Source organism: Malania oleifera, chromosome 1 (assembly GCF_029873635.1).
Source record: "Malania oleifera isolate guangnan ecotype guangnan chromosome 1, ASM2987363v1, whole genome shotgun sequence".
NCBI lineage: Eukaryota > Viridiplantae > Streptophyta > Magnoliopsida > Santalales > Ximeniaceae > Malania > Malania oleifera.
In genome coordinates, this window is record NC_080417.1 from 56,448,772 (window position 1) to 56,520,860 (window position 72,089).

General features: G+C 35.9%; 2 pseudogenes; both read right to left on the minus strand.

Annotated features, from left to right (window-relative positions):
- Window positions 1-16,461: 16,461 nt before the first annotated feature.
- On the minus strand, window positions 16,462-20,245 carry LOC131161085 (beta-amyrin 16-alpha-hydroxylase CYP87D16-like; annotated as a pseudogene).
- A 41,041-nt stretch (window positions 20,246-61,286) lies between these two features.
- The window catches only part of LOC131164346 (beta-amyrin 16-alpha-hydroxylase CYP87D16-like), a 14,399-nt pseudogene continuing 3,596 nt past the window's right edge, over window positions 61,287-72,089 (minus strand).

Sequence of the window (72,089 nt, forward strand, 5' to 3'; positions counted from 1 at the left end):
TACATTTTATAGTTTCTTAGTTAGATGATTGTATTGACTGTGTTATGATCTTAGGATTCTAAGATTATTTTATGTCCTATCTTCAGGATGGATCCTAGCGATGGCAGTGCAAATGCTAGCAGAAGTAGCCACGTGGGGACTTCTAGGGTGGATGGCAGTGACTCAAATCCAGTGCTGCGTGGTGTAGCCCAACAGGTCATGACAGAGATTGCAAGGAACTTTAGGGGACAAAACTACCCACCAGCTGACCAGGGTTGCACCATCTAGTAATTTACCCGAATGAATCCACCAACATTTATGGGGGGAGCTCATCCAATCATTGCGGAGGACTGGATCCAAGAGATGGAAGAAATATTGGCAAGTCTTCACTACGCAGATGAGCAGAAGGTGTTGTATGATGTTTTTAAAATGGATGGGAAGGCCAAATTTTGGTGGATTTCCATGAAGTTACTCGAAGAACAAAGGCTAGAACTAGCAACCCTAACATGGAACTTTTTTAGGGAAATCTTCTATGGTTGATACTTCCCCAATTCCACTAGGGATGCTAAGGCGAAGGAGGTTTTGAACTTGACTCAGAGGTAGTTGACAGTCCAACAGTATGCATCCAAATTTGTCGAGTTGTCCTACTTCACCCCATATATGGTTCCAGATGAGTCTAAGAAGGTGCAGAGGTTTGAGAAAGGTCTGAGATGGGATATCTATGAGCAGGTAGTGGCATAACAAGTTCAGAACTTCTCAGAGTTGGTGGATAAATCCATGGTAGTAAAAATGATTCTGTACAAAAGTGCAGAGGTACAGAATCAGAGGAAGACGCCCACGCCTCCTGGTTTTCAAGCAGGTACAAGTCAGGGGGCCCATGGAGGAGAAATAGTAACAGTGGAAGCCAAAGGCAAGAAATGGGGGATCGAGTAGAACAGGGTAGTCCATCACGCCCTCCTTGTCCTAGGTGTTACAAGAGACATTTAAGGGAATGCCAGGTTAAATTGATTATCTGTTATAGATGTAGTAGAGCCGACCACATTACACGAGACTGACGTGGACCATCGAGCCATGCACCCACTCCTAGTCAATTTTGGGAAAATAACTAGACACCCCGAGGCAACCGGCGGAGAAACACTGTTCAGGAGCGGATTTATTCACTTACACCAAGAGATGCAGAGAATGTTGGTGGCATAATGATCGGTAATGTTTTTTTTTTTTGCAAATAAAGTCGTTGTATTGTTTGATTCAAGGGCAACACATTCATTCATATCTCTGGAATATGTAAAAAAGTGTGGGGTGGGAACTCAGCTATTGGATGTTGATTTATCTGTGGTCACATCGATGGGAACCGTGGTGGTTTGTAGAAAGGTTCTTAAAAACTATCCAATATGTATTCAGGGAGGACGCTACCCGCTAATTTGGTAGTGTTTGACATGCCCGAGTTTGATATGATTCTAGGAATAGACTGGCTAGCCTCCAATTATGCCAATATTGACTGTTACAAGAAAGAGTTAGTGTTCCGACCTCCCAGGGAGCAAAAGTGCAAGTTTGTAAGGCCGTGCATGTGTTCCTCGCCACAAATACTGTCAGCTATATAGATAAAAAAGGATACTCTTAGATGGATGTCAAAGGTACCTAGCTTGTGTGAAGGAAGCATTAGAGGGAGAATTAAAGTTTGAAGATATTCCAGTAGTGAAGGAATTCTATGATGTATTTCCAGAGGATTTAGTTGGGTTGCCTCCTGACCGTGAAATTGAGTTTGCCATTGACCTACTTCTAGGGACGGCACCGATCTCTAAGGTTCTATACAAAATGGCTCCAGCAAAGTTGAAAGAATTAAAAGAACAGTTGCAGGAATTACTAGACAAAGGATTCATTAGACTAAGTGTGTCACCTAGGGGAGCACCGATTCTATTTGTTAAAAAGAAAGATGGGTTGATGAGAATGTGCATTGATTACCGAAAAATAAACAAGGTGACAGTTAAGAACAAGTATCCACTTCCCTATATAGATGATTTGTTTGACCAACTCCAGGGAGCAAAAGTCTTCTCTAGAATTGATCTCCGATTTGAGTACCATCAGGTGAAGGTAAAGGCAAAGGATGTTCTAAAGACTACATGCTGAACTAGGTATGGTCATTATGAATTCTTAGTTATGCCATTCGGACTGACTAATGCTTTTACTACATTTATGGATCTTATAAATAGGGTTTTCCATGAATATCTAGATCGATTTGTGGTGGTGTTTATCGATGATATTTTGATTTATTCGAGGAGTCCTGAGGAGCATAAAACTCATTCAAGGTTGGTACTTTAGACGCTAAGAGAAAGGAAACTTTATGCTAAATTCAAAAAAAGTGAATTTTGGCTGGAAAAAGTTGCATTGTTAGGGCATGTGATTTCTAGAAGTCGTATTTCTATAGACCCTAGTAAGATAGAGGCGGTAGTGGATTGGGTAAGACTGAAGAATATTCACAAGGTCAAGAGTTTCTTAGGTCTAGCAGGGTATTATCGCTGGTACGTGGAAGGGTTTTCTAAACTATCGGGTCCTTTGACATGGTTGACGAGAAAAAATGTGAAGTATGAATGGACTGATAATTGTGAGTAGAGTTCTCAAGAATTGAAACAACAACTTGTCATTGCTATGGTTTTGACTATTCCATCATTAGATGGTGGTTTTGTGATTTATAGTGATGCATCTCAAAAAGGGTTTGGGTGTGTTTTGATGCAACAAGGGAAGGTCATGGCATATGCTTCTTGGTAACTCAAGGAGTATGAGACGAATTATCTGATACATGATTTGGAATTGGTAGCAGTTGTTTATACGTGTAAAATTCAAAGGCACTACCTATACGGTGGAAGGTGCGAGATCTTTATGAACCACAAAGGCCTTAAGTACTTCTTCACACCTTAATTACTTCTTCACATAGAAGGAATTGAATATGAGATAGAGGACATGGCTGGAACAGAAAAAGGATTATGACTGTACCATTAGTTACCGCCAAGGGAAAGCTAATGTGGTAGCTGATGCATTGAGTCAGAAGTCAGTAAGTGCGTCAATATCAACAGTGGTAACTCAACACCAGATCAAGATGGATTTAGAAAGATTTGGTGTGGAATTAGTGGAGGGAAATCATCAAGCGTTCATAGCTAATCTTGTAATTCAACCAACTTTACTGGAAAAGGTTAAGACTGCTCAGATAAAAGATACAAAGCTGGTGAAGATTATTGATAAAGTGTAGGGTGGACTAAGGGTAGATTTTAATATTTCAGATGATGGGGTTTTGAAGTTTCGCACCAAACTATGTATACCCGATGATGCTAAAATAAAAAGAACCATTCTGGAAGAGGCACATCACTCTCTTTATATAGTGCATCCATGAAGCACCAAAATGTATCGGGATGTGCAGGAATCTTTTTGGTGGAATAATATGAAGAGAGAAATTTCTTGATGCATGGAGCGGTGCCTTACATTCCATCAGATGAAGACTGAGCATCAAAGACTAGCAGGGCCATTGCAACCACTCCACATTCCTGAGTGGAAGTGGGGGCAAATTTTTATGAATTTTGTAATGGGATTGCCACCAGCACTGTATAGGCAAAATGCCATTTGGGTAGTAGTAGACCATTTGACAAAAACTACCCATTTTCTTCCAATCAAGGTTAACTACTCCATGAATAGATTGGCAAAGTTATATATTCATAAGATAGTTAGACTTCATGGCGTGCCAGTGTCCATCATATCAGATCGAAACCCACGATTCACATCCCTGTTCTGGAAGAGTTTACAAAAAGCCTTGGTATCTTAGCTGACTTTTAGTACAACGTTTCACCCCCATACTGATGGACAATTAGTGTAGAGACCCATAAAAAAATTATGATAATAATAATAAAAAGGAAAAATCAGTTTGGTGTAGGACCAAATCGTCGTCAATTTGGTGAGCTTAGGAAAAATTGTCAAGGATTTTGAATCACCGAGACTAGTTACAGTAAAAATGTGGTAAAAATGGTTTGGTTAAAGACCAAAGCCTAAAACAATCAATGATTTTGTCTAGGACAACAGCCTATAAATAGGACTTTAGTTCATTTTTTTTTAGAAAATTTCTCTCCCTCCCTCTCTAGGGTTCGGTCTCTCTATCTCTCTCTCTCTCCATTTCTAGGTTAGATTGAAAAACAAACACCACTTCAGGATTGTAGCTTCAATTCTCTGCATTTTAATCGGAGCGAATTTGTCGTTTGGGCATCCTAGGCATCACTCTAGGGATAAGGTAAGGAGAATTGATTACGTTAGTTATTTTTATAAATTTAACCAATTAAAAAGGAGTATGTGTGACGACCTGCTTAATTTCCACATTTTTTTTCATAATATAATACAATATCACAAAGCTCAGCAGATCATAATCCACCTGGACTCGTGGGTACCAGGGATACATCAGAAACACATCATGGAAGCCTATATAGCAGGAAACATAAATCATAAATACCTCATTATACCATACATCACAATACTAGAGTTACTACAACCACTGTATATATATATATGTACACAGTAAACAACCCAAAAATATCTTAGGGCCACCCCACAAAATACATCCGACCCTATGAAAACACTTACCCTTCTGGAAGGGCAGATCAATCGTACTAAATTAGTGGGGCTTTACTCGCTCTCCTATCAGGGGCTCCTGAAATGTTTATAAAACTCAGGATGAGACACCTCTCAGTAAGGAAAATAAACTAACACTAGTGTGTGGCAACATAAGCATTTCTTTGACATACATATAATCATAAACATAACCAGTAAAACTGTACATATATCATTTTTGGCAAAGGCATGTATAATCAAAACATGGCAGAACATAATGATTTACATAGCATATTTTATCTCATATAAATAGTACTACCAAAACAAACATCCCTGGAAGGTTAGTTGGTTGTTGTCATGTATTACCCCCACATGACTGGGTTGTGTGGCCCTAAGGCAGGACTTGACAATGGTTAGCCGACCACTGTCAAGTCAAAAGTACAATCTGTAAATATGATGGGTTTGCTAGACTTGGTCTGTACACCAGGACGCTTACACACTTCTTAAAAACCACATCGATCATCCAATCTCACACCACTCCATATAGCAACGTTAACACAAATATCATGATCATGATGACCATGGACACATAGCAATGGTATTGTGCAAGTGCTAGCCTAGACCAAGCCAACCAGGTTCTGATATCTTATAACATATACGGAAACTGTGATACATGGATATTTCATATCATTAATTATCGAATCAATCATATAATTTTGCATATATACGTATATCATGAAAATCATTGGCTCGTACACTGGTATTTCACATTTTTCCATAACTCGGCCAGTACGTTGGCAAAATACATCCATAGCTCGGCCCGTATGTTGGCAAATCATATACATAGCTCAACCCAAACGCTGGAAAATCAGATACATAGCACAGCCCGTACGCTGGAAAAACATATACATAGCACAGCCCGTATGCTGGTAAATCAAATACATAGCATAGCCCGTACACTGGAAAATCAAATACATAGCACAGCCCGTATGCTAGAAAATCATATATATAGCATGGCCCGTACACCAGCAAAACATATAAAAATATCGGCCCGTACGCCGGTTTTCCATTATAAAAATCCGTATCATTAACACAATCCCAGAAAACTGTTTTCCATTATAATTTCTACTCATGCCATACTAAATAGGTTTTTCGTATATTTAACATACCATCATTTTCAACAGTATTTTTCAAATATAAAGAATATATAAATATATTTATTTTCCTAAAGTCAAATGTATTACAATATACATACTTTTCATAAAATACTAGCTTAGTTTATCCCCTTACTTGATTCTTGAAAAAGTCCTTAAGAAAATTTGTCCTGCACCTGTAGGGTTCCCCGTTCAATACCTTGAAAACAACATTTCCCAGAACTAAAATTTAATATTTCTACATGTACAATACTTCCTACAACTGTCAAATAACCAAATACTGAGTAGAAAGCCTTACCCTGGATTTGGGATAGTTTCTAACTTAGTCCCACCGACGATCCGCTCTGGCGGACATGCAGAGAACTTTCCCAGGAGCATCGTGGTGACTTTAGATTGTCAAACCAGCAAAAATCCGGCCTAGAATCTTAGCGAGAAGGAGGAGAAACCAAAGGGTAAGAGAGAGAGAGAGAGAAGTTTTGCATAGGAAAATGAACTGAAAAATCACATTTAACCCTACTTATACTGCTTGTCGACGAGCCATGTCACCTCGTCGATGAGTCCTATAGAAAGTTCATCAACGAGCTTAAACCCTCATCGACGAATTTTAGGTTTCCACAAATCCTCTCTCGGTATCTTCTCATCGATGAATCCTATCCTCGTTGACGAGCTCCTCTTATACTTTCGTCAACGAGTCCCCTGTTTTCGTCAACAAGGAGCTGAAAAATTCCTCAGGATTATCCTATCCAAAATGCAAGGTCATCGACTGCCTCCTTCTGTTCCTGTTTCCATTTTCCTTTCTTTTTATTATTTAAATACCACTATTCTTTGGGTCATTACAATATGTGATTACATGAACATTTTATATAATTTTTCTGAATATTCAGGCATATGGATATGGTGATTTGGATTATCATATATGTATTTGGGAAAACCTAAAGTGCTAAGGGTAATCATCTCACTTTTTTTATTAAACATGTAGTTTGAGTTATATAAAATTATGGAGATGATCATACCTTTGTTTTCAGCGAAATATATTTTTCCTAGGCAGTTAATTACATTATAAATTATCACTCAAATTGTGTGGCATGAGGAATAATTATGATATGATAGTTTTATACTAAGATACGATATGACAATTATAATATGACGGTTTTATACCTATTATGATATGACAGTTTTAATCTAAGAAACGATATAACAGTTATGATATGACGATTTTATACCGATTATGAGATGACAATTTTATACTCGGATATGAAATGACAGTTATGACAGGATTTATACGAACTTGTGAATATGGCATGTTTTATACTGAATTGTGAAACGATATTATAACTAGTACGACATGGTATAAGAACCCTAATGGACCAATTATGTTTAGAGCACGGTACCGTAGCTAGTATGATATGTCAGTGCAACCACACTATTTTAAGAGTGTTGGTGGATGGATAGTCAATTAGACTGGAGAAGAGTAGAGTACCCCTAGGAGTTCAGAATAGCCTAGGTAGGCCAATCGTACTTACAGAAGATTATGTTTGACTTAACTTGGTGGTAGGCCAACCATGCTAAGTCCAGTCTTCCGATCACACAACCCGATCATGTGGGGTTATTACATGATGATATATGATTGTCCATTTAGGGAAATTCTTTTATGTATATATGATGATTTACGAACACAAAGAAATTTATTATGATAAAGCATGTCTTTGAAAAGAAAGTATGTATTTTCAAATGTATAGGTGTGAGTACAGTTTTACATGATTTCTCAGTTAAAGTTAATTATTTAATGGATAAGTTTTTACTACACTAAAGCATTTATTGACACACACTGATGATAATCTATTTCATCTTATTGAGAAGTGTCTCACTCTAATAATTTCAACATTTCAGGGAATACAAGGAACCAAGCCTAGATAGCTCTAGGGTGGGACTAGATAGTGTTGTCTAAAGCAAGTGCATGCAAGACATTGGCATGTATATATGTGTATATAGATATGTTTTTTTTATTTTGGATGTATTATGGATGCTTGGAGATATATGGGTAATTATGAGAAGGTTTAGTACTCTGGTATTGTTTTTGTTGTATGAAGTATTTTCGCTGCATGTTTTAAATGAATTATGGACAGGTGTACCCGGTACCCCACTTCGAGTTCGGGTCGTTATGGTTATGGTATCAGAGATTATGTGTATTATTGTTATTATGATATGAGAAATTTTTGGGGCTTCATAGTTGTGGCATCAGAGATTATCATAGGGATTTACGTATGGAAAAGTAGCACTCTGGGCCCTACCAGGATCGAGGGGCTACAGAGAGGACAATTCAGATAATGGAGGATATGTTATGGGCTTATGTGTTGGATTTTTGAGGTAGTTGGATTAAGTATTTGCCACTAGTTTAATTTGCCTACAATAATAGCTACCAGATCAGTATTGAATGGCTCCGTATGAAGCGTTATATGGTCGGAGGTGTCGATCTCCACTATATTGGGATGAAGTTAGTGAAAGGAAAATTTTGGGGCCGAAGATTATATGACAGACTTATGAGAAAATCAGACTCATCCAAAAAAGAATTAAAACTGCTCAAAGTCAACAAAATAGTTAGGTTGATACCCGCTGACGAGAGCTAGACTTTGGTGTAGGGGATAATGTATTTTTGAGAAATGCACCAATGAAGGGAGTTATGAGATTTGGGAACAAGGGTAAGCTAAGCCCTAGATGTATTCGTCCATTCGAGATATTGAAAAGAATTGGTCCAGTTGCCTACAGGATAGCGTCACCCCCGACATTATCTAAAATCAATGATGTGTTTCATGTGTCCATGTTGAAAAAGTATGTCCCAGATCCGTAACATGTGATAAGTTTTGAGTCACTGGAGCTTAGAGATACCTTATCATATGTAGAAGTGCCAGCTCAATTTGGGACAGGACCACTATGTGGGTGGTTGTCGGTTCTTCTGTAGTGTGGGGTTACCATTTCAAGGAATTCGAGAGTTGGGTTGAATATTGGTTAGCAAATTTCTAGGACGAAATTTATATAAGGAGGAGTGGATGTAGAGACTAGGTTAATAATAATAATAATAATAATAATAATAATAATAATAATAATAATAATAATAATAATAATAAAAAGGGGGAATTTGGTTTGGTGCAGATCGAACCATTTATGGTTTGGTGGAACTCAGGAAAATCGTTGATGGTTTTGAATTACCAAGGGCCATTAAATAAAAATGCAGTAAAAATGGTTTGGTTAAAGACCAAACCGTCGATGGTTTTGTCTAGGGAAATAGCCTATAAATCGAACTTAAGCTTATTTCTTTTGGAAAATTTTTTTTTTCTCTCTCTCCTCTCTAGGCTGCGATTTTTTCTCTCTCTCTCTCTTTCTCTCTATCTCTTCAATTTCTCTCCAATCCTTAGCCAAATTGAAGAACAAACACCTTTTATGGGTCCTAGCTCCGATCCTTAAACTTTTAACCGGAGTTGATTCGTTGTTTGGGCATCGTAGGCACCACTCTAGGGATAAGGTAAGGGGAATAAATTATGTCAATTATTTTTGGAGTTAACTAATTAAATGAAGCATGAGATTACAGGAATGTTATATATGATTTTCTGAATAATTGGGCATATGAAAATGATGATTTTGGGTTTATTATATATATATATATATGTGTGTGTGTGTGTGTGTGTGTGTGTGTGTGTGTGTGTGTGTGTGTGTGTGTGTGGGAAAACTAAAGTAAGGGTAATCATCTCCTTTTTCCTATAAAACCTATATTATGAGTTAAATAAAATTATGGAGATGATCATACCCCTATTTCAGCAAAGTATATTTTTCTTGAATAGCTTATTATATTATAAATTATCACTCAAATCGTGTGGCATGAGGATGATTATTATTGCATAACTAAACCTGTTGGTTTTTATGGTATGGTATAGTAAAAGTTATGGTTTTCTACTGACCTCAAAAAATGTTAAGAATAATGTGATTTCTGAAAAGACGGTTTTATACAGATATGTGAAATGATAATTATGAAATGACAGTTTGATATCAGGTTGAGAAAATGATATCATGTTATTGTTTTTATTATGTAAATTGCATTATATGTTATAAGAACCCTAATGGACCAAATATGTCGAGAGCACGGTACCGTAGCTAGTAAGTTATGTCAGTGCAACCACACTATTTTGAGAGTGTTTGTAATTGGATAATCGATTTGGCATAAGAAGAGCAGGATACCCTCCCGGGTCCAGACCAAGTTGAGGTAGGCAAATCGTACTTAAGAGCATGTTATGTTGACCTAGCAGTGGTTGGCCGGCCAAATTGCTAGGTTAATTTTTTGGACTGCACAACCCGATCATGTGGGGTTAATACATGATGTTATATGATTTTCCAGTCAGGGATTTTCTTTTATGCATATATATGTAAAATTATGTAAACTAAGAAGTTTATTGAGCCAAATCATGTTTTGAGAAGAAAGTATATATTTTCAAATTATATAGGTGTCAGTACAGTTTTAAATGCTTTATCATTTCAAGTTAATTAATGGATGAATTTTGTTATACTAAAAATCATTTGCCACACACTAATAATAATCTTTTCCATCTTACTGAGAAGTGTCTCACCCCATTTTAACATTTTAGGAAATACAGGGAGCCGAGCTTAACGAGCTTTGGGGTGGGGCTTAGATACTCTAGCTTAGAGCAAGTGCTTGTATGACACTGATATGTACATAGAGATGTTTTTGTATACCATTGGTTGTAATATTGTTTTTGGGAGATACCTATGTAAATGAGAATGTTTAGAACTCTGGTATGGTATTTGAGGTTTGATGTATTTCTGCTGCATGTTTTAAATTGAGTTATGGACAAGTGTACCCAGTACCACACTTCAGGTTCGGGTCGTTATAATGATGGTATTAGAGATATATGTAGGAATAATAGAATTTTGGGCCCCATCGGGTTCGGGGCATTACATCCACCTAGAACTGTATTACCCTACAATATATAGAGATTCCTTGCTATCCTCTATTTCTTCATCACCATCAATACGTCATCACTCACCATCATCGTCTCGTCTTTGGACTTGCAACTATACCTATTACAATCCAAAGCACCCAATGATATAACGTTCTTTTGTAGATCAGGTATATGCCTTACCCCACACAACGTCCTTACCACACCGTCATGCATCTTGATCCTAATATCCCCTATTATGATAACTTTGCAAACTGAACCGTTTCTCATCAGAATGGAACTAGGACTCACCAATCTTTATGTGGTGAACGAGGCTTTGTTTGGCATTCTGTGAAAATAACATTCTCTGTCTAGGGTCCAAGAACCCATTGGGCGTTCTAAACCTAAAGAAACAGTAAGCATCTCACCATTTGTGCTCCCTAAGTCCCCTTCTTCAACTACATTCATGGATTTTGACAAACTCCTTTGAGCTTTTGCCTTCCCCTTCTCCCACTCTGAACATTTCGATTTTATGTGCCATAATTTCCCGTGCTTAAAACAACGAACATCCTTCTTCCTCATGGACCAAGTTTTATTACCACTCGGTTCACTCACGGACTTACCTCTCCCACGAACCTAATTACCCTTTACCACGAGCCGTTTGACTCACTTTAAAAATGAGCAGCTCGAAAGTTATCTCAAGTATAGGAGTTTAGTTGTGTAATAATTAGTTTGAGAGCCAAATCGTCTCCTCAAGGAATGCAATTTAATTTCAAACTTTTTTTATTTCCAAAATGAGAAAAGAAAGGTAACTGAACATAGTTTAGATTCAGTTTTCGGGATTTTTGATATTTTTGCAATGAACTTACAACAACGTAAATCCTAACTGGAAATTTAACATGCATAAAAATAAGTAAATAAATCTCAGATTCAATGCCAGAATAATGAAAGAAACAAACTCTGCAATCATTCTATTAAATAAAAATACTAACTTTAAACATAAACCCAAACAGGAATAAATTCTAACTAAATAAAAACTTTAACTTTAATAATAAAAACACCCAAAGAAAATATCTAAATCCCTACAAAAACTTTAAATAAGGAAAAGGCAACTAAAATTAACAATAATAATGCTCAAACAAGAATTTAAATGCAAGAGAGAGATTAAAACAATGATATTAAAAAAAAAAGAATCAAACAAAACTAAATTTAATATGATAATCCAACAGAAATTAAAACACCCAATACTTTAAATGAAACACAACTGAAATTAATAATAATTTAAATAAGTGTTTATGTGCAAGAGAGAGAGAAAGAAGAGAGGAGAGAGAGAGAGAGAGAGAGAGAGAGAGAGAGAGAGAGAGAGAGAGAGAGAGAGAGAGAGAGAGAGAAGAGTAGTGTAGTCGTATGTAATGGAGAAAAAGCTGAGGAGGCCGAATGTGGAGCTATAGTGCAGCACTACGGCTTCCAAGAACCCCTTTCTACCTTGTTTTGTGTGGCAAACCCCCTCTATTGACAACTCTCCAAGTAAAAACCCTATCAAAAGCCCTAGCTACCCCTTAAAACCCTACATGCTACCTTCATTAAAGCTTCATTTTTTTTTTATTTCCCCACAAACCCTCCAGCCAGTTTCCTTTACTACCCTTAGCGCATACACTACTAGCGCACACACACAGCAAGGCCTTTTTGTTCTTTGCATGGCCGGGCAACATCAAGACCCGACCTCCTTTTTTTTCTTTCCTGTTCAGCATGTACACGGCCAAAGCCCACTTACTTCTTTTTCTTTTCTTATTTTCAATGCACTCATGCACGGCAGCCAGCCCACTCAGGCACACGCCAAGCCTGTTCGACCTAACAAACCTTTCTTTGCATACTACCCATTTGCTCTTTTTTTTATTTAATTCCCCCAAGGCTGCTTCATCCATTCCAATGCAAGCCTCCAAGCTCTCTTCATAGTATGGGCCTGCATCAACACAAGCCTTCTTGTGTATGAAGCCCATGGCTGCTTCCATGCACCCGACCCTCCTTGGATTCGCATGCAACCTATGGCCAACTTGCCCTCTTCATGCACATGGCCTCAAGTCCTCTGCATGGCTCCTTATGAATGGCCCATCTTCAACCATGACCTTACATGCATGCAACCCAAGACCCACTCAAATCTCACGTTGTCAAGTCACTCCCATACATAAAGCCCATGATTCTTCACTCGTTGCTCGGCTTCTTGTTGTACACGTGGCATTTCATCGTCGCACGCATGGCTCACGTACACAGTTTCTCTCACACATGACCCACGTACATCTTTAATATCCAAAAATTGTCATGCAATAATAGGACACGAATGGCCATAAATTTATGACAAAAATAGGCTCTTTATCTCGAGATTATCAAATGAGCTCAACATTAAAATATTAGACATAATTAGGCATTTAATTAAAATTATAATCATCAATGTATGAATTTAAATGCCTAATTACGCAACTTTGATGTGTAATCACCGTTTACCAAGTGAACCCTTATCGTTGACCTTATTCCTTTGATGGAACCCCAACAATGCACTTGTGATGTACTCCAAGACTAGGGTTTCTTTCCCCCGAGTTAGCATAATAACCAAATTATCGTACGTAGGTGATGTAGGTAGGGGATTCAGCAACATCAATGCTTTGTCCTCCTCTTCAAACTTCACATCAACTCACCCTAGATCGCTAATGATCTTATTAAATGTGTTGACGTGTTGACTCAAATCCAAACCCTCCGCCATCTTAAGCCAATAAAGCTTTTTCTTAAGATACAACTTGTTTGAAATTGACTTGGACACGTATCAGCGCTCCAGTTTCAGCCAAACCGCCGCCAGCGAGTCCTCATCCATGACGTGACACAACACATAATTGTCTAGATATAACCTAATCATGGAAACCACCATTGCTTCAAGCTCCTTCCAACTTGCGTCGTTCATGTCGTCCAGCTTCTTTCTGTATAGCGCCTTCACCATCCCTTGCTACACTAGCAAGTCCTTCACCCTTCATTGCCAAAGCCCGAAATTACTAGTTCCATTGAACTTATTCACATCGAACTTAATTGAAGAGACCCCAGATATTGTAGAACCAATAATACCACTTGTTGATGTTCATTCACCAGATACGTGTAGTGAAAGGACATAATCAAACACGAAACAATCAACAACCGCTAATGCAATCACTTCATGATGAGATATACTAAAGAAGCAATCAAACAATAATAAGAAAAATAAAATATAAAACTAGAATGCATAAGATTTACATGGTTCGACAATAGCCTACATCCATGGGAGAAGCAATTGGGTTTTCACTATGATAAATGAAACTTACATGCTTAATCCCTTATAGGGTTACATAATGATGATTATATAACAATCTAATGCATACAGAAGACCTATAGTTGATCTAAAACCCTTTTGTAACAATCCCTAGAGCAAATCCCTTCAATAAGCCCAATCTACATGTCCTCAATTTGAATTTATGTGATTTGTGCTGATGGAAACCGTCAACAGTTTGACTAAACCATTGACGGTTTGGAATAGGATAAAACACCTTGTAGCTACTGCCTAAAACTGTTGATGGTTAGGCCCTAAACCATCAATGGTTTGCCCTCCATGGTTGCACCTTACTTCTCCCGCTTTGTCCTTTGCGTCACGTAACTTTCTCCGATACATGTAATTTGCTCTGAATATAAGCCACATCCCCAACATATTCTCTTGCATATAGAAATGTTGGAGAAGTATGCCAGAGCGAATCATTTGTACATGCAAATGTCAAGCTCACGAATTTACTTTCTAGGAAATCTTTTCATTTTACCTAAAAAAAGTTTAATTTTAAGAACATGTTATCATACCTTTTATTTTCTATTTTGTAGTTATATAAAAGATAATTTATGTTTAACTAAATGTTTTGGAGTAGTTTTGCACCATATGAATGTCAGAAATCCACTTCGAACATAATTTTATCCTTGTTTTAACTATTATGAATACAAATTGGGAGGATATTTCTATCAATGAACTATGTGAAAATTGTGGCATATACAATTAACTTAATTTTAACAACAATTCTTAACATATTACAGGTTTGCAACAACTACAAATGCCAATTAATAAAACACTTTTGCAGCATATACTTGATGTTCAAATAGTATATGCTATTGTGTTTTTTACTTTTGCTAGTGGTTCAATAAGCAAACCAACTTTTTGTAAATCCATGGTGGCCGTTTTTCAACATATAGCGACAATTTATTGACTTTTGTTTGTGTTTTATTGAGAATCTAATTAGACTACCTTAGTCTAAACCAATGATTATATATATATATATATATATATATATATATATATGTTTACTAGAAAATTAACAATTTAAACCCATGGTTTTGATATCTTTAGGAGCCTATAATCATGGTTTTTTCTCTTTTTGCAACACTTTTCTTAAGAGTTTTTAATTATCATGATTAGGGATACACCAATAGCTTTTTCGAAATCACTAGTATAAAGGACTTGCTAAAGAGGCTTATAAATCCGCTAAGAAAATGTTTAGGTAGCAACACTATACCAATAATTTGTTATATTTGTCAGTTGTTACTAAGATCGATGATAGGACATAATAGTGGTTTTTTAAGCTTATATAGTAGTGGTTTAAACCAATAGGAAAGGAATTTTTTCTTCGAGTGAAGTTGGTGAAGACATCCTTGACTTTTTGCTCCAACTTAGTTGAAATCTTATTACATAGTTCCAATACTAGTAGCCAGCATCTAGCTTGGACATGGCATTGGGGGCTATTGACCACCAAACATCTATAAAAATCAATTTTCAAGTTTCATATGAAAAATCCTCTTAATTATTAGCAACACACTTCCCTCAATCAATTTCATCCATGAAGACATCAATTCCACCCATCCAAAAGCAACGAGAAGGTTTTCCTGGATGGATAATTAGGTGGCATGGCATGTATTGGCATCCCTATAATATTTGTATCATTTTCAATAATTTTTATTTCTGCCAGTTGTTACTATGATCGATGGTAGAACATACTATTGGTTTTTTTAAGCCTATATATTAGTGGTTTAAACCACTAGGAAAGAAAATATTTCTTCTACAAGGTTGGTGAAAACATCCCTAACTTTTTGCTCCAACTTAGTTGAAAGATTATTACATAGTTCCAACATTGCTAGCCTACCTCTAGCTTGGGCATGGAGTTAGGGGATATTGACCACCAAGCATATGTAAACATCAATTGTAGAGTTTCATATGACAAGTCCGCTTAATCACTCATAGTTGTTGATGGGAACATAATGAGAAGTTAATCATAATTATTAGTAATGGATGACCATAATGAATTAGCATAACAACAAATTAAATATACACAAATGTAATTCAACTAAATTCTTTTAGCTTGAGGTCTGATTATATCATATTGAAATTTATATACTTTCTATAATTATGTGAGTATTAACAAGTTGGAAGACTTGGACATCAAAAAAGGCCTCACGGGTCACCCAAGCCTCCCAAGCTAGTGCAGATTACGACATGGTGGCTAATTGCCTAATTGCTAGTAATCGAAGGATTGAGGTCTAAATGAGGTCAAATTTTTGTAGAATCACATATTTAAAAAGTACTTGGTAATTTATAGCATCCCAATAGTTACTCTAGTAGTGTAAACAACTGTACTACATAAAAACATTCATAGATAATCACTTGCTATTTCTAATATTTGAGTATTGCCAGATGCCATCTGTAGAGATTTGTCCATAATTGCATTGTGGCTAATATGTTGCAGTGTTCATTTGAGCTTTTCAAAAAGCTTAATAAAATAGCCATTTCCAAACCCTAAGACCGTGACCGAGCCACTTCTCCTCCTTTGACTTCATTCCACCTACATATCATTAGTAATTCCAAAATCCAAAGGTTAGTTCGCTCTTGCACACGTGCATCTGCAACCACTCGAGCGAACACAATATATTGAAGAATCAAATCAGTAACCTGTAATTGGTGACCAAGACATGTAGGAACACTGCCATTAATGCTCTACTGAACTCAGCTCCAGTGCATGCCCTTGATCCCCCACCAAATGGAATGAAATTTTTCGCTGTCAAGATTGCTCCCACATCCTATATATATATATATATATATATATATATATATATATATATTTTTATATTTAATATAAACAAAAATTGTAATTAAAATATCTAATTATAAAGGGTGAGAGAGAGAGAGAGAGAGAGAGAAAGAGAGAGAGAGAGAGAGAGAGAGAGAGAGAGAGATACCTTCCATCGCCAAGGATTGAATGTTAGTGGGTCTTCATAAGTGTCTAGGTTCAACTGAATGGCTGATGGAACTGCCATAATTGTCCACCCTTCCGGAATTGTATATCCTATTTTTAATTTTAAAATTAGTAGTAACTATTATTTTTAGTAATTAATAAATATTGAAACTTTAACAATTCATTATTGTATGTACATATAGTACTATTGCATTCTCCTACTACTAGTTGCATCCTACCTAGATGCCTATCTATGCCTAAATAAATATTTGCAGTACAATTACAACAATATTAGTTTTATATTTCTAGAGTTACATGTTGACTGATTTGAGTTTAAATACTAGGCATTAGGTTAGAGGGTGAGATAGTTTTCTCACCATACTACTATCTCTTGTTGTGTAGTTCACAAATAATTAGTCTTAAATAGATTTTACAAATATATATATATATATATATATATATATATATGTATATATGTATGTATGTATACATACACACAACACAACATAGCACAACACAAATATACTTACCATTTACATGGATATCTTTAATTACTTTCCTTAAAATCCCAGGAGCAACACTAGCCATTCTTAACACCTCGTTAATCACCTAGAAACAATTAATCCAGTTTAATCATGAACCCATTAAAAACTTGTCTCAAATTGTACGTTAATTAATAAGTAACTATAAAAATTAAAGGAACATTAATTAATTTATCTCTAAGTGTGTGTGTGTGTGTGTGTGAACATTAGGACTCACTTGGTGCGTAAAGGTCATTGATTTATACTCCTTCCATGTCAACCTTGTTTCCTTGCTACTTCCTCTCTTCTCAAGAATTTCCTCATTTTCCTTTTGTTATACATGTACATATGTACAAAGAAACATATAAATATATCATTGATAATACAAAGATCCAGGGTTGGGATTGATATGTCAATGCAAAAGTTCCAGTAATTCTAAATGGTATGAGGATGAGATTGATCTAAGTAGAGATCTAAGGGCATGGTACGTACGCACGTACCTCTAGCTGTTGCACCACAAAAGGGTGGTCCATGAGTAAGATGATGGCTAGAGTCAAGGTGGAAGAGATGGTCTCAAAGCTAGCAAGAAGCAAGCCAAACATCACCACGGTTACGAAGTCGTGCGTTAAGAATGCCTCTTTCTTCATGTCATCAAGCACTTGGTCCAACAAATCACCTCTTCGTTTTTCCGGCGATGCCTTTCTTTCCTTTATCATCTTTGTTATCATCTTCATTGCTTTCTTCTGGTTCTGATACATATACATATACATACATACATACATACATACATACATACATACCTACATACATACATACCTACATACATATATATATAATTTTCATCATCAAGCATGAGCACGAAAGGAAAACTAATTGGTTAATTGAAGTGTAAAAAGTGTAGTCTAGTGCACAAAGCTCCCATGCATGAGGAACATGTTAGGAATATACGAAAAAATTTCCGAAACCTGTGAGAAACAAATAAAGAAAGAATAACGCCAAAGAAAAATTCAATCACACACACAAGACAATATTTACGTGGTTTGGCAATTTTGCCTACGTCCACGGAGTTGCAGGGATTTCAATATTATCAGGAAGAAAGCACAGAGAGTGTGGCGATACAATTCACTCGCTCTCGCTCTCTCTCGCGGATACAACCACTCAAACCCTAATCACCCGAAAGCACCCTTTTTATATGTTGCGCCTAGGGTTCCGTTCCGAATGGGCTCCAAAAATTTTCCCTGGGGGCGTTGCCCCCGGACCTTCGCTCCATGGACTAAGCCTTAGGATAGAAATCTCTAATTAAACAGAGGTCAGGTCGTCATCCAAATTAAAACACAACTAGGCTCCACAAAAGCCCAACAGAACATTGGGAAGGGTTGGACCACAATAAGGTCTATAATATGCAGTTTTACCTTATATTTTTACAAGAAGTTGTTTCCACGATTCTTAGGTCTCATGGCAACAACTCTATAGTTGCAACTTGATTTCGTTAACTTGTGATTTTGTGTGTGTGTGTGTGTGTGTGTATGTATGTATGTGTGTGTGTGCGTGTGTGTAAGAAGTTTACTATATAGATAGATATGCATAAACATAGACAAACCTAAAGGCATCTATGGAAGGCTGTGCCAGGGATGTTAAGAGGGAAGGACTCAACCTTGTAAGAAGTTTGTGAAATTCACACCAAGGTTTTCCTTATGCTCTTTTGGTTCATACCCAAACATCTGTTTTACAGTAGCATCAAATATCATCTACAAAAGTTCAAATATCATCACAATGGAAGCTAAAAGTGCATGGTATGTATGTTGAAAAATGAAACATTACATATACATGCATACCTATATACATAGGTATGTACGTACATGTATAGATATGTTGGTAGATATGTACCACAAAAAAGGCATGTTTAATTTCAAATGGTTGGGGATCAGCTAGCCAGGTATGGAGGTTTTTAATGGAGATGCCTTGGAGTTGGGAGAGGAGGGTGTGTTTGAGGACATCATGACCGAATTGAGAGAGGACCAAGCTCCTAAGGTACCTATGGATGTGGCCGTGGGAATTGGTGGATCCTTCTTTCTTGGAACCCTTCTCGTGCCCAAGAAGCTTTGCAAAGGAGTCCAAGTACCATAACTCCATCGACCTCCCCTCTTGTTGTAGTATAAAATGATTGAACTCTGCATCCGATGATACCACCATTGCTCTCCCTACCAAGCTTGTTTTGAATATACGCCCATATCTACCATTTCCAAAAAATATACACACACATGTATATAAAAATTAATTAATTTTCCAAGACAAATATATTGAAAAAAAAAAACAAACAGCTGAATATGTTTGTGTATATGTTCATGCACGTTAAAACACATGGAAACATTTCCATAAAACCCAAGTGTAACCAAGTTTGTTGACTTCCTTTCTTGTGGACTTCTATGACGTTATGGAAAGTAAATTCATCTCATTTGTAACTTACTCAATGACCAAGTTGCCTAGAAAAATTATTCAATTTCACCTTATAAAAATAATGATATTAATAATAACAAGATCAATAAGTGTGTAGGGGAGTGATAAACTATTAATAATTACTTGTGGATTCTGGATTTGACGAAGTGGGGAATATCAATGGAGTTGCTGGGTGTGATGAAGTGAAAGCTCTCTCCACTGAGGGGAAGGCCCATGGAGCCTGGGGAGAGCCTCCCATTGCACCTGGGGTTTTTCCACTTGTAGGTCCAGTGGGTTATGACTATGACAATCAAGCCCAAAAGATATAAGCCTAAAGGCAACATCATTTTGGCAGCAAGATCCCACAATGCCCTTAACGAGCAAGCTAAAAATGAAGAAGAAGAAGAAGAAGAAGAAGAAGAAAAAGTGTTCATGCATGCAAGGATTGGCTCACCATCGTGAAGCAGCGCAACGACTTTTATACAACATTCATTCATATCTAAATGTCAAATTAAGTAGAGGTGGTAGCTAGGGCGACGTGTATTAATGTTGTTCCATAAATATTTCTGGTAGGAAGTGATTAATTAATTAATTTATGCTGATATTAGGTTTGCAGGTCAATGCTTTTATCTATAATTAGTAAATTCATTGTAAAATTATCCTTCTAAGTAATTTCAATGGATGTCATTGTTCAAAATGGGCAGCTTGTTTGTTACGTGTGAAGTTTGAAAAGGATTTGTATCTAGTCAATATATATTTGTTGGTGTGGCCAGTGGGAAACCCATATCCACCATTAGAGTCCTCATCGGCACCATCATTATTATTATTATTATTATTATTATTATTATTATTATTATTATTATTATTATTGTTATCTTAATGAGAGTTTGGACCTCCCAACCTTGCTTGTTAATGCGTAGGTTCTCTTTAGCACGTATTAGAAAATTGAAGTTTTTAATCCTGCAAGTCAACTAGCGTAACAAGCAATCACGTTTCAAAATTAAGATCGGGCTATGGTCTTGTTGGATCAGAGTTTGAGAAAATAGAAGGAAAGGAAGATGATAAAAAAAATTAAATTAAATTAAATTATACATAATTTTCTATTTATGTCAAATATTTTTAAACATGTTGTTTCTCTATAGTTTCATTCTAAAATAATGTATTTATTTCATTTAACTATAAATTGTTACAAAATGAACGAACCTAACATCGGGGGAGGGAAGGAGAGAGAAATAGACAATGAAGGATAGAATTCAAGTGTTCAAGAAGATTATATTGACAGGTGAGCATACTACTGTGCAGGATCCACCATTGTGGTAGTCATAGTAGATCTTCACACATTTCTCTTAACTTTCTTGATAATTTAATATTTTAATAATCAATTCATTTATGCAATTTTTTTTCTTTTTATTTAATTTTACAAATGATGTACATGTTTTTTCTTTAATATATGTCTGCAAGTTAAATTTGCATGTATTGAGAGATTTTGTGATTCACTTTATTTTTCACATTATTTGTTAATTTATGCTTAATGCATGCTGCTCAACTGCTTTATTTGTATTATGTAATTAATGCATGGCACCCTGAGCCATTCACATTTAACAGCCACATCATAGAAGGTCATAGCATACATTGTTTTATGAAAACAGACAAGATCGGCTGTGCTACCTATATCATTTGCAGGTTTGATAATTTTGTCATGGATATCAGGTTTAGATGCCATGTGTCTCCATGATGACTTGGTTGCACTTATGCCATTTTCGTATCTATCTTCAAAATTTTTGAGTTCATTAAGTAGTGTAAAATATTCTATGCAAGTTGCATTGTAAAAATTAAGCAGATGAAATCTCTCTCTCTCTCTAGTGAGGGGTTTGGATTGGATTTTTTATCAGCAATAAACATAACAAAACTGTGAGTTTTTTTCCTGTTTTATCCTTTTTTTTAATATATTAAATAATACCTTTTTCGGAAAAATATTTCCCAAAATAATCCTGACATAAGCTTGCTACTTGGAGTAGCAAGATTTGCCACGTGTCATGGTCATAAAAAAATATTATTTAATATATTTTTTTAAAAAATGATAAATCGGGCGAAGTGGATATTTTCGAGATAGGGGAATCGTATGCGTACGAATATAGACACGTGTAAAGGCTTGAGGACAGGTGTCACATGCACCGAGATAAAAGTTGTTGGCATGTTTTCAATTTCCTCAATTATTCGGAATCCACATGGGGGGCCCACCTCGGAAGACCCCCGCTGGCTCTCCGAACCACACGTTAGTAGAATTGACACGCGGGCCTATGCCTACGCGTGGCGTGTCCCACGCACTTGCCGACTCGAAAAACCCAAGCTTAAAGCTTAAGGGGAGGTGACTTTATGGGAACCGTGAGCTGCCATAGGGGCAGCTCAAAACTTCATTAGGTATAATATTATATATAGAAAATTTATAGGTGGTTTTAGGTTTTATCCTTAATACTATTTACTCAATAAGCATTATTTAAATTTATGAGAATTTAGATAAAATTTAATATAATTTTAAATTTAATTTTGTCAAAATTCATACAAATACAAACCAAATCTCATCTATGACTAAAAATATTTACTATTTTGACTTTTATGAATACCATTTAGTTTAATTTGCTCTCATAAAACTTATTCACAAAGGGAATCAAAAAGAAAAATGTATTAAAAAAACATATTATTTAATAAATTTTAATTGTACCTGAAATTAATATATATATATATATATATATATATTGACACAACAAAAAAAATTACTTTAATATTTATTCAATATAAGATTTTTTATCAATATCAATATCAATTAAGAAAAAAACTTATTATTAACACTGCAATGCTACAAGCAGTAATTTTAATATTTATTCAATATCATATTTTTTTGTGATAAACTGCTTCTTCACTGTACAAAAATGAATATAAAAAATAAAAATGATACCATAATTTAAATTCTAATTATTGAGATTAATTAGGCGGTTTGGCATCTCTTGAGATGTTCCAAAAGACCCATACATATTAAAATTATGAGTAATAAAAAATAAAAAAAATTAGGGACTATTGCTTGATTTCTCTCTAGTCAATATATATTTATTGGCGTGGCCAGTGGGAAACCCATATCCATCATTAGAGTCCTCATCGTCACCATCATTATTATTATTATGATGATGATGTTAATGAGAGTCTGGACCTCCCAACTTTGCTTGCTAATGCGTAGGTTCTCTTTAGCATGTATTAGAAAATTGAAGTTTTTAATCCTGCAAGTCAACTAGCGTAACAAGGAATCACGTCTCAAAATTAAGATCGGGCTATGGTTTTGTTGGATCAAGAGTTTGAGAAAATAGAAGAAAAGGAAGATGATAAAAAAATTAAATTAAATTAAATTATACATAATTTTCTATTTATGTCAAATATTTTTAAACATGTTGTTTCTCTTTAGTTTCATTCTGAAATAATGTATTTATTTCATTTAACTATAAATTGTTACAAAATGAACCTAACATTGGGGGAGGGAAGGAGAGAGAAATAGACAATGAAGATTATATTGACAGGCGAGCATACTACTATGCAGGATCTACCATTGTGGTAGTCATAACAGATCTTCCCACATACATTTCTCTTAACTTTCTTGATAATTTAATATTTTAATAATCAATTCATTTATGCAATTTCTTTTTCTTTTTATTTAATTTTACAAATGATGTGCATGTTTTTTCTTTAAATTTAAATTTGCATGTATTGAGAGATTTTGTGATTTACTTTCTTTTTCACATTATTTGTTAATTTAGATGCCATGCGTCTCCACGATGACTTGGTTGCACTGACGCCATTTTTGTATCTATCTTCAAAATTTTTGAGTTCATTAAGCAGTTTAAAATATTCTATGCAAGTTGCACTGTAAAAATTAAGTAGATGAAATCTCTCTCTCTCTCTCTCTCTCTCTCTAGTGAGGGGTTTGGACTGGATTTTTTATCAGCAATAAACATAACAAAACTGCGAGTTTTTTTTCCCATTTCATCCTCTCTTTTTATTAATATATTAAATAATACATTTTCTGGGAAAATATTTCGCGGAATAACTCTGACGTAATTTCGCTACTTGATTATTATTTCTCTCATATACATCGTGATTATTATTTTTATTTCTTAACAAGTGATACTTGCATGCAACACCTTGAAGCAACTTATTGAACATTTTTATTCATACCAAAAGCTCATATTCTTTTTAGTTATTGATCTAATTAATTAAACCTAGTTTAATTATATAAGTAGTTTATAATCATTTAATTGTTATAAAAATGTAGAAAAAAAAATAATCAAGTAACGAAATTTGTTTAAATCTCGCTACTCCAAGTAGCGAGATTACGTCAGGGTTATTCTAGGAAATATTTTCCCAAAAAAGGTATTATTTAATATATATATATATATTTTTTTTTTTTTAAAAAAGGACAAAATCTGAAAAAACTCACAAAACTGCACTAAAAACGTTCGATGGCTCTCTGATGCCTCTAAGTTTGTGATAACATCTTAGAAACGCTGAATACAAAGAGAGTCAAAATGATTATGTACATCTCCCCTAAATCTTGTTTTTCTTTTTGTTCGGATGTCAAGTACATCTTTGATAAATATCCTTGATTATAATTGTCGAATGTATTTGATCTAGTGTTTATTATTAGAATGATTTTTCTAATGAATGTTAAATTTTTATGTATTATATGTGTGTGATATTCATGATCACACAAGGTATGTGTCTATATATAAATAATTAATTAAGAATTAAGTTCAGATTCATTAATAGATAATAGTATATCATACCACATTTATTAATATGCAAGACACAATCGCCAAAGTCATGTTTCCTTGATGGCTAGTAAATAATCTTCCAAGATACGTTGGAATAATGGAGGTACATTGACCAAAGTCATAAATCATGTAATCAATGCATCATTTTGTTGTTTTTTTGTCCCACATTGGTAGAATTATTCCACAACAGTATAAAAGGTTGTTTTAAATTTTTTATATTATTTGTCCCACATTGGAGAAATTTGTTTTTTAGACTTGAGGTTGAAGTTATATAAAGAGCTCAACTCTTCATTTGTAAAACACACCTCAAAGTTGTACTTTGTTTAGAAGTAGTGGATTGATCATCGGCGCCCGTGGACGTAGGTAATTCTATACCGAACCTCGTAAATTTCTTGTCTTATTCTTTTTATTGCTTTATTATTAGTTTCTGCATTGCTTTAATTTTCTTATATATTTAATAGCAATAGTTGTAGTATTGGTGTTTGGCACAAGTGAGGTGCCCGACACAACAATTGGTATCAGAGTTAGGTTGAATAGTGTTGATACGAAGGTGTTCTTCTGTTAGGATCCTTAATTCCACGTTTGATGCCTAAGAAAGACCTTGTCTAAGCGAGTGCTCAGAGACCATTGCAGTTCAGTCGCTCCCTAGAGGTCGGCCTGGTCAAAGTGGAATTTCATAGGATAAAACAGAGTAAACACAGTTGGTACGTACTATTCATCCTAGGCCTGTTGCTTTGTTGGTTGTTATTGAATATATAGAAGATGGCAGAAACTAATACAGCAGCAGTAGAAACTTTGTCAACACGAACTCCAACCCCTTTGGCTTCGACATCATCATCGAAGACGATAGCTAATGCTCGGTTTGAGGTGGAGAAATTTGATGGTACCAATAATTTTGATATGTGGCAATGTGAGGTGATGGACATCCTGTATCAACAAGAACTAGATAATGCTTTGAATGATAAACTGGTAGATATGGGTGATAGAGATTGGTAAAAAGATCAATTGTCAGGCATGTGGTACGATTCGTCTTTGTCTCACCAAAAATCAGAAATATTGTGTTATGAGGGAGACATCTGCAAAGAAATTGTGGAAGACATTGGAAGATACATTTATGACCAAGAGTCTGGAAAATCGGCTCTATTTGAAAAAGAAATTGTTTCGCTTCCAGTATCAATCAGGTATTTCGATTAATGACCACATAAATGCTTTCAATAAAATTTTGGCCGATTTGTTAAATTTGGATGAAAAGGTGAAAGATGGGATAAAGCCATATTATTATTGAATTCTCTCCCTGATGAGTATGAATATTTGACCACCACTATATTGTATGGGAAAGATAAAGTTACTTATGATGCTATTTATACTGCATTGATTAGTACTGAATGCAGAAAGAAGGATCAGAGGGTTCACAAGGAAACAGTAGAAGCACTAACAATAAGGGGACGTTCTCAGAGTCGTATGCTTGGAAGGAAGAGTAAATCTTTTGGGAGAAGTAAATCTTGTGGGAGACCTGCTAAAGATGAATGTGCCTTTTGTCGTGAGAGAGGGCATTGGAAGAAAGACTGCCCTAAATTACAGCAAAAAATAAAGGCAAAGCACATTTAAATGCCAATATAGCCAATGATGATGGAAGTGAGTCAGATTTTTCTCTTGTTGGAACATCTTCGTCACATTATTTTGGTGAGTGGATTTTGGATTCTGGTTGTTCCTATCACATGTGTCCCAATAGGGAATAGTTTTCTAATTTTGAAGAATTAGATGGTGGGGTTGTTTTTATGGGAAATGATAATACTTGTAAAACAACTGGAATAGGATCAATACAGTTGAAATGTTAAGATGGAACTATTAAGACCTTAACTGATGTTAGGTATGTTCCAAGCCTAAAGAAGAATCTAATTTCATTGGGTGCCTTAGAGTCTAAAGGGTTCGCTATCACTTTAAAAGATGGAACCTTAAAGATTAAATTAGGTGCGCTGGTGGTGATGAAAGGAATAAGGAAAAATAACTTGTATTATTTACAAGGTAGTACAGTTATTGGCTTAGCAGCTGTTGTTTTTGTGAAAGATGCAGGTTCAGATACAACCAAGTTATGGCATATGCGGTTAGCACATGCAAGAGAAAAGTCTTTGCAACAATTAGCTAAACGAGGTTTCTTAAAAGGTGCAAAGGTGTGCAAACTTGAATTTTGTGGGCATTGCATTCTGGGAAAACAAACTCTAGACACCCCATTTTTCCCCAGGCCCAATATTATTATTATTATTATTATATTACTATTATTATTTTCATTTTTATTTTCATTATTATTACCTCTGTTATTTTTAAATATTATTATTATTATTATTATTTATTTATTTTTGTTATTACTATTATTATTATTTTGTTATCATTATTATTTTTAATATTTTTATTATCATTATTATTTTATTATTATTATTATTACTATTTTCATTATTATTATTATCATTATTATTTATTTTCAAATATTATTGTTATTATTATTCTACCACTATTATTATTATTATTATTATAATTATAATAATTATTATTATATTTAATTTATTATTATTATTGCACCATTATTTTTATTATCTATGATTATTATTTATTATTTTTATTATTATTATTATTATTATTATTATTATTGTATATATTGTTACCATAAAAGTATGAAGAGAATAAAAATGAGAAAGGAAAAGAAAAGAGGATTTTTTAGGGTTGAAAATTTATAAAAAGGCGGGGGGGGGGGGGGGGGGGGGGCGCTGCACACAAAGAAAAGGAGCCGGGGCACTGCACGCAGCCAAGCACAGGGGAAACACACAGCCTCACTCTCTCAATTCTCTCCATCTCCTTCAACTCCATCTCACCACCATTCCCACAGACCAGAATAGGCAAGCCTCCACCACTCCTCTGCTCTCGGCAACAGCACCAGCCGAGAGCCACCAACCGGCCTCGCCTGCAACTCCAGCCACGAGATTCTCCAGCCATCGTCCTCAGCCGTCACCCGCATAAACTATTGCTTCAGTTCAACCTCCGTTCACACAGCAGCAGCAGCGCCGCCGTTGCTCCTCGCAGATCCAGTCCAGCCCCTGCAACTCTCCACGACGACACCACCTGGGCCCCGAGCACTTCTCCAGTTGCTGGTCCTGCTGGAAGCCGAGAGAAGCTACCCAGCACCAGCAGCCGTCGCCGTTCCTCCATCGCCGCCACAGGCTCTCTGCCCCGCCGCCTTTCGCCGTCGCCGAGCCTAGCTCCGATTACCTTTCCTTGTTGTCGTCACCGCTCCCAGCCTCAACTCTCCGGCGGTACCCCCTGCTGTAAGTCCCTCTGCTGTTTCTGCTGCCCACTGTAATACACACACACCCACTCTCACTAAGCACGCACAATACACACGTGCACGTGTGTTTTATTTTTATTTTTTTTATTTATTATCTTTTTTTTTTCATTCATTTATTTATTTAATTTTCTGTTTCTTTTCTTATTTGGATTCGTTTTAATATTTAAAGCTTAGGGCTTCATTGTATAGGTATGTATATTAATATATTATTTGTCGTGATATGTAGTTAATATTCGCATGTAGTCTTTTTATTGTATATAAGTTAAATTTTAATATTGTGTTTACGATTTCATTTTACAGCTATGATATTTGTTTAGATTTTTTTGTGATAATTATTTTAAAATCTAATCGGTTTGTTTTCATTATTGTAGGATTTTGTTTTATTGCGGAGGTACAAGTTTTATTGTTTGATAGTTAAATGTAATAAGTTTTGATCGTTGGATATTTTTGAGTGTGCCATATTAATATTATATGTTTAATGTTTAAGTTTTTCTTATAGGACCCTATTTAGGGAGTATGATTAATATTTAGGGTTTTGGGTTGTGTCTTTATTCATATTCATTGTTGTGTGTATTTAGGTTTTTTGGTTATTATTGCACTCATTGTATGTTTAATATTTGTATATTTAGAGTTGTGTATTATGGTAACCATACTAAATAGGTGTATACTATTTTTAGAAATAATTTTTTTTCATAATTTCATTACTTTCTTGGCTTCTCAATGGTTTCCATATTATTAACCCGTAAGTTTGATTTGTTTCCTTAGTTAGTAATTTACCAATATATGTAGTGTGCATATCTTTAATTGCATGTTAGTATTAAGGGTAACTTTTGTATTGTCAAAATATGTATATTATTATTATTATTTTTTATTTGCGTTATTAATAATATTTGCTATTATTACTATTAATATTATTACTATAATTATTATTTATTATTATAATTTATCATTACTATTGTTGCATTTATCAATGTTACCATTATCGTTACTATTATTCTTATTTATTGTTATTATCACATTTGTCATTATTATTAAAATTATTGTTACTAATATTATCATCAGCACTATTATCATTATTACTATTATTAGTTATTATTATTATTCCTTTTTTAGGTATATGTAGATTCAATTGTGTTATTTTTAATACTTGTATTAATTTGTTATTGCTTTAGTATTATAACATTTTTATTAAATATTTTTGATATTTAATCCCTATGATTTTATTGCAGGAGTATGAGCCTTCGGGTATTACGTACCCTAAGCTCTGAGGGAATATATATATATATATATATATATATGTATATATATATTTATTTATTTATTTATTACATGTATTTATAAATTCATAAAAAAGAGTAATTTAAAGAATTATTAGATTAACTTAGGGATAATTTCAAATTAATTAGGTACCGTTCGTAAGAATGGGCGCGTAGGGGGTGCTCGTACCTTCCCCTCGCGTAATCGAACTCCCGGCCCCAACTCTGGTAATGTAGACCGATTCTACCCCTAACGGGGTAGTAATCATGTGTTCTGACCGCACTAAAGGTTAGTGGCAACTCTGATATTCCATGTTTTTCCATGAAAATATTAAAATGATTTTTGATTTCTCCGCCTAGGGCACACGCGCTCCCGGAACGTCGCGACAGATTGACGACTCCGCTGGGGACCTAGAGAGTCGAGCCATTAATTAATTAGAAATTATCCCATGTTCTAATTTAATAAATCTTTTAATTACTCTTTATTTTGTGAATATTGTAATTTGTAAGTAACTTTGATGAATTGTAGATATTTTACTTCCATAATTTGTAAATAACCTTAATTAATTAAAAATATTTTGTTTCCTAATTTTTTGAATATTAATTGTGGATATTTTGTTTCCAAATATTTTGAATAAGCATATTAATTGTAGATATTTTGAATAAGCATATTAATTATAGATATTTTGTATACCAATCGTAAATATTTCGTTTCCTTATTTTTTGTTTCCAAATTTTTTTTTTTTTGAATAAAAATATTATTTGCATATATTGTGTTTCCTTATCTTTTGAATATATATATTAATTGTAGATATCTTGTGTCCATATTCTTAATAGCATGTGAATAAATGTGGGGATAGCGGGATTAGGTTAAAATTTGAATTCACACACTCTCACTAGCCCTCTACCCGGGCTTCACCCTTTAGGATTAGAAAGGAGCACAGTACCGTTAGCCCTCATGGGACAAGGTCCTTGGGGGCGCGCGAACCACTCCGCTCAGTTTGAACTTTGTCCAAGCCCATTGGGTGAGGATAGGGTTTAGGCTGGGAACCTTTATATATAGGGATTAGAGCTTACCCACACATACTTGTATATAGTTTTCCTTAACTAGGATAGTGCCATGACAAACCCTGTATATACATACCTACCCTAGGTTGGGACATCCTTATCCCCATACCGTCTATTGTATATATGCTGTGAGATACCTTGTATTATACATGCATGCTGCATCCATTTTAGACTTACATACTACTTAGCCAGTATTCTAAAAAAGCCCAATAATGAGACCATGGCCCGTCCTTTCAAAAAAAAAAGGAAGCACTTGGCCCAAACATTTTAAAAATATGGGTCGGCCCAACCCTTTTCAAATAACTCAGGCCCAATTCTTTAAAAACAAATCTTGGGCCTGACCTTTTCCTAAGCAAAAACTCGGCCCATGCCTAAGTTTCAAAAAGGGGCAAACCCAGATTTCAAAAGAGGACTTCAACCCCATTGCCTAAAAATTTGGGCCAACATTTTTTCAAGTAATCCAAGCCCAATTCCTTTTCAACTAGGGCCTTAACCCATCATGAAATAGCTCGAAGCCCATATTTTAAAATACTTGAGGTCCAAGTGCACACTAAAGTCCCCAAGTCCACATTGAATGAATCCAATGGGTTGACTAGCCTGGGTCAACCCAAACCTCAGAACATAATTTGACCCTTTATAGAATCTGAGGTACATGGACCATCATCAAGGAAATGAATGGGTAAGGGAGAAATTGAATTGAAATCGTGACCCATCAATGGTCATGTTAATCTTGACCCGTTTCATTAGTGGGATTTTTCTAGAATTCTAACTAAGTAGTAATTTAGGACATCATATTCATGCATTTCATTTCATACATAGTCATGCACGATAGGCTGCATGCACGTTTATATCTTTGTTTGTATATGTAAGTGCACTAGTTGCATTCATGCATAAACACCTATTGCATACCCTAATCATGCATCAAAACGCTTTCACTCATGCAGTACATAATTGTGCATTCATGGTTCTAAAAAAGGAAATTTTTTGGTTTTCAGTTCCTAATCAAAGAGGTGGTTTGAGTAATATAAAGCAATAATTGAGACCACCACGCATCAGTACAATACCAAGCGAAGAGCGAGAGAAATGAGTGAACAATTGGAAAATAGAGTCCTGGGTCTAGAACAAGGACAAGAAGAGATAAATGACAAGATAAGTAAGGTTCTAGAGTTACTGATGAACAAGGGAAAGGCAGTGCATGTTGATCCCGAAGTAGATGTGGACCCCGCTCATCCCCCACTGTTCACCCCAGATCATGGACAAACATCAATTCCGCCACCTGGTGTCATGGGGGGTCCACCGCCAAATATGCCTCCTTTCATCCCTACTATGCCAGCACAGGGGTTCCGAGTAGTAGGAACTCCTCCATTAGTACCTTCTGATATGGGGATCAGCAAATCTGAGGCTGAGCGTCGTTGTGACGTATTAGAAGAGCGCTTAAAAGCAATGGAAGGTTCTAATACTTTCGATTCAGTTAATCCAAATAACCTTTGCTTGGTGCCTAAAGTCACCCTGCTGCCAAAGTTCAAAATGCCGGACTTTGAAAAGTTTGATGGGACCCGGTGCCCTTGAACACATTTAGTGATGTACTGCCAAGCAATGGCCGCATACTCAGATGATGAAAAACTAATGATGCATTGCTTTCAAAGCAGTTTGACCGAGTCTGCCATCCGTTGGTACATTCAGCAAGATAAGGCTCGGGTCCGCACTTGGAAGGACTTGGCCAACGCCTTTGTTACTCATTACCGCCATGTGACGGAAATGGCGCCTGATCGAATGACTCTACAAGAGATGGAGAAGAAGTCCACTGAAACATTTAGAGAATATGCTTATAGGTGGAGGGATATGTCGATCCAAGTGGACCCCCCGGTGAGTGACCGAGAGGCCATCTCCTTGTTCGTGAGCACATTAAAAGACCCCTACCGTACGCACCTTCGGGGAGCAACTCCCCATGATTTTATGGATATTGTGGCTGCGGGAGGAAGAATTGAAGGCGATATCAAGGTGGGCCTAGTCAAGGATAGTGGCTCGGAAAATGGTTTAGGCAAAAGGTGGACTAAGAGGAAGAAGGAAGAAGAGGCACAAATGATACAGGGGCAATTTAATTGGAAGAATCAGTACACCAGAGGTGGGAACCAATGGCCCAAGAGAAACTTTGGTTTTGAGCCCATGGTAAATCAAATGGCGCATACAGGCACAAGGCCCCAGATTGTTCACTCTGGTCCACCGAATCAGCAAACACAAGACAGGTTTGTGACCAGAAACTTCCGAAGGGTGGACCCCATTCCCATGACATATGCCGAATTATTTCCTCAGTTGTGGGAAAAGGGGATGGTATCTGCAATCCCTGGGACGCCCGTTGCGAACCCTCCTCCACAGTGGTATGATCCTGGGGTTCGTTGTGAGTACCATGCTAACTCTCCCGGCCATACTATTGACCGATGTTGGGCCTTCAAGCATAACGTGCAATCATTAAGAGATGCTGGATGGTTAGCATTCGACGACAAGCAACCGGGAATCCAGGGGAATCCTTTGCCCAAACACGAGGAAGGAAGTAGTTGACATATCCAGGAGGTTCCCAAATCAATGGTTTCAGTCATTATCCACCGAGGCTAAAGTGATGGAGTACTGAACTTTTGACTATCTAATCCTTTTCAGTTGATGTTCTTTTGTTTTCCATTGTTATTTGCTTTTCGTAATCCGTGGATGCCTGTGTCTCGGAATAGTTTCTATACTCAATAAAATGAATTATGCATTTCGTTATCTCACCTGCATCATGAGTCCCATTGCCAAATTATGTTTGCTTATGTTTCATGCCGGAATAGGGAAAGTAATATTGCCAGTGTTTATGAGCTAGAAAGAGATGTTAAAGGATGAAACAATCATTGAATTCAGACATTATGAAGAAGTTTTTTTTTACTTTCCAAGGAATTCAACGAGGTGGCTGCACTGTTTTGATAAATTAATCACTCATGTTTTGATCAAATGATGGATGACCCTCTTTGGCTGACCAGTTATCCCTAAAAGAACCCAAACAATGATTTATCATTTGTTAACCAAATTGAGCCTGAATGTTAAACCAACTTTTTCTTAAAAGTCAGATCACCAAGAATTCAACCTGGGTTTGGGTCCCTTAGCGTTTGGCAAATCATTTGAGACAATAGTCATTACCAAAAGGATGGCAGGCCATTATTCTGCTACCCAAAAGAAAGTCAAAGAAGAAATCTCTTGCAAGCCCTTTTGAGCCTGAAAAATTCATTTGTTGATTAGCCCGTCAAAGGATCACACCCCATACTGGGGTAGTTTAAAAGAAATCAGTCCCAAAGGATGTCCAAATAAAATGCTAAAAAAGTCCTTCACAAAAGGAAGAGCAAAAGTGCAGTAAAAAGAATGTGTAGGGAAGAGAAAGAAGAAGAAAAAAGAAGAGAAAGAAATATGGGACATATTACATATGTGATCTTTGACCAAATTACCCTTGATGAAATTGACAATTTTGAGCCTTATTTAACCTTTTTCTTCTTTAACCTATAACCCCCCAGCCTACATTACGGTCCAAATGAAACCCTGACCAGATTGGTATACATTGTTGTCTCAAATGATTTGTCAGACTCAATGACAAGTCTGAACTACGTAATGACCTAATCCTGAAAAGGTACGTAGGCAGCTTATTTAAATAACAAGTTCGGACAACATCTTGCAAAATATCTCAACTCGAACTGGGGGCGTAAAACATTATTTGGGGGGGGGGGTATTTTTGAGCCTTAGTTTCCCTTTTATTCTGAAAACTTGTATCCCTCAGCCTATGTTTCGTCCCGAGTCTTAAAGACCATCTTGAGATCAAAACATGAGTTGAACTTGACTAAACTAAAGGCAACGTTTAAATATGTGAAATTTCTAATGATTTCACAGCAGGATGAAACAAAAGAAAAGAGGTGGCCATCGATAAAGCTAGGACAGTCGAAGAAAAGATCAGCTATTCAGTTTGGTAAATTAACATCAATATTATATGGCTTTTGAATACTGGTATGAATTTTTCTTGTAATAGCATTGGAACATGGTAAAACATCTTTTTGGGTGGTTGACCTTTTGATTTCACGAGTTGATGTCATAATTGCATAATCATTCCCCATTTCAATGGGATGGATAATCAAATAGTTTCGGAACCACTAGTGTGCTTCTTATAGAGGAGGTCCCCATTGAGAAAATACGATGCACATAGAATCAGTCAATTTAACTGGGGCAAATGTCATGTCAGGCATTAAAGATCTGCTTATTCAAGAAGAATCTAACAACCAGGCCAAGATCAGTGGCAGATAAACTCATCTGGGGCAAGTTTCGATTTGAGTTTCAGTGGGACTTATTCAAGCACCTTCTTATCAGATTGGATGAATAGGAAAACAGGGCCAAGAGCTGTTATAAACCCATTCAACTGGGTAGATTCTGTGATGGAGTTTCATTTGAGCCAAGTTGACCACCTCCATTAAGAAAATTGGGCCAAAATCAGTTATGAATCCATTCAGTTGGGGCAAGTTTCGAGGGAACCAGGTCAGAGGCAACATAGTCAAGATTGGAGATTGATCGGTTGATTATAGGCACATTGGAAAAAGAAAGTTCATGCATCGTCATGCATTTCATGCATTACACAGAAAAGTGCATACATATTATATCATGTAACATGCTTGCATATCCCCATGATCTAGTGTCATATCAAACACCTTGCATGCATGCATCCCCACATAGCATCACTCATTCACACCTGTCCTAACATCCTTGTATAAGCAATCTATGTTTCATCTAAAAAAAAAAAAAAAAAGAGGAAGAAGAAGAAAAGGGGTTGGGGCAACTGGCCTAGGCACCAATTGATCCATCTACCCTGAGACTGGGGCAACTGGCCTAGGTTGTATTCAAGTCTTTTGCTTCCAAACTGGGGCAATAGACCCTAGTCCAAATTTTAGCATTCATTTTGAATCTGTGGCATCTGCCTTCAGGACCAAATTAGGTCGCATGACTCTTGGGATCCTATACCCGAGATCATCAATTCAAAATTTCATCTGGCTCTCAGTATCCTACACCTGAGTATTCATCATCAATTCAACAACTCATCGGGCTCTCGGGATCCTATACCCGAGTATTCATCATCAGTTCAAAATTTCATCTTACTCTCGGGATCCTATACCTGAGCATTCATCATCAAATTGACAATTCCTCCGGCTCTCGGTATCCTATACCCAAATATTCATCATCAATTCAAAATTTCATTTTGCTCTCTGGTTCCTACACCCGGTGCGAGTCTCTTTCCGTGAACTATAGCTCGGGTTCCTACACCCGGTGCAAGTCACCTTTCGTGCACTATAGCTCGGGTTCCTACACCCTGTGCAAGTCACCTTCCGTGCACTATAGCTCGGGTTCCTACACCTGATGCAAGTCACCCCTCATGAACTATAGCTCAGGTTCCTACACCCGGTGCAAGTCACCCTTCGTGAACTATAGCTTGAGTTCCTACACCCGGTGCAAGTCACCCCTCATGAACTATAGCTCGGGTTCCTACACCCGGTGCAAGTCATCCTCCATGAACTATAACTCGAATTCCTACACCCGGTGCAAGTCACCCTTCGTGAACTATAGCTCGACTTCCTACACCCGGTGCAAGTCACCCCTCGTGAACTATAGCTCAGCTTCCTACACCCGGTGCAAGCCATCCCTCATGAACTATAGCTCGGGTTCCTACACCCGGTGCAAGTCATCCTCCATGAACTATAGCTCGGGTTCCTACACCCGGTGCAAGTGACCCCTCGTGAACTATAGCTCGGGTTCCTACACCTGGTGCAAGTCACCTTCCGTGAACTATGGCTCGGGTTCCTACACCCGGTGCAAGTCACCCTTCGTGAACTATAGCTTGGGTTCCTACACCCGGTGCAAGTCACCTTCCGTGAACTATAGCTCGGGTTCCTACACCCGGTGCAAGTCACCCTTCCGTGAACTATAGCTCGGGTTCCTACACCCGGTGCAAGTCACTGTCCGTGAACTTTAGCTCGGATTCCTACACCCGATGCAAGTCACCCCTCATGAACTATAGCTCGGGTTCATACACCCTGTGCAAGTCATCCTCCGTGAACTATAGCTCGGGTTCCTACACCCGATGCAAGTCACCCCTCGTGAACTATAGCTCGGGTTCCTACACCCGGTGCAAGTCACCCCTCGTGAACTATAGCTCGGGTTCCTAAACCCGGTGCAAGTCACCTTCTGTGAACTATAGCTCGGGTTCCTACACACGGTGCAAGTCACCCTTCGTGAACTTTAGCTTGGGTTCCTACACCCGGTGCAAGTCACCTTCCGTGAACTATAGCTCGGGTTCCTACACCCGGTGCAAGTCACCCTTTCGTGAACTATAGCTCGGGTTCCTACACCCGGTGCAAGTCACCCTTCGGGAACTATAGCTCGGGTTCCTACACCCGGTGCAAGTCACCCCTCGTGAACTATAGCTCGGGTTCCTACACCCGGTGCAAGTCATCCTCCGTGAACTATAGCTCGGGTTCCTACACCCGGTGTAAGTCACCCTTCCGTGAACTATAGCTCAGGTTCCTACACCCAGTGCAAGTCACCCCTCGTGAACTATAGCTCGGGTTCCTACACCCGGTGCAAGTCACCCCTTGTGAACTATAGCTCGGGTTCCTACACCCGATGTAAGTCACCCCTCGTGAACTTTAGCTCGGGTTACTACACCCGGTGCAAGTCACCCTTCGTGAACTATAGCTCGGGTTCCTACACCCGGTGCAAGTCACCCCTCGTGAACTATAGCTCGGGTTCCTACACCCGGTGCAAGTCACCCTTCGTGAACTATAGCTCAGGTTCCTACACTCGACACAAGTCATTCTCATGTGCTCTCAATCATACATGCAAAACGGTTTTCACAAATCATTTTGGTCTCTTTTATTACATTGGGCCCGGTCCAAAATCAGCGTCTTTTATCTTTGCAGGCTTGTTGGTACAAGTAACGTAGGAGAATTCCTACTTTTACGTTGGAGCGACGAAACCTACAAAGAGGGACAGCTGTAGACACCCCATTTTTACCCAGGCCCAATATTATTATTATTATTATATTACTATTATTATTTTCATTTTTATTTTCATTATTATTACCTCTGTTATTTTTAAATATTATTATTATTATTATTATTATTATTATTATTATTATTCTTATTATTATTTATTTATTTTTGTTATTACTATTACTATTATTTTGTTATCATTATTATTTTTAATATTTTTATTATCATTATTATTTTATTATTATTATTATTATTATTACTATTTTCATTATTATTATCATTATTATTTATTTTCAAATATTATTGTTATTATTATTCTACCACTATTATTATTATTATTATTATTATTATATTTAATTTATTATTATTATTGCACCATTATTTTTATTATATATGATTATTATTATTATTATTACTATTATTATTATTATTATTATTATTATTATTATTATTATTATTGTATATATTGTTACCATAAAAGTATGAAGAGAATAAAAATGAGAAAGGAAAAGAAAAGAGGATTTTTTAGGGTTGAAAATTTATAAAAAGGGGGGGGGGGGGGCGCTGCAAACAAAGAAAATGAACCGGGGCGCTACGCGCAGCCAAGCACAGGGGAAACACACAGCCTCACTCTCTCAATTCTCTCCATCTCCTTCAACTCCATCTCACCACCATGCCCACAGACCAGAATAGGCAAGCCTCCACCACTCCTCTGCTCTCGGCAACAGCACCAGCCGAGAGCCACCAACCGACCTCGCCTGCAACTCCAGCCATGAGATTCTCCAACCATCGTCCTCAGCCGTCACCCGCATAAACTATTGCTTCAGTTCAACCTCCGTTCACACAGCAGCAGAAACGCCACCGTTGCTCCCCGCAGATCCAGTCCAGCCCCTGCAACTCTCCACGACGACACCACCTGGGCCCCGAGCACTTCTTCAGTCGCTGGTCCTGCTGGAAGCCGAGAGAAGCTACCCAGCACCAGCAGCCGTCGCCGTTCCACCATCGCTGCCACAGGCTCTCTGCCCCGCCGCCTTTCGCCGTCGCCAAGCCTAGCTCCGATCACCTTTCCTTGCTGTCGTCACCGCTCCCAGCCTCAACTCTCCGGCGGTACCCCCCGCTGTAAGTTCCTCTGCTGTTTCTGCTGCCCACTGTAATACACACACACTCGCTCTCACTAAGCACGCACAATACACACGTGCACGTATGTTTTATTTTTATTTTTCTTATTTATTATCTTTTTTTTTTCATTCATTTATTTATTTAATTTTCTGTTTCTTTTCTTATTTGGATTCGTTTTAATATTTAAAGCTTAGGGCTTCATTGTATAGGTATGTATATTAATATATTATTTGTCGTGATATGTAGTTAATATTCGCATGTAGTCTTTTTATTGTATATAAGTTAAATTTTAATATTGTGTTTACGATTTCATTTTACAGCTATGATATTTGTTTAGATTTTTTTGTGATAATTATTTTAAATACTAATCGGTTTGTTTTCATTATTGTAGGATTTTGTTTTATTGCGGAGGTACGAGTTTTATTGTTTGATAGTTAAATGTAATAAGTTTTGATCGTTGGATATTTTTGAGTGTGCCATATTAATATTATATGTTTAATGTTTAAGTTTTTCTTATAGGACCCTATTTAGGCAGTATGATTAATATTTAGGGTTTTGGGTTGTGTCTTTATTCATATTCATTGTTGTGTGTATTTAGGCTTTTTGGTTATTATTGCACTCACTGTATGTTTAATATTTGTATATTTAGAGTTGTGTATTATGGTAACCATACTAAATAGGTGTATACTATTTTTAGAAATAATTTTTTTTCATAATTTCATTACTTTCTTGGCTTCTCAATGGTTTCCATATTATTAACCCGTAAGTTTGATTTCTTTCCTTAGTTAGTAATTTACCAATATATGTAGTGTGCATATCTTTAATTGCATGTTAGTATTAAGGATAACTTTTATATTGTCAAGATATGTATATTATTATTATTTTTTATTAGCGTTATTAATAATATTTGCTATTATTACTATTAATATTATTACTATAATTATTATTTATTATTATAATTTATCATTACTATTGTTGCATTTATCAATGTTACCATTATCGTTATTTTTATTCTTATTTATTGTTATTATCACATTTTTCATTATTATTAAAATTATTGTTACTAATATTATCATCAGCACTATTATCATTATTACTATTATTACTATTATTAGTTATTATTATTATTCCTTTTTTAGGTATATGTAGATTCAATTGTGTTATTTTTAATACTTGTATTAATTTGTTATTACTTTAGTATTATAACATTTTTATTAAATATTTTTGATATTTAATCCCTATGATTTTATTGCAGGGGTATGAGCCTTCGGGCATTACGTACCCTAAGCTCTGAGGGAATATATATATATATATATATATATATGTATATATTTATTTATTTATTTATTTTTTACATGTATTTATAAATTCATAAAAAAGAGTAATTTAAAGAATTATTAGATTAACTTAGGGATAATTTCAAATTAATTAGGTACCGTTCGTAAGAAAAGACGCATAGGGGGTGCTCGTACCTTCCCCTCGCGTAACCGAACTCTCGGCCCCAACTCTGGTAATGTAGACCGATTCTACCCCTAACGGGGTAGTAATCATGTGTTCTAACCACACTAAAGGTTAGTGGCGACTACGATATTCCATGTTTTTCCATGAAAATATTAAAATGATTTTTGATTTCGCCGCCTGGGGCACACGCGCTCTCGGGACGTCGCGACACAAACTAGAGTGAAATTTGGCACAACAATCCACCATGCTGAAGGTATTTTAGACTACATCCATACAGATGTATGGGGCCCCACAAAAACGGCTTCGTTGGGTGGTATGCATTATTTTGTCACTTTTGTTGATGATTTTTCTAGAAGAGTTTGGGTGTATTCTATAAAGCATAAAAATGAAGTGTGTGATATTTTCCTTAAGTGGAAAAAATTAGTTGAAACTCAAACTGGCAAAAAGATTAAACGGCTCAGATTAGATAATGGTGGTGAATACACGAGTGACCCGTTTATGAAGGTATGTCAGGATGAAGGTATTGCTCGACACTTCACAATTCGAAATACACCACAGCAGAATGGGGTGGTAGAGCGCATGAATCGGACTTTGCTGGAGAAAGTTCGATACACGTTGTCTAATGCTAGGTTAGACAAAAGGTTTTGGGCTTAGGCTATTAGATATGTATGTCATCTCATCAATCATCTACCATCATCTGCAATAGGGGGAAAAACACCCTATGAGGTATGGTCTGGAAAGCCTGCTAGTGATTATGATTCTTTACATGTATTTGGTACTATGGCTTATTATCATGTTAAAGAATCTAAGTTGGATCCAAGAGCCAAGAAAGCAATATTCTTGGGGATAAGTGCAGGAGTCAAAGGATACCATCTTTGGTGTCTAAAGACGAAAAAAATGATTTTAAGTAGAGATGTAACTTTTGATGAACTTGCGATGATGAAGAAAACAATACGCAAGGAGTCACGAGTTGAAGAGAAGACCAGTGGTACTCAACAACAGGTGGAGGTTGAGACAATTTTGGGAAATCCAGTGAGAAATGAGACTACACAAGGTAACTCTCCAGTTACGGTGGGGAATAGTGTACAAGAAGAGGAGATTACAATTCGAGAATCTTCACAGCAACAAGAATCAATTCTTTCTCAAAGGCCAAGGCGAGAAATTTGAAAACCTGCTCGATATACTGATATGGTGGCCTATGCACTTCCAGTTGTGGATGATAATGTTCCTTAGACTTTCAAAGAAGCAATGAGGAACTCTGAATCAGACAAGTGGAAAAAAGCAATGAATGAAGAAATGCAGTCTCTTCATCAGAATCAGACTTGGGAGCTAGCCCAACTATCCAAGGGTAGAAAGCAATTGGTTGCAAATGGGTTTATGTAAAGAAAGAAGGATTTCCAGATAGATTGGTAGCCCAAATAATGTTCGCTTCAAAGCTAGATTGGTAGCTAAGGGCTATGCACAGAAGGAAGGCATTGATTATAATGAGGCATTTTCTCCAGTTGTTAAACATTCTTCCATTCGAATTTTGTTGGCTTCGGTAGCACAATTTGATCTTGAACTAGTTCAACTCGATGTAAAAACTGCATTTTTACATGGTGATTTGGAAGAGGAAATCTATATGATTCAGCCAGATGGATTTCAGGTTGCTGGAAAAGAAAATTGGGTATGTAAATTGGGTAAATCGTTGGATGGTTTAAAACAGTCTCCAAGACAGTGGTACAAACGATTTCATCAGTTTATGATGGGTTAGAAGTACATCAGAAATAAACATGATCATTGTGTTTATTTTCGCAAACTATAAAATGGATTTTTTATATATTTACTCTTGTATGTTGATGATATGTTGATAGCTTCAAAGAATAGGTAAGAAATTAACAAGTTGAAAGCTCAGTTAAATCAAGAGTTTGAGATGAAAGATCTTGGTGAAGCAAAGAAGATACTTGGCATGGATATTCGCAGAGACAGAATGAGAGGAAGAGTTAGTTTGTCTCAAAAACAGTATTTGAAGAAAGTAGTACAGAGTTTTGGCACGTCTGAGCGGTCAAAACCAGTAAGCACTCCTCTTGCTCCTCATTTCAAACTTAGTGCGGATTTATCTCCTAAATCAGATGAGGAACGTAAGTATATGTCACAGGTTCCTTATGCAAGTGCTGTTGGTAGTCTGATGTATGTAATGGTTTGTACTAGACCTGATATTTCACAAGCTGTTAGTATGGTGAGCAGCTATATGCATGAGCTGGGTAAAGGACATTGGCAAGCTGTAAAATGGATTTTGAGATATATTATGAATACGATTGATATTGGTATAGTATTTGAGAAAAATAATACTATTGATCAACGTGTTGTTGGATATGTGGATTCGGATTTTGCAGGTGATTTGGATAAACGTCGATCAACTACTGGATATATTTTTACATTTACTAATGGTCCAGTGAGTTGGAGGTCTACCTTACAGTCTACCATTGCCTTGTCTACAACAGAAGCAGAGTACATGGCAGCTTTAGAGGCTGTTAAGGAAGCTATTTGATTGCAGGGTTTACTTAAAAATTTGGGGGTTGTTCAGAAGAGCATTGTTGTGTTTTGTGATAGTCAGAGTGCTATTCACTTGGCAAAGAACCAAGTCTACCATGCACGAATGAAGCATATCGACGTTCGGTTTCATTTTATGCGGGATATTATTGATGGAGGGAAGATACTTCTTCAGAAGATTGCTACAATTGAAAATCCCGCAGATATGTTGACCAAGATTGTGACAATAATCAAGTTCAAACATTGTTTGGACTTGATCAATATCCTACAAGTATGAATAATTTTGGAAGGCGCTGATGATGTGGAACTTCAGAAAATGTTGGTGATTGAAAAATTTGTTGAATTTATCGTCAAGGTGGAGATTTGTTGTTTTTTTGTCCCACATTGGTAGAATTATTCCACAATAGTATAAAAGGTTGTTTTGAATTTTTTTATATTATTTGTCCCACATTGGAGAAATGTGTTTTTTAGACTTGAGGTTGAAGCTATATAAAGAGCTCAACTCTTCATTTGTAAAACACACCTCAAAGTTGTACTTTGTCAAGAAATAGTGGATTGATCATCGGCGCCCGAGGACGTAGGTAATTCTATACCGAACCTTGTAAATTTCTTGTCTTGTTTTTTTATTGCTTTATTATTAGTTTCTGCATTGCTTTAATTTTCTTATATATTCAATAGTAATAGTTGTAGTATTGGTGTTTGGCACAAGTGGGGTGTCCGGCACAACACATTTAAGGAATGTACCACATTAAATTAAAGAAATTAAAGACATGTTCTCCATGGATGGAGCCTAGAGGGAAGTAAGACCACATATACATTTATACTTTTTGATGGATTGAATCACTTATTAAATTCTATATAAAAGGCATTTGGTCCTTCTCACCACTCAACCAAGTTTGGTAAAATTTCTCTTATTAAGCCAAACATAAGAAGGAGTAAGGAGAGAGAAAATCAAGTAGTTTCTACATTGATGCTTTGACAAAAGGAATAAAAGGAAAGAAAAGGCACTTACATCAATGTATGACTATCTTCGTGGAAATGGTGCAAAGTATACCATGATCCATTTAATTTATTAAAAAAAAAAAGTGACCAATACAATTTTATAACAGCGGAAGGAAAAATCTTGTATATTGTGGGGAATTTTTGAAAGGAAGGCAACATTTTAGCTCTCTTTTCCCAACATTAAAAGAAAAAAGAAAAAAAAAAAAAGAGAGAGAGCAAGACAAGACTCGTAAAGGACACAAATTCATGTTCAAGAAAGATGGGTGAGTTACACTCAATATTGGAGAAAATAGTACACGTTCAATGGAGAGAGAGAGAGAGAGAGAGAGAGAGAGAGAGAGAGAGAGTTATGTTTAACAAAAAGGAGAGGAAGAGGAAGGCAAGAAGAATCATTATTCTCTGTATTTTAGAATTCTTTTGATATTATTAATAGGATATATTAGAACAAGGTACGTATATTATATTCTTTGTTCTCTTTTTTTGTATATTCTTCCATGATAACATGACAAACATGCATGAATTTTAGATGTTCATGGTTGTTTATTCTAGTTTGCTCTTGATTGCATCATTTATTCATCTAAAAATATATTAATTTATGATTTCCCTTGTTCCTTTATTGCTATGTATTCTTTTTTAGGTTATTGCTCTAGGTAAGGGAAGTAGAAAAAGGGAGGGGGGGGGGGGTGAAAATCTAGATAACTAGATCCAAGGATAGAGTAAAGGAGGGCACTAGTTTACTGTTTGGTGATGTTTATAGGTGTCCCATCAATATTAGATGGCTAGTGATAGGCAAACTTAATTAGTAATACCATCAGAGGTGATTGGGGGGGGGGGGGAACTATGATGTATAAAAGCACAAATATAAGGTTGTTCACTTTCCCGCAAAAAATTCATTATCAAGGGTTGCCGAAGGATGTTAAGCATGATGGCATGCTAATAGATGGCTAGGTAGGCCTAGCAACATGATGGAAGTGACATTGTAACAATTAGGGCAACCTTTGCAATCACTTCTCTTAGTTATGATTTCTCTTGGTTACAGTAATCTTAGTTACTTTCCTCGTTCTTGCTTGATGGATGGCGCGTTTGTATTAATCCCTTGTGTTTGTGTTATAATGTGTTTGACTATAGCATTGATTCTAAAATTGGTGTCTATGTAAATGTGGATAAATTGATTAAATTAAATAAATAAATCCGATGATGGATTCAATAGAGGGATGCACTAGCATACTCTATTGGTTTTCTTGATACAAAGGAACCCTTGCATTCCATAAATAGGACACCTTGTTACAATATTGTGAGTAATTAGGCATTTAATTAAAAATATAAGCCCTAATGCGCGAATTAAAATGCCTAATTATGTAGTTTGAGTGTGTAACCAATAACGTTGTATAATCATAGTTTTGTAAGACACTGTATAATCATGGTTCTGTAAAACACTGCATATATATTCATAATTCTATAAAATACTGCATATTCATGGTTCTGTAATATGAATTGCATGATTTTGTTTAACAAAACACAAGTTGTATATCATAATTTTGTAAAAAAAATATATAATCATAGTTCTGTAAATATGTATAAAATTTTGTAATATTCTAGTACTTCTCATGCCACACAGTTAAGTAAAACTCATTAAATATAATCTATAATACTGTATAATTTTCATGCTCTGATTTATTCAAAAATCATACTTTATAACTCATAATCAAATACTATGCTTTACTGGTAAAATTTTTAATTTAACTGGGATAACATATTTCCCCTACCTGGTTAGCTGTACTCGTTTACTGACTTCTAACTCATGCCTATGGTGTTCATGATTCCAAAACACTGAAATCACAACACCCTAATTTAATCAACTCAAGTTTCAACATATTTTCATCTAATACAGGATCTGGGTTCAAAAAAGCCTGATAATCATGAAAACCTTAAAATCACCTACTTACCCTGATTTTGGGATGGTGCTTGAACTTTTCAAACCAAAATTCTGCTCCAGCTAAGTTATAGAGAATTTGCCCAAGATCATCGTGGTAACTTCTGATCATCGAATTGGGGAAAAACAGAGTTGAAATCTTAGAGAGAAGGTGGAGAGACCGAATTTTTAGAGAGAGAAAGTGAAGAAAGCTGATTTTCTCACCAAATTTTGATTTTCCACATGTTTATAGATAGCTGGCCATGTGGCTTCGTCGATGAGACACGTGGACTCGTCGACAAACCGAAGAAGGGAGTTCATCGACGAGGATGATGAGTTCGTCGATGAACCAAAGGGTCTGAATATCCCCCTATCGGTACCTCTTCATTGACAAGGCACTGAAGCTCGTCCACAAACCTTATGTGGGCATTCGTCAATGAAACTAGGGGGTTTGTCGATGAACCGTGATTTTATTCGTTTTGAATTTTCCTTTTATTTCCCGGGTCTTTACATTCTCCTCTTCTTATAAAATTTCGTTCTCGAAATTTGCTATTGTGCTATACACCATCCTCTGAGAAAAATTTGCTACTTATTTTATTAATTACCCTCACTTATGGCGGAGGAATACCGTGGTTACAATTAGGGTTCTAGGATATTAGGAGTATGTACATAAAAGAAAATTCTCCCAAAACCAAAAACACTACTTATCCTATAATCTAAAATACAACTTATACATACATTATCTTGCTCTGCATATAATAAAACCAAACTATATTTACTTTACCTAAATTATCACCATTCCGTTTCTGTCTAATGTTAGTCCCCACTAAATATATGTGGGTATTTCTATCATATCTCCTCCTCTAACTCCCATGTGGCCTCCTCTACTACATGATTCCTCCATAAGACCTTTACTAGTGGAATTTTCTTGATGTGCAACTCCTATTCTTTTCTATCTAGAATCTGTACTGGTGTTTCCTCATATGGTAGAGTATCTCTAAGCTCTATCTCCTCGTAGCTGATCACGTGGGACGGATCTAGGACATATTTCCTCAATATGAAAACATGGAATACATCATGAATCCTGAATAGAGCTGGTGGTAAAGCTAGCCTGTAGGTGACTGAAGCCACTCTCTCAAGTATCTCGAATGGGCCAATAAACTTAGGGCTCAGTTTACCCTTCTTCCTAAATCTCATGGTTCCTCTTAGCGGTGCTACTCTAAAAAATACTTGATCTTCTACATTAAATTATAGCTTCCAACGATGAGTAACTGCGTAGCATTTCTACCAACTTTGAGCTACACTGATTCGGTCTTTAATAGGCTGAACTTTATCGTATGCCTGCTGCACTAACTCTGGTTCCAAAACTCGTCTTTCACCTATTTCATCCTAGTATAGTGGAGAAGGACACGTCGAACCATATAATGCCTCGTAAGGCGCCATCTCAATGCTGGCCTGGTAGCTGTTGTTATACGCAAACTCAACCAGCGGCATATACTTGGTCCAACTACCCTCGAAATCCAGAACACATGCTCGTAGCATATTCTCAAGTATCTACATCATCCTCTTTTTATGCCCATCAGTCTGGGGATGAAAGGCTATGCTAAATGATAATTGAGACCCCAAAGCCTCTTGCAAACTCTTCCAAAATCGTGATGTAAATCGTGGGTCTTAGCCTGAAACTATGGATACTAGCACACCATAAGACCGAACTATCTCTTGTATGTATAACTCTGCTAGTCTATTCATAGAGTAGTTAACTTTAATAGGGAGAAAATGAACAATCTTCATTAATCGATCAACGACCACCCAAATAGCATTTTGTTCATGCAACATTAGTGCTTCTTGGATGTACTATGTAAAAGGATCTTTGTGCCTCCTCTAGAATAGCTCTCCTAATCTCAACATCTGCAGGTATGCATAGCCTAATACGAAACCTCAGAGCTCCATCATCTGAAATAATGAACTCCTCCTCCTATCCGTCTTGCACTTTATCTATCAGCTCTACTAATTTTGCATCATTCCTCTAAACAACTTTAATCTTCTCCTGCAAGGTAGGCTATAATACTAGGTTGGCAATAAATTTCTTGTGATCATTTTCTACTAACTCCACACCGAACCTTTCCAAGTCCATCCGAATCGGATGCTAAATCTCCACTGCTAACAATGCTGCTCCCACTGATTTTTAGCTCAAAGCATCAGTCACCACATTTTCTTTCCCTGGGTGGTAGCTGATAGTGCAATCATAATCTTTAATGAGCTATAGTTATATTCTCTGCCTCATATTCAATTCTTTCTAGGTGAAGAAATATTTCAAACTCTTATGGTCAGTGAAGATCTCACATCTCCCACCATAAAGATAATGCCTCCAAATCTTTAGAGCACACACAACTGCAACTAAATCTAAATCATGTGCCAAGTAGTTCTTTTCATACTCCTTAAGCTGCCAGGAACTGTAAGTAATAACCCTCCCATGCTGCATCAACACACATCCATGCCCCTTCTAAGACATGTCACTGTATATAAGAAATCCATCCTCTCCTAATGGAATAGATAATACTAGTGTAGTGACCAGCCGCTGCTTCAACTCCTGGAAGCTCTACCTTGTCAGACCTATGAAACTCCTGACCTCATAAACGTTCCCCAATCTCACCGAATTTACCACTAGTTTTATGTTGCTCAGGTCTACTGATATGTCATCCCCAGAGATCACATGCTCGAGGAAAGTGACTTGCTTCAGCCAGAATTCACATTTCTTGAATTTAGCGTATAGCTTCTTTTCCCTTAACACCTACAATACCAACCTCAGATGATCCTCATGGTCCTCAAAACTCTTCGAGTAGACCAGTATATCATCAATAAATATCACAACAAACTGGTCCAAGAACTTATGGAACACCCGATTCATTAGGTCCATAAATACTACCGATGCATTAGTCAATCCAAATAGCATTACCAAGAACTTGTAGTGCCCATACCTAGTTTGGAAAGCTGTTTTTGAAACATCTTCTGCTTTAACTTTTACTTGGTTATATCTCGATCGCAAGTCAATCTTGGAGTAGGCGTGGGTCCCATGGAGTTTATCAAATAAATCATCAATTCTAAAAAAAGGATATCTATTCTTAACTGTCACTTTATTTATCTCTCTATAATCAATGCACATCCTCACAGTCTCATCTTTCTTTTTCACAAACTGAACTAGTGCTCCCCAAGGCAACACATTAGGCCTGATAAATCCTTTATCTAACAACTCCTACAACTGGTCTTTCATTTCTTTCAGTTCAGTTGGAGTCATTCTATAGGGTAATTTAAATATCAGTGCTGACCCTAGTAGTAAATCAATGGAAAATTCTATCTCTCGATCAGGTAGTAACCTAAGTAATTCTTCCAAAAAAACATCTAGAAATTATCTGATTATCGGAATATCAACTTGTTTCAATTCCTCCTTTGGCATCTCTTTTATATAAGTAGCATACCCCTGGCAACCACCCTGAGGCAACCTCCTCACCTGAATAGTCAACAAAAACTATGGTGAGGCACCTACATGTGACCCCACAAAGCTAAATTCTTGCTCACCTGGGGGTCTGAAGATCACTTCCTTTTTATGGCAATCAATGCTGGCGTAATTAGCTGCCAGCTAGTCCATGCCCAATATCACATCAAACCCCGGCATGTCTAGGACGAAATTTATATAAGGAGGGGAGGATGTAGAGACCAGGTTAATAATAATAATAATAATAATAATAATAATAATAATAATAATAATAATAATAATAATAATAATAAAGGGGGAATTTGGTTTGGTGCAAATCGAACTGTTGATGGTTTGGTGGAACTCAGGAAAACCATTGATGGTTTTGAATTACCGAGGGTTGTTAAATAAAAATGCAGTAAAAATGGTTTAGTTAAAGACCAAACCGTCAATGGTTTTTTCTAGGGAAATAGCCTATAAATCGAAGTTCAGCTTATTTCTTTTGGAAAATTTTCTCTCTCTCTCTCTCTCTCTCTCTCTCTCTCTCTCTCTCTCTCTATCTCTCTCTCTAGGCTGCGGTTTTTTTTTTCTCTTTTTTTTTTCTCTTTTTTTTTCTCTCTCTTCAATTTCTCTCCAATCCTTAGCCAAATTGAAGAACAAACACCTTTTATGGGTCCTAGCTCTGATCCTTAAACTTTTAGCCTGAGTTCATTCATTGTTTGGGCATCATAGGCACAACTCCAAGGATAAGGTAAGGGGAATAGATTATGTCAATTATTTTTGGAGTTAACTAATTAAATGAAGCATGAGATTACAGGAATGTTATATACGATTTTTTGAATAATTGGGCATATGAAAATGATGATTTTGTGTCTATTATATATATATATATATATATATATATATATTTGTGTGTGTGTGTGTGTGTGTTTGGGAAAACTAAAGTAAGGGTAATCTTCTCCTTTTTCCTATAAACCTATATTATGAGTTAAATAAAATTATGAAGATGATTATGCCCCTGTTTTCAGCAAAGTATATTTTTGCTGAACAGTTTATTATATTATGAATTATCACTCAAATCGTGTGGCATGAGGATGATTATTATTGCATAACTAAACCTGTTGGTTTTTATGGTATGGTATAGTAAAAGTTATGGTTTTATACTGACCTCGAAAAATGTTGAGAATAATGTGATTTATGAAAAGACGGTTTTATACCGATATGTGAAATGACAGTTTGATATCAGGTTGAGAAAATGATATCATGTTATTGTTTTTATTATATAAATTGCATTATATGTTATAAGAACCCTAATGGACCAAATATGTCGAGAGCACGGTACTGTAGCTAGTAAGTTATGTCAGTGCAACCACACTATTTTGAGAGTGTTTGTAATTGGATAATCGATTTGGCATAAGAAGAGCAGGATACCCTCTTGGGTTCGGACCAAGTTGAGGTAGGCAAATCGTACTTCAGAGCATGTTATGTTGACCTAGCAGTGGTCGGCCGGCCAAATTGCTAGGTCAATTTTTTGGACTGCACAACCCGATTATGTGGGGTTAATACATGATGTTATATGATTTTCCAGTCAGCGATTTTATTTTATGCATATATATAAGTAAAATTATGTAAACTAAGAAGTTTATTGAGCCAAACCATGTTTTGAGAAGAAAGTATATATTTTCAAATTATATAGGTGTAAGTACAATTTTAAATGCTTTTTCATTTCAAGTTAATTAGTAGATGAATTTTGTTATACTAAAACTCATTTATCACACACCCACAATAATATATTCCATCTTACTGAGAAGTGTCTCACCCCATTTTAACATTTTAGGAAATACAGGGAGTCGAGCTTAACGAGCTTTGGGGCGGGGCTTAGATACTCTAGCTTAGAGCAAGTGCTTGTGTGACACTGAAATGTATATAGAGACGTTTTTGTATACCATGAGTTGTAATATTGCTTTTGGGAGATACCTATGTAAATGAGAAGGTTTAGAACTCTGGTATGGTATTTATGGTTTGATGTATTTCTTCTGCATGTTTTAAATTGAGTTATGGACAAGTGTACCCAGTACCTCACTTCGGGTTCGGGTCGTTATAATGATGGTATCAAAGATATATGTATAAATAATAGAACTTCGGGACCCACCAGGTTCGGGGCATTACATCCACCTAGAACTATATTACCCTACAATATATAGAGATTCCTTGCTATACTGTATCTCTTCATCACCATCAATACGTCATCACTCACCATCATTGTCCCGCTTTTCGTCTTGCAACTATACCTATTACAATCCAAATCACCCAATGATAGAACGTTCTTTCGTAGATCGGGTATATGCCTTACCTTGCACAACGTCCTTACCACACCGTCATGCATCTTGATCCTAATATCCCCCATTATGATAACTTTGCAAATTGAGCTGTTTCTCATCAGAATAGAACCAGGACTCATCAATCTTTATGTGGTGAACGAGGTTTTTTTTGGCATTCTGTGAAAATAACATCCTCTGTCTAGGATCCAAGAACCCATTGGGCATTCTAAACCTAATCAAACAGTAAGCATCTCACCATCTGTGCTCCGTAAGTCCCCTTCTTCAACTACATTCATGGATTTTGACAAACTCCTTTGAGCTTTTGCCTTCCCCTTCTCCCACTCCGGACATTTCGATTTTATGTGCCATAATTTCCCATGCTTAAAACAACGAACATCCTTCTTCCTCATGGACCAAGTTTTACTTCCACGATCCTAATTACCCTTTACCACAAGTCGTTTGACTCACTCTAAAAATGAGCAGCTCGAAAATTATCTCAAGTATAGGAGTTTAGTCATGTAATAATTAGCCCATGGGCCAAATCGTCTCCTTAAGAAATGCAATTTAATTCCAAACCTTTTTTATTTCCAAAAGAAAATAAGAAAAGAAAAGTTTACTGAACATAGTTCAGATTCAGTTTTTGGGATTTTTGAGATTTTTGCAACGAAACTTACAACAACGTAAATCCTAACTGGAAATTTAACATGCATAAAAATAAGTAAATAAATGTCAGATTCAATGCTGGAAGAAAGAAACAAACTCGTCAATCATTCTATTAAATAAAAATACTAACTTTAAACATAAACCCAAACAGGAATAAATTCTAACTATATAAAAAACTTTAACTTCAATAATAAAAACACCCAAAGAAAATATCTAAATCCCTACAAAAACTTTAAATAAGGAAAAGGCAACTAAAATTAAAAATAATAATGCTCAAACAAGAATTTAAATGCAAGAGAGAGAGATTAAAACAATGATATTAAAAAAAAAGAATCGAACAAAACTAAATTTAATACGATAGTCCAACAGAAATTAAAACACCCAATACTTTAAATGAAACACAACTGAAATTAATAATAATTTAAATAAGTGTTTATGTGCAAGAGAGAGAGAGAGAGAGAGAGAGAGAGAGAGAGAGAGAGAGAGAGAAGAGTAGTGTCGCCGTATGTAATGGAGAAGGAGCTGAGGAGGCCAAATGTGGAGCTGTAGTGCAGCACTGCTGCTTCCAAGAACCCCTTGCTACCTTGTCTTGTGCGACAAACCCCCTCTCCTGACAACTCTCCAAGTAAAAACCCTACCGAAAGCCCTAGATACCCCTTAAAACCCTACACGCTACCTTCATTGAAGCTTCACTTTTTTTTTCCCCACAAACCCTCCAGCCAGTTCCCTTTACTGCCCTTAGCGCCCACACTGCTAGCGCACACACACAGCAAGGCCTTTTTGTTCTTTGCATGGCCGGGTCACATCAAGACCCGACCTCCTTTTTTTTCTTTCTTGTTCAACATGTACACGGCCAAAGCCAACTCACTTTTTTTCTTTTCTTATTTTCAATGCACTTATGCACAGCAGCCACCCCACTCATACACACGCCAAGCCTGCTCGGCCTAACAAACCTCTCTTTACTTGCAGCCCATTTGCTCTTTTTTTTCTTTAATTCCCCCAAGGCTAGTTCATCCATGCCAATGCAAGCCTCTAAGCTCTCTTCACAGTTTGGGCTTGCATCAACACAAGGCTTCTTGTGTATGAAGCCCATGGCTGCTTCCATGCACCCGACCCTCCTTGGATTCACATGCAACCCATGGCTAGCTTGCCCTCTTCATGCACATGGCCTCAAGTCCTTTGCATGGCTCCTCATGAATGGTCCATCTTCAACCACGACCTTACAACATGCAACCCAGGCCCCTCTCAAAATCTCACGTTGTCAAGTAACTCCCATACATGAAGCCCATGGTTATTCACTCGATGTTCGACTTCTTGTTGTACACATGGCGTCTCCTTGTCACACGCATGGCTCACGTACACGGTTTCTCTCACGCATGACCCACGAACATCTTTAATATCCAAAAATTGTCCTACAATAATAGGACACAAATGACCATAAATTTATGACAAAAATAAGCTATTTATCTCAATATTATCAAATGAGTTCAACGTTAAAATATTAGACATATTTAGGCATTTAATTAAAATTATAATCATCAATGTATGAATTTAAACGCCTAATTACGCAACTTTAATGCGTAATCACCATTTACCAAGTGAACCCTCATTGTTGACCTTCTTCCTTTGATGGAACCCCAACAATGCACTTGTGATGTACTCCAACACCAAGGTTTCTTTCCCCCAAGTTAGCATCATAACCAAATTCTCGTACGTAGGTGACGTAGTTAGGGGATTCAACAACATCAATGCTTTGTCCTCCTCTTCAAACTTCACATCAACTCACCCTAGATCACTAATGATCCGATTAAATGTGTTGATGTGTTGACTCAAATCCAAACCCTCCGCCATCTTAATCCAATAAAGCTTTTTCTTAAGATACAACTTGTTCGAAATTGACTTGGACATGCATCAGCGCTCCAGTTTTAGCAAAACCGCTGCCGGTGAGTCCTTGTCCATGATGTGACACAACACATAATTGTCTAGACATAACCTAATCATGGAAACCACCTTTGCTTCAAGCTCCTTCCAACTTGCGTCGTTCATGTCATCCAGCTTCTTTCTGTATAACGCCTTCACCATCCCTTGCTACACTAGCAAGTCCTTCACCCTTCATTGCCAAAGCCCGAAATTACTAGTTCCATTGAACTTATTCACATCGAACTTAATTGAAGAGACCCCAGATATTGTAGAACCAATAGCTCTAATACCACTTGTTGATGTTCGTTCACTAGATACGTGTAGCGAAAGGACATAATCAAACATGAAACAATCAACAACCGCTAATGCAATCACTTGATGATGAGATATACTAAAGAAGCAATCAAACAATAATAAGAAAAATAAAATACAAAACTAGAATACATAAGATTTACATGGTTCGGCAATAGCCTACATCCATGGGAGAAGCAATTGCGTTTTCACTATGATCAATGAAACTTACATGCTTAATCCCTTATAGGCTTGCATAATGATGATTATATAACAACCTAATGCATATAAAAGACTTATAGTTGATCTAAAACCCTTTTGTAACAATCCCTAGAGGAAATCCCTTCAATAAGCCCAATCTACAAGTCCCCGATTTGAATTTATGTGATTTGCACTGATGGAAACCGTTGAAAGTTTGACTAAACCGTTGACGGTTTGGAATAGGATAAAACACCTTGCAGCTACTGCCTAAAACTATTGATGGTGAGGCCCCAAACCATCAATGGTTTGCCCTCCATGGTTGCACCTTACTTCTTCCCCTTTGTCCCTCGCGCCACGTAACTTTCTCCGATACATGTGATCCGCTCTGAATATAAGCCACATCCCCAACATATTCTCTTGCATATAGAAATGTTGGAGAAGTATGCTAGAGCGAAGCATTTGTACATGCAATGTCAAGCTCACGAATTTACTTTCTAGGGAATCTTTTCAATTTACCTAAAAAAAGTTTAATTTTAAGAACATGTTATCATACCTTTTATTTTCTATTTTGTAGTTTTGTGAAAGATAATTTATGTTTAACTAAATGTTTTGTAGTAGTTTTGCACCATATGATGCTAGAAATCCACTTCGAACATAATTTTATCCTTGTTTTAACTATTATGAATACAAATTGGGAGGATGTTTCTATTAATGAACTATGTGAAAATTGTGGCATATACAATTAACTTAATTTAAGCAAAAATTCTTAAAATATTACAATTTTGCAACAATTACAAATGCCAACTAATAAAGCACTTTAGCAACATATACTTGAAGTTCAAATAGTATACGCTATTATGTTTTTTAATTTTGCTAGTGGCTCAATAAGCAAACCAACTTTTTTGTAAATCCATGGTGGCCGTTTTTCAACATATAGCGACAATTTATTGACTTTTGTTGGTGGTTTATTGGGAATCTAATTAGACTACCTTAGTCAAAACCAATGATTTTTGTATATATATTTACTAGAAAATTAACAATTTAAACCCATGGTTTTGATATCTTTAGGCCCCTTATTTAGGAGCCTATACTCATGGTTTATTCTCTTTTTGCAACATTTTTCTTAAGAGTTTTTAATTATCATCGTTAGGGATACACCAATAGCTTTTAGAAATCACTAGTATAAATGACTTGCTAAAGAGGCTTATAAAACCTCTAGGAAAATGTTTAGGTAGCAACACTATACCAATAATTTTTTATTTGCGTTAGTTGTTACTAAGATCATTGACTGGACATACTAGTGGTTTTTTAAGCTTATATATTAGTGGTTTAAACCAATTGGAAAGGAATTTTTTCTTCTAGCGAGGTTGGTGAAGACATCCTTAACTTTTTGCTCCAACTTAGTTGAAATTCTATTACATAGTTCCAATACCGATAGCCAACATCTAGCTTGAACATGGAATTGGGGCCTATTGATCACCACACATCTATAAACATCATTTTTCGAGTTTCATATGATAAATCCTCTTAAATATTTGCAACACATTTCCTCAATCAATTCCATCCATGAAGACATCAATTCCACCCATGAAGAAGCTTTAGCAAATCATGAAGAAATCAATTCCACTTATGAAGACACTTCAATTCCACCCACATGAAGTAGTCAATTCCACCCACATGAAGTAGTCAATTGCACCCATGAAGACACTTCAATTCCATCCATGAAGACTGTTGACTTTGGTACAATCCCAAGAGTGGAGGTGAATTGGATATTTAAAAATTCTTTCCTAGGTCAAATAGTATTACGCAATCTAGGGTCTGTCTATGCAGTTATAAGTCCAATCATTCACAATAAAGCATGCACGTGCGGTAAATAAATTGCGAGAAAATAAATTACACACCCGATATGTTATCGAGATTCAGCCAAAATGCCTATGTCCCCGCATTGGCTTACTAGTACAAGGATTCCACTATAAAACTCACTTAACAGGTAGAGCGGCACCTAATAAAACTAGGTCAATTCACGGGGCTAACCTCAACCTTCAACCGCACCTTACCAGGATGGTGCACCTACCTTTCCTTACCGGGTCTAGGTCAATCCAGGACTATTCAATAAGGCTAGTCTCCCTCTTTAGGCCCACACCTAGAATACAACAAATGTAATTTTTGTGTTTGGGCAATGAGAGTTTAAGCAAGAAGAACCACTCAACGATACTTTTAGGAAGTTGGATTTATTAAAGGAATGACGAACAAAGAGTGTATGGGCTTGGTATACGAAAAATATGCACTTGAAAATTGAGAGGATTTTTGGCTAATTGAAATTTCTAATCACCCTTAATTTTTGCAAATGAACCCATATATATAGAGGAGACCAAAATTATAACCGTTTGGGACATACAGGGAATTATTAAAAATGTTTTAAATGAGTTTAAGAAATTAACTTTGTTTTACCCTAATTAACTGTGGTAAAAATTTGACCAACCCGAGAGTTTCGATCGATCGGCCTACAGGTTCAGTTGCCCGAATAGACACAACTGGAACAAGTTAAATTTCAAGTTCAGGTGCCTGAATGTGGGTTCGAATTTTTTACCATGGCGATTTTCCATTCTATCTAAGGTTCGGTCACTTGGACTCAAGTTCGGTTTGTCGAACTTGAACATTCGGTCACCTTGGGTTATTTTGAACGTATGGTTCGGGCACCCGAGTTTTTGGAAAAAGTAAGAGTGGACATTCAGTTGTCTGAGAACGGTGGAGTTCTTTTTGGGTTCGGTCGCCCGAAGTCAAGTCAACTTATTAGCCGGTCCACAGTTTGGTCGACCGAGGCAACTTGACTTACCAAGTTCAGTTACCGAAATCCCTTGCGATTTTAGCTTAAGGTTCATTTCTCAATTTTATTTTTACCCCTGATGATGTGTGAACTTTAGTGGGGTCTTGTGCACTAAGTGTGGGAACCTAAGGTCAATCTAAGGACTTTTCAAGTACGCCTAAAAACATGACGTCGGTCGAGCTTCCCTAAGGTCCATCTATGGTCTTGAGCATATAATCCTATCATGCATATGATGCAGTTATTACAAACCCTATTATATTACAGATCAAGTAAAAAATGAATGCAAATACAATATCAAACAAGTCTTCATTCTTTCGCTTCTTTAGATGCCATTTATGTGAAGCATATTTTTGCAGACCGTATGACCTCCTTATGTTCCTACCATCAGTGTGATGTAGGATGGGAATGGTCGACCGATGTCCTACGATTCAGCCCTCACACAAGCACATACACTTAAACACTTTAATTTAAGAATTTAATTATTCGAACATAAACACAATAAATCATTCTTTATTTCACATGTTCAAGGATTTTCAAAAAGTGTATGACTTGTCCAGCAATTAAGTCCCAACTGGTTCTTTCACAAAGGAATCAAGTTATATGCTGAAAAGTTTTTATTTCAAAGATTCAAGAATAAAAGTTCTATGTTAGCAAACTAATATTCATACAATTGATTTTAACTAGCAAGTACCAATATTGCAATCTATGGATCAAATGGGCTATTCAAAGGTGTGATTTTAATCTACTAGCAAAGGTTCACAAAATATAGCAAAGGATTCAAACACAAGTCCTGAAGTTACCAAGAGATTGGTTTGGATGACTTGACGTTGTTCCACACGTAGTTAGATCACACCATAGGTCCTTCATACAAGATTTGAATCACAAAATGAACGCAGCAATGAAGTGTAGATGATGATCGTCGTGTGGGTGTATGAAGATGCAGGCCATGTGGTGTTGATGGGGGGCCGTGAGAGTATTAGATGGAGGAGGGTTTGATGGAGTCGTTGGATAGTTTAGTGGTCTCTTACCACTTGATCTCCGGACAGAACGCCGTAGCCTCACACTATTCACTCAAGGGGAGAGGAACAAGCTTTATAAGCTCAAGCAAAGAGATGCTTTTTCAATATTCAACTTCAACCTCATATCATGTTCTTACAATAAGAAGGCTATTTATAGGCATAGCCTAGGAGACAAAGCACTAAACACTCAACAACTTTCAACAACTTTCAACAACAACTTTCAACAACTATTAACCTAACACAATTAATACTTACTAAAAAAACAAGGAACTCCAGCTTATAAACACACAAGTCAAGCTTATTTGTCTTGCATTATTACAATTCAAATTTGAAATTTAAACATATTCCAAAAAGAATGCCAAAACCGTATGGGGCCCACATGTGTTTTGAGTTGGACTTTGCTTCAATACTTCACTTGGGTTTTCAAGCATGGTCTTCAAGAACCTAATAATCTTGAAATAAAATATTCACGAAAAATAAAAATTAACATAATAGCAAAGTCTTCACATAAAAAAAAAGTCTTCCATCAAAGAAGTAGAAGGTCTTCAATTAATCTCATGTGTTCCTACAAAATAGACATAAATAATAATGGACATCTAGAGGTCATCCACATGTCACCATGTCAGCAAAGGAGTGGACATCGGGAGGTCGTCCATGTGTCATCATATCAGTAAAAGGGATACATAAGGCATGTTGATCCCCATCACAATGCATGCTAGGGATGAACCTGTTCAAGAAGTTCAGTGTACGGGTGAGAAACATTGGTTTTTTCATAATCAACACGGGATCAGACTCATAGAGTCAACAAAGACACTTCAGCAAATCCCTCACCAATTAAAGAAAATTTCAAACATTGAAACTGTTGCTAAACACTTATTGAAGACCTTATTCCAATCTTTAAGGAGCCACAAGGAGCCGAATTTTTGAAATTTAAAATACCAAAAAAGTATCATTCATCCCCTATAAATATTCATGCTTGTGTTATCTCTAAAGCATGTAGTGTTCATGGCTCAGTATTGGAATAAAAATACTATTATTCTTTCGTGTTTATGTTTTTATTCATGGTATTAGAGCCATTGTGAATACTATGTCACAAAAAGAAAATAAAAATCCTAGCCACTGTATTATCCATATCACCATTATGTACACTACGTCACAATGCTACATCATAGCATGGCGCAATTACAGATGCAAAAGTCATCAACAGATCAACTACCTTCGAAAAGAAGATCAGGCAACAATAGTCGAACATATCTGCACCCTCAAATGTTGCTCTTCATTATATTTCACAACAAATTTTGCCTCCAACCTCAGCAAAGTTTGCGGGAGGGAATTAGCAACACACTCGCCTCAATCAATTCTATCAATGAAGGCATCAATTCAATCTATGAAGACATCAATTCCACCCATAAAGACACTTTAATTCCATCCATGAAAACACTTCAACAAATCCCTCACCAATTAAAGAAGATTTCAAACATTCAAACTGTTGCTACACACTTATTGAAGATCTGATTCCAATCTTCAAGGAACCTCAAAGAGCCAAATTTTTTGAAATTCAAAATATCACAACTGTATCATTTATCCCCTATAAATGCCCATGTGTTTCCTCTCTAAAGCATGTAGTGTTTACAACTAAGTATTGGAACAAAAATACTATTGTTCTTCGTATTTTTGTCTTTCTGTATTAATCACTCATAGTTGTTGACAGGATCAGAGTGAGAAGTTAGTCATTCATTATTAGTAATGAATGACCATAATGAATTAGCATAACAACAAATTAAATACATACAAATTCAACTAAATTCTTGTAACTTTGATGATACAATTGGCACGCAAGCAGGCGTGGATAGGCTCATGGATAGCAATCACCTATTATTATTATTTTTCAATTAAAAGATAGTAAAAGACGTCATTTGGCTTCAATCCTTTGCTTTTTAAATGTATATCTCTTATATGACCAATCACTTTTATTAGTATCACAGAAAAACTAAAAATAAATTAAAAAGTCTGAGAGAATCCAAAAACATATGAAAGGAAAACTCTAAATAAATACATAAAAAATTTCACTTTCATGCAATGAATTCTAAATATCTGCATATTAATCATTTAAGGAGGTAGGAGCGTCTGAGTGAGAATTACCCTTAGAGCCCTTTGTATGAGCAATAGTGCTACTGCTACTACAACACTTGAAGGGATTCATTAAAAGCTTTCGGGTTGAAACGATTAAAGTAGCCAAAAGCAATGGGAAGGTTTCCCTGGGGGGATAATTAGGTGGCGTGGCATATATTGGCATCCCAATAATATTTGTATCATTTTCAATAATTTTTTATTTGTGTCAGTTGTTATTATGATCGATGGTAGAACATACTATTGTTTTTTTAAGCCTATATATTAGTGGTTTAAACCACTAGGAAAGGAAATTTTTCTTCTACAAGCTTGGTGAAAACATCCCTAACTTTTTGCTCCAACTTAGTTGAAAGCCTATTACATGGTTCAAACATTAGTAGTCTACCTCTGGCTTGGGCATGGAATTAGGGACTATTGACCACCAAGCATATGTAAACATCAATTTTAGATTTTCATATGACAAGTCCGCTTAATCACTCATAGTTGTTGATGGAAACATAATGAGAAGTTAGTCATAACTATTAGTAATGGATGACCATAATGAATTAGAAAAACAACAAATTAAATATATACAAATGTAATTCAACTAAATTCTTTTAGCTTGACATCTGATAATATCATATTGAAATTGATTTACTTTCTGTAATTATGTGAGTATTAACAAGTTGGCAGACTTGGAGATCAAAAGAGGCCCCACAAGTCACCCAAGCCTCCCAAGCTAGTGCAGATTATGGCATGGTGGCTAATTGCCTAATTGCTAGTAATCGAAGGATTGAGGTCTAAATGTGGTCAAATTTTTATTGCATCACATATTTGAAAAGTACTTCTTGGCAATTTATAGCATCCCAATAGTTACTTTAGTAGTGTAAACAACTGTACTACATAAAAGCATTCATAGATAATCACTTGCTATCTCTAATATTTGAGTATTGCCAGATGCCATCTATAGAGATTTGGCCATAATTGCATTGTGGCAAATATGTTGCGGTGTTCATTTGAGCTTTTCAAAAACCTTAATAAAATAGCCATTTCCAAACCCTAAGACCGGTGACCGAGCCACTTCTCCTCCTTTGACTTTATTCCACTTACATATCATTAGTAATTCCAAAATCCAAAGGTTAGTTCGCTCTTGCACACGTGCATCTGCAACCACTTGAGTGAACACAATATAATGAAGAATAAAATGAGTAACTTGTAATTGGTGACCAAGACATGTAGGAACACTGCCATTAACACTCAACTGAACTCAACTCTAGCGCATGCCCTTGATCCCCCACCAAATGGAATGAAATTTCACGCTGTCAAGATTGCTCCTATATCCTACTTTTTTTTTTTTTTCAATTTTTAATATCGAAAAAAAAGTTGTAATTAAAATATCTAATTATAAAGGGTGAGAGAGAGAGAGAGAGAGAGATACCTTCCATCGCAAAGTATTGAATGTTAGTGGGTCTTCATAAGTGTCTGGGTTTAACTGAATGGATGATGGAACTACCATAATTGTCCATCCTTCTGGAATTGTATATCCTATTTTTAATTTTAAAATTAGTAGTAACTATTATTTTTAGTAATTAATAAATATTAAAACTATAACAATTCATTATTGTATGTACATATATTACTTGTTGCATTCTCCTAGTACTAGTTGCATCCCAATTGGATGCCTATCTGTGCCTGACTGAATATTTTTTGTACAATTGCAACAATATTAGTTTTATATTTCTGGAGTTACATGTTGACTCGTTTGAGTTTAAACACTAGGCATTAGATTTGAGGGTGAGGTAGTTTTCTCACCATACTACTATCTCCTACTGTGTAATTCACAAATAAATAGTCTTAAATAGATTTTAATATATATATATATATATATATATGTATGTATCTATGTATACACACACAACACAGCATAGCACAACACAAATATACTTACCATTTACATGGATATCTTTAATTACTTTCCTTAAAATCCCAGGAGCAACACTAGCCATTCTCAACACCTCGTTAATCACCTGGAAACAATTAATCCAATTTAATCATGAACCCATTAAAAACTTGTCTCAAATTGTACGTTAATTAATAAGTAACTATAAAAATTAAAGGAACATTAATTAATTGATCTCTAAGTGTGTGTGTGCATGAACATCAGGACTCACTTGGTGCGTATAGGTCATTGATTTATACTCCTTCCATGTCAACCTTGTTTCCTTGCTACTTCCTCTTTTTTCAAGAATTTCCTCATTTTCCTTCTGTTATACATGTACATATACAAAGAAACATATAAATATATCATTGATAATACATAGATCCAGGGTTGGGATTGATATGTCAATGCAAAAGTTCCACTAATTCTAAATGGCATGAGGATGAGATTGATCTAAGTAGAGATCTAAGTGCATCGTACGTACGCACATACCTCTAGCTGTTGCACCACAAAAGGATGGTCCGTGAGTAAGATGATGGCTAGAGTCAAGGTGGAAGAGATGGTCTCAAAGCTAGCAAGAAGCAAGCCAAACATCACCACAGTTACGAAGTCGTGCGTTAAGAATGCCTCTTTTTTCATGTCATCAAGCACTTGGTCCAACTAATCACCTCTTCGTTTTTCCGACGATGCCCTTCTTTCTTTTATCATCTTCTTTATCATCTTCATTGCTTTCTTCTGGTTTTGATACATATACATATACATACATGCATACATACATACATACATCCATATATAGATACATATATGTATAATTTTCATCATCAAGCGTGTGCATGAAAAAAAAACTAATTGGTTAATTGAAGTGTAAAAAGGGTAGTCTAGTGCACAAAGCTCCCATGCATGTGGAACATTGGGAAGGGCTGGACCACAATGAGGTCGATAATATGCAGTTTTACCTTATATTCTTACAAGAAGTTGTTTCCACGATTCCTAGGTCTCATGGCAACAACTCTATAGTTGCAACTTGATCTCGTTAACTTGTGATTGTGTGTGTGTGTGTGTGTGTGTGTGTGCGTGTGTGTAAGAAGTTTACTATATAGATAGATATGCATAAACATAGACAAACCTGAAGGCATCTATGGAAGGCTGTGCCAGGGATGTTAAGAGGGAAGGACATGAGACCTTGTAAGAAGTTTGTGAAATTCACACCAAGGTTTTCCTCATGCTCTTTTGGTTCATACCCAAACATCTGTTTTGCAGTAGCATCAAATATCATCTACAAAAGTTCAAATATCATCACAATGGAAGCTAAAAGTGCATGGTATATATGTTGAAACATCAAACTTTACATACACATGCATACCTATATACATAGGTATGTACGTACATGTATAGATATGTTGGTAGATATGTACCACAGAAAAGGCATGTTTAATTTCTAATGGTTGGGGAGCGGCTAGCCAGGTGCGGAGGCTTTCAATGGAGATGTCTTGGAGTTGGGAGAGGAGGGTGTGTTTGAGGACATCATGACCGAATTGGGAGAGGACCAAGCTCCTAAGGTACCTATGGATGTGGCCATGGGAATTGGTGGATCCTTCTTTTTTGGAACCCTTCTCGTGCCCAAGAAGCTTTGCAAAGGAGTCCAAGTACCATAACTCCACCAACCTCCCCTCTTGTTGTAGTATAAAATGATTGAACTCTGCATCCGATGATACCACCATTGCTCTCCCTACCAAGCTTGTTTTGAATATACGCCCATATCTACCATTTCCAAAAAGTATACACACACATGTATATAAAAATTAATTAATTATCCAAGACAAATATATTGAAAAAAAAAAAAAAAAAAACAGCTGAATATGTTTGTGTATATGTTCATGCACATAAAAACACATGGAACATTTCCATAAAACCCAAGTGTAACCAAGTTTGTTGACTTCATTTCTTGTGGACTTCTATGACGTTATGGAAAGTAAATTCATCTCATTTGTAACTTACTCAGTGACCAAGTTGCCTAGAAAAATTATTCGTCTTCACCTTATAAAAATAATGATATTAATAATAACAAAATGAATAAGTGTGCTGGGTGTGATGAATTGAAAGCTCTCTCCAATGAGGGGAAGGCCCATGGAGCCAAGGGGGAGCCACCCATTGCACCTGGGGTTTTTCCACTTGTAGGTCCAGTGGGTTATGACTATAACAATCAAGCCCAAAAGATATAAGCCTAAAGGCAACATCATTTTGGCAGCAAGATCCCACTACAATGCACTTAACGAGCAAGCTAAAAATGAAGAAGAAGAAGAAGAAGAAGAAGAAGAAGTGTTCATGCATGCAAGGATTGGCTCACCATCATGAAGCAGCGCAACGACTTTTATACGACATTCATTCATATCTAAATGTCAAATTAAGTATAGGTGGTAGCTAGGGCGACGTGTATTAATGTTGTTCCATAAATATTTCTTGCGTAGGAAGTGATTAATTAATTAATTTATGCTGATATCAGGTCTACAGGTCAATGCTTTTATCTTTAATTAGTAAATTCATTGTAAAATTATCCTTCTAAGTAATTTCAATGGATGTCATTGTTCGAAATGGGTAGCTTGTTTGTTACGTGTGAAGTTTGAAAAGGATTTGTATCTAGTCAATATATGTTTGTTGGCGTGGCCAATGGGAAACCTATATCCATCATTAGAGTCCTCATCGTCACCATCATCATCATCATTATTATTATTATTATTATTATTATTATTATTATTATTATTATGATCTTAATGAGAGTTTGGGCCTCCCAACCTTGCTTGTTAATGCGTAGGTTCTCTTTAGCACGTATTAGAAAATTGAAGTTTTTAATCCTGCAAGTCAACTAGCGTAACAAGCAATCACATTTCGAAATTAAGATCGGGCTACGGTTTTGTTGGATCAAGAGTTTGAGAAAATAGAAGAAAAGGAAGACGATAAAAAAAATTAAATTAAATTAAATTATACATAATTTTCTATTTATGTCAAATATTTTTAAACATGTTGTTTCTCTTTAGTTTCATTCTGAAATAATGTATTTATTTCATTTAACTATAAATTGTTACAAAATGAACCTAACATCGGGGGAGGGAAGGAGAGAGAAATAGACAATGAAGGATAGAATTCAAATGTTCAAGAAGATTATATTGACAGGCGAGCACACTACTGTGTAGGATCCACTATTGCGGTAGTCATAGCAGATCTTCACACATACATTTCTCTTAACTTTCTTGATAATTTAATGTTTTAATAATCAATTCATTTATGCAGCAATTTCTTTTTATTTTTATTTAATTTTACAAATGATGTGCATGTTTTTTCTTTAATATATGTCTACAAGTTAAAGAGATTTTGTGATTTACTTTCTTTTTCACATTATCTGTTAATTTATGCTTAATGCATGCTGCTCAACTGCTTTATTTGTAGTATGCAATTAATGCATGGTACCCTGAGCCATTCACATTTAACAGCCACAACATAGAAGGTCATAACATATATTGTTTTATGAAAACAGACAATTGCCCTTAGAGCCGGATTTGTATGAGCAATAGTGCTACTGCTACTACAACACTTGAAGTGATTCATTAAAATCTTTCTGGTTGAAATGATTGAAGTTGCCAAAAGCAACGGGAAGGTTTCGCTGGGTGCATAATTAGGTGGCATGGCATATGTTGGCATCCCTATAATATTTGTATCATTTTCAATAATTTTTTATTTGTGTCAGTTGTTACTATGATCGATGGTAGAACATACTATTGGTTTTTTTAAGCCTATATCTTAGTGGTTTAAACCATTAGGAAAGAAAAATTTTCTTCTACAAGGTTGGTGAAAACATCCCTAACTTTTTGCTCCAACTTAGTTGAAAGACATCAATTACATAGTTCCAACATTGGTAGCCTACCTCTAGCTTGGGCATGGAGTTAGAGGCTATTGACCACCAAGCATATGACAAGTTCGCTTAATCACTCATAGTTGTTGATGGAAACATAATGAGAAGTTAGTCATAATTATTAGTAATGGATGACCATAATGAACTAGCATAAGAACAAGTTAAATATATACAAATGTAATTCAACTAAATTCTTTTAGCTTGAGGTCTGATTATATCATATTGAAATTTATGTACTTTCTATAATTATGTGAGTATTAACAAGTTGGAAGACTTGGACATAAAAAAAGGCCTCACAGGTCACCAAAGCCTCCCAAGCTAGTGCAGATTACGGCATGGTGGCTAATTACCTAATCGCTAGTATTCAAAGAATTGAGGTCTAAATGAGGTCAAATTTTTGTAGCATCACATATTTAAAAAGCACTTCTTGGTAATTTATAGCATCCCAATAGTTACTCTAGTAGTGTAAACAACTGTACTACATAAAAACATTCATAGATAATCACTTGCTATTTCTAATATTTGAGTATTGCTAGATGCCATCTATAGAGATTTGTCCATAATTGCATTGTGGCAAATATGTTGCGGTGTTCATTTGAGCTTTTCAAAAAGCTTAATAAAATAGCCATTTCCAAACCCTAAGGCCAGTGACCAAGCCACTTCTCCTCCTTTGACTTTATTCCACCTACATATCATTAGTAATTCCAAAATCCAAAGGTTAGTTCGCTCTTGCATAGGTGCATCTACAACCACTTGAGTGAACACACTATATTGAAGAATAAAATGAGTAACCTGTAATTGGTGACCAAGACATGTAGGAACACTGCCATTAACACTCTACTGAACTCAGCTCCAGCGCATGCCCTAGATCCCCCACCAAATGGAATGAAATTTTTCGCTATCAAGATTGCTCCCACATCATGTTTTTTTTTTTTTTTTTCATATTCAATATAAAAAAAATTGTAATTAAAATATCTGATTATAAAGGGTGAGATATATATACATATATATATATATATATAGAGAGAGAGAGAGAGAGAGAGAGAGAGAGAGAGAGATACCTTCCATCGCCAAGGATTGAATGTTAGTGGGTCTTCATAAGTGTTTGGGTTCAACTAAATGGCTGATGAAACTACCATAATTGTCCACCCTTCTGGAATTGTATATCCTATTTTTAATTTTAAAATTAGTAGTAACTATTATTTTTAGTAATTAATAAATATTAAAACTATAACAATTCATTTTTGTATATTTGTTACTACTAATAAATATTAAAACTACTAATAAATAAAAATAATAGTTCCTACTAATTTAATTAAAGTCTTTAAAATAAAAATAATATTTACTACTAATAAATATTAAAACTATAACAATTCATTATTGTATAACAACTCAAAACCCAAATTGTTAAGCCCATTTGCTAAAATCATTGACGGACTACTGCTTGATTTCTCTCTAGTCAATATATATTTGTTGGCTTGGCCAGTGGGAAACCCATATCCATCATTAGAGTCCTCATCGTCACCATCATCATCATCATCATCATTATTATTATTATTATTATTATTATTATTATTATTATTATGATCTTAATGACAGTTTGGACCTCCCAACCTTGCTTGTTAATGCGTAGGTTCTCTTTAGCAAGTATTAGAAAATTGAAGCAAATTGTATTAGTTTAAGCTCTATGTTGCGGCATGATTTAATATGTAAGGTCACTATTTTTATAACCTATAGTTTACAAAATTCAACCAACATTTAATAAACAAACAAATAAAAAATGATTAGTGACTTGATTAAAATAAAATAAATATTTAAGTTTGACCAAACCACTGTTTTTAAAAATTTTATAATCAAATTGAGAGATAACGCATCTTCCATCACATACCTTTCACTACTCTTTCCTAAACTTTTACAACTATTTGTAAGAGACAATAATTTAAAAAAGAACAAATTTTAAATTGCATCACATTATTTTAACTTCCAACATCATAAATATGAAACTATTAAAGTGGTAGTTAATATTCTAAAAACCTTAAAATATTAAATTTAACTTATACTTAATTAAAATAAAAACAATAATTATTAAACAAACATATCCTACGTAAAGAGCAAGCTCACCTACGCATGCGGGGTGACAGAGTCATGCCTCAAGGGCCCCACTGCTCCCATGCACAGCCCCCATCTTGACTTATCTTACTGCTGCACCATTTTATTTAGATTTCCCAACTAATGCTCCTTAATGTATATATATATATATATATATATATATATACATTTTATTTTATGCATTGATGCTTTGACGAAAGGAATAAAAGGAAAGAAAAGGCACTTACATCAATATTGTATGGCTATCTTTGTGGAAATGGTACAAGGTACATCATGATTCATTTAATTTATTTATCCTTACTTGGTTATAGTTTATAAAATATGCTAAAGAACCTTCTTATAGGAATTATCTAACAAGTGGTAGCTAAGTCTTAAGGTCAAAGCGTATTTTATAAGCCTACAAAACTTTTGATCAAACGTCATCAAAGTGGCTTTCCAAATAACATGATTCTAATATGATAAGAGGGAACTAAAAGTTTTAATTTCATAGTGGATACCTGTAACCAATACTATCATGCCTAACATCTAAATTAACGAAACTATGATCGTAGTTGGCGAGGGCACCTAATTTTGGGAAAGAAGTAATTGGAATATTTTTTATTCGATATGCTTCTTAAGTTTAATTCGTCATGTATTTTAATTAAACAACATTAAAGTTGTAAGGTTTTATGGGGTAAATCAATGACATGTCATTATCTAACTTAAATGATGGATGTGATGGTACATTGTATTGCTCAATGAAAGTATAACTGAAAGTTATATTAGGTCTTGTTAGCGACTCTTGGCTTGCTTATAGCCATCATTCCAATTTCTTTTTTAAGCCACATGTCTAATATTCCTAAGTTCGAGGCTTGTAACCTCCTATATTGTAAGGAACAAATACTCACCATGATAGGATATTTAGACTTAGATCTATGCCTCTATGTCAAAGAATCTCAAAATCCAACTAACATAAGTCTGTCTTAGTTTAATTTAGCATATTTTTTCTCAGGTTGATTTAGCAAAAAAAAAAATGTCTAATTTAGAAAAATAAGGAGTAAAAAGTAAATTAAAAATGATTAATTAAGGGTCTTCTATCTTTTTCTGATCCATGTTGTGTTTGAAGCTTTTTAGAATCTTAATATACATTTCAGAGCCCTAAAACTCTCTTACTATCAATACAAGGGCATATCCTTGATTGGAATATCCTCCTTAAATCAAGAGTATGAAAAAAAAAAAAAAGTGACCAATACAATTTTATAATAGCGGAAGGAAAAATTTTGTATATTGTGGGGAATTTTTGAAAGGAAGGCAACATTTTAGCTCTCTTTTCCCAACGTTAAAAAAAAAAAGAAAAACAAAAACAAACAGAGCAAGACAAGACTTCTAAAGGACACAAATTCATGTTCAAGAAAGATGGGAGAGTTACACTCAACATTGGAGAAAATAGTACACGTTCAATGGAGAGAGAGAGAGAGAGAGAGAGAGAGAGAGAGAGAGAGAGAGAGAGAGAGAGAGAGAGAGAGAGAGAGAGAGAGAGTTATGTTTAACAAAAAGGAGAGGAAGAGGAAGGCAAGAAGAATCATTATTCTCTGTATTTTAGAATTCTTTTGATATTATTAATAGGATATATTCGAACAAGGTAAATATTTTATATTCTTTGTTCTCTTCTTTTTGTATATTCTTCCATGATAACATGACAAGCATGCATGAATTTTAGATGTTCATGGTTGTTTATTCTAGTTTGCTCTTGATTGCACCATTTATTCATCTAAAAATATATTAGTTTATGATTTCCCTTGTTCCTTTATTGCTATGTATTCTTTTTTAGGTTATTGCTCTGGGTAAGGGAAGTAGAAAAAGGGAGGGGGGGTGAAAGTCTAGATAACTAGACCCAAGGATAGAGTAAAGGAGGGCACTAGTTTACTGTTTGGTGACGTTTATAGGTGTCCCATCAATATTAGATGGCTAGTGATAGGCAAACTTAATTAGTAAAACCATTAGAGGTGATTGGGGGGGGGGGGGGGGCTGGTTGACCACCCCTAGTTACTGTCTAGGCTGATCAACCACTCCGTGGGGGCCAGTCAACCACCCCAAGCTACATAGCCTGGAATAACCTCCTTTGTTTGCAATTTCCAGTTTTAGTCCATTAATGCTATAGTCTATATTCTTAGAACTTTACAAGTTAAAAAAAATTACAATCAAAGAATAAAAATTTAAACCAATATGAATTTAACTTTTTAAATCTTCTCTTGAATCTTCAACTTTGATGGTTTAATTATGTTAAAAATAACTTAAGTACTAGGCCATTAGAACACAATACTTTATTATCATCAAAACCAAGTTAATGAAACCTTAAGGCTAACACTATTTAGGTGAACTTAACGACACCCAAGTAAATCAAAGCTTAGAGACAACTCTATAGAACCTAAGAATGCAAGTAAAGACCAATAAAATTGTATTTAGATCACCATCCCTATTGAGACGTTGGATCATTGCTTTGTATGTGTTGATAGTTTGGAGACACTTGTGGGGACATAAGAGAGTAAAGCCTAAATTGCCATGTATAATCACCAACTAAATATATATCCTTTTACTTGTTTGGCAAGAATGTTGTTATGCTTGAGGTGTATAGGAGATCTTAAGATTTACCAACAAACATCGGCGCTCTACCTAAGCCTATCCTTTTAGGATTAGCTAGGGGCAAAGTAGTGATAGATCTTATGAAATCAAAGTCTCCTCGTGGGCACATGAAACACCCTAACTCAAGTCCTCTCCATTTGCAACCTATAGTGGGTGAGGATTGGAGTCCCTACTAGCTTAGGATTAGTGATAGTAGGACAATATGATAATATTCTATATTTATAACGTAGAACCAAGCCTACACGTAAAGAACCCTAAGCTCCATAACCGTAGAATAAAGCCTCGAAAATGATCTCAACTAGTAACCCATCAAATAAGAGAAAAGAGCTTCTTCCTTCTCCATGTGAGTCATGAAACTTTGCTTTGCACATGTTTGAATGCTTTTAGCCTATCTTTCCTAGTATGTAATTTGTTACATGATCTTTGATTATGGTACACTTTAGATGCAGCTCTAGTTAGGGACCCAAAAGGGGATGAAGAATTCAATGAAATATTCAATTTATGCAACCACTAAGTTGGTTTTTTAAAATGATTAGAGTGGAACACGACCAATGCATAGATTAAGGAAAAAATAAGAGTGGTAGATAGGATTTTATGATGATTTAGTTACCTAATATATGTCAACTTCCCAAAGTAAATAGTTTGATCTTTTCATTAACACCCTTAATATTACAATTACGATGACATACGTCATACCATTTTTGGAAAATCGCAAATAAATTGTATCATAGCACTAGGGACAACACAACTGTAACGACCCAAAAATTCATACTATTTTCTTTTACACACTGTCAAGCTATATAACATAACTCTGATATCCTGTGTATATATATACACATAACATCATCATGGCCCAGAGTGGGTGTCATGGTAACCTATGCATTCCATACATATATACAACCTATACAGTAGAAAACGAAAGTATCCAAACCATAACCCAAAATACATAATACCAGAGTACTATAGAACCACCCGTATTTGCATATACATTCTTTTCTCAAAATTCCCAAAATGCGGAGGACTCTTTCACCCACCCCAAAACTCACCCTAGTACTATGTCGACTTAGCTGCCTTCTCTATCTCTGAGTCGACCGTGTATGTCTCTTTGGGTTACCTGAAATGTTTATATCGTTGGTGTGAGACACCTCTCAATAAGGAAAAACATGTTATTTCTAGTGTGTGGTATATGAATTTAGACACAAAACATAACATTTTATTAAAATATAAATGAGATATTA